We start from the raw sequence: 72,089 nt of genomic DNA on the forward strand, positions 1-72,089 counted from the left end.
GAGAGGCATGAACTTGAAAGAAATAAAGCATACATAGGAGGGTTTCCTGGTGGAAAAGGGAAGGGAGATGTGATTTATTAATAATCTCTATAACCATCACATATATATGTATATGTATATATGTATGTATATGCATATATATACATATATATAATGTATATATATATATACATATATATATACATATATATATATATATATATATATATATATATATATATATAATCTGCTTTGGGACAAAAGTAGAGTTAAAGTTTAAAAAGAATTTATATGAATTTTAATGTATTAATTGTTCAAAGTAAAACAGAATTTTTATTCCTGATCTTTGAATTAAATGATAATACACTAAATATATAAATTCCAGCAATGAAAGTGTTTGAAGGTTGCAGGAGGGAAAGCGCTAAGATTGCTGTGGGTTTCAGGGAGTCTCAACAAAGCCCAGCAAGACATTTGCAAAAGGCTCATTGCATTATGTGCCCAATTCCTTAATGTCTAAGAAATAAAGTAATTTATAACACGAAGGTGAATTAAATTGGCCTTGTAATTCACTTTCACCAATGGAATGGCACATGGTCATTGGAGGGTTTGAAGCTTAACCTTCCACGTACTGCATGCTGCTGGCTAGGGCTGCTTCCACTTCCTCTTCATCTCTTTCTGTCCCTCTTTTCCTTCTCCTCCTCCCAGCCTGAAGTTGAAGTTTAAAAGAATCATAAATTGGGGATGGTTTCAGATTTTAAGTTAGGTTGGAATGGACTTGCAAGGCCTAGATTTGACACTGTTCTCACTAAAAAGTGGATGGAAGCAAACTTGAAAATGCACTCAGATGGATTCATCCAAGCAAGAATATCTAGATCTAAGCAAAAATCAGATACAGAACATATGTGAGGAATTGATAGGAAAACGAAATTATATCCAATAAAATTCCCACATGCATTTTATTATCAACATCTATCTATGGTAGTGTATTTATTTCACTTATTTTCATCACTCATTTTCCTTTTCCATTAATTCAATTTTAACTAGAATTTAGATGTGAACGTTGTATACACAATTGTGATATTTTAATATGTGTGTCTACTGTGTAATGTTTAAATAAGGATAAACACACCAATGTCTTTAAAGATTCCACTATGGTGAAATATTCTATAGTACATGATCATTATCACTATTCTATACATCAAAGCACCAGGTTGTCTTTTTCCTAGCTAAATGTAATTCTAGACTCATTAACCAACCTCTTCTTGTCCTTTCCTCTCTCTTCCTCCTCTTCTCTTCCTCCTCATCCTTGAAATAAGCTTTGTTGAAGTAGCATGATGCACACTTATGAATGTACTCTAGTGATGCTGTTTTCCTAATTACTAATGACAATGTTATTTTTAAATGAGGCTCAACTAAGGGCTATGTGACAATACCGTAAAATAAAGCATTATGCATCCTTCACCTCTTATTGACAGGTATCAAACTGGAAGGTCTCCTAAAATATCCCCTTCTCTAATTATGGTCTTCAATCCTCGACCTACAGGGGCAAGAAACACAATTGGTTCAGAAAGATACCTTTCCAGTTTTAGAGATCTCTAGGCCACAAGACAAGGCATTTGTCTAAATAATGGACCTCAGTACAATCTCTGGAGCAAATGTGTACAATATAGTTGGCTCCACTTCATTAGCCAGTTATTTTGTATCTTCCCAGACTGTTAGTGAAATTGCCCTGATGTTAGCATGTTTCTGATTAATCTAGATTTCACTAATTATCCTGCACTCACATGGATTAGATGGAATTACTTTTTGTATTCTTCTGCAATAGGTTTTAAATTAGTTTCCAAGTACTGTCCTGCAGAGACACTGCCATTGTTTTGCAGATGATGAGTCTTTCTACCAAAAAGAAAGTGAGGAGCTATGTTTTAATTCTTGTTCATATGGTTTTTCTTTCTGGCAATTCTTTTTCCTGCAGAGCACTAGAAGTGTGCTTTACAAATAAATACAAACCAATAATTTTTAAGGGATCAGCTTTTTTTTGTTTTGTTTTTTGTTTTGTTGTTCCAGTGGCATGACTAGGGAAAACTCCATGCAGATAGGTTGGCTCCAGTAGAATAAAATAGACCTGAAAGGTCAAGCCCTAAGCCTAACTGTAAGCTTACAAACCTCCAATGACTATTTTTCAAGATGCAATACTGCCACCTGGCTGTGTGAGACAGAGAAGACAACTATATCCTTCCTTTTCTAACCAAATCCTTCTGATAGTCAACCTTGCCTTGATTTCCACCAATCTAGACAGAGGCCTAGAATTGTGGAAGATTCCTGTTGAATACCAGGGATATAAAATATTAGAGGCAATAAATCAGAATGAGACGATTGAAACCTTCCCAAGGGCTGTGCATCACACTGTTTGAAGTTTGTGAACAGGAAATCTAAAATGGAATTACAGCAGCATTGTGGTAATACAATGCAGTTCTGATATCTCAATCCATTTCATTTGCAGTGCTCTGGGAAATATTAGCAGAATCCAAACTTCACTGTGGCTACAAGTCAACTGGTACATAAACCTTGAGGAACAGACAAATAGGGGACTATGAATACATTGATAAAATTTTGAACTATCAGAATTTGTCATATTCAGAATAGCTGTTAGTTTCTACTGCCTGGATATGTTTCAACCTCCAAAATGCCATTTTCCATAAAAATATGCCTGACATTTCCCCACTGGCAATTTTGCTAAGCACCTCTTCATAGTCTAAATTTTTATGCTGGATTTTTGCAAGTCTTTTCTCTGAAATTTTTATGGTTCCCAACAGGTGAAAGGAATACATATGTGCAGAGATAGACAGGCAGACAGGAAAATATACAGACAGACAGACAGGCAGACAGACAGACGAACAGTCAGAGAGACAGAAACAAACAAACAAACAAACAAACAAACAAACAAACAAACACAGTCCCTTTGTGGTATTTGACCAAAAGCTAGTATATTGATTTTTTAAATGCTCATCCAACTTGGAAAATCTGAATTACATTATGCAGAATACCCTGTCCTTCTACTTTGCAGTGAATATTGGCTACACGTGTGACTTAACAAATAATTTATATGATAACAACTTAAAATACATGTGTTTTGTTAACCCAATACCTGCCAGTATTTTGAATGGTGTTCATAAAAGATCTCCAAACCATTAAATAAATAAATGTGGTAAAGTCAGCATACATAACCCAGATGATCAAAACTCATGTTCGTCCACTTTTAACATGTGAATACAGTATATTGCTTTGTTTCCATTCCTAAGGGCTTGTCCTAATGCATACTTGGCTCTTAGTAAAGACTTTTGGGGAGAAATGAGCATTTTATTCCAAATTGTACCTATGTTCTTTATTATGTAACACCAATGGCTTTCCTTTCCATTTTCTTTCATTGTTTCAATTTAACAGCACATCTGGGAGGGGATTTTCAAGATAGCAACTTGAATCTAAGTTACACAAGAATTTTTAATGATATAAAAATATAAAAAAGCTATACTATACAATAAAAGCTAAATATGGAAAATATAATGTCAGAGTTCCAGAATGCAGAAGCTATGTTCTCCAAATAGTTTCATATTTAAATTATTTAGACTACTGAAGTATAGTAGACTAGTAACTAATATTGTCCATTTCAATTCATTTTGCTATTATTTTACTAAAAACAAATTTGTAAATTTAGCCATGCTGTCATTTTTAGATGCTAGCATCATTTTTATCATGATCAGATGAGATGCAAGTTAAGAACTGTTGGAAAACAAGTGTAGGACCAGCTGCTGCCTTTTTTCTAACTGGCCATGTCATATTGCCTTCTGTACACCTAATGTTTATATCCGTAGATGAGTGCTGCTCTCAATCTTAGTTAGATTTCCTTCACACTGTAGCACATAGTAATTAATGCAGAGCTACATAACCACTCAGTGTGCCGAGAATAAGTGGCTTAGCACATGTGTCTTCCCCAACCCCAAGGCATAGTGAACATCACAGAAGAAGGAACAGAAAGTATGTGAAAGCCAGAGAATGGGGAGGAGCACTCTGAAATACCGCATTCAGAACAGGGCATGCCTGTTACCTGTACAAAATCAAGCCAGTTAAGACTTTCAGCATAGATGTGTGAAAGGCTACTCATGCCCCCCCCTCCCCCCCACGACCCCATAGCTTAGGCACTATTAACAAGTGATGGCTGCTAGTGGAAGTGGAGGGAGAGTCACTATTCTTTGGGAGAGGTGGCCAGTGGGAGGCTGCTCATGCCTCACTGGGTGACCCCATGATCGTGTGTATGTACAGCACTAATTGGATTCAGTGGATTGAAAAGGTAAATCAATAAAAAAAATTAAAAAGAGGACATGAAATTGGTGGAGAAATGTGTTAGGGTTCCTCATCACCTCTATGAGACAACTAAGCAAAGAATTTGCACTTCCAAGGTGTCTATGTTAAAGGATTTAATTCATATACCACCTTCTTAAACTGTGGGTATTGACCTCACATGGCATAATTGAATCTGAGTGTCATGAAAAAAAATTAGCAAGAGCAAAATGTTCCTCAACATGCAACAAGCAAAATAAACTCAAAATGAAACTATTAATTAGTCAAAATCCTAAGTGTTTCTGGCAATACTGCTCTATGTGGTAATATATGACTTTACTACAACCTTGATTCTGATCACACAAAATGGATACTTTGCACCGTGTATGATATTGTGCTATGCAATGCTAACTAACACTACTGGAACATTTTGGTTCATATTTGAACTGTATGCTGTGAATTGCAAGGATTTTAATGTAAACACAAGATGTCTGATCTTATAGAAACATAAATTTTAACTATGCAAAAGCATTTAATATATTCTTACTATCATTCTTTAGCACTTAACTATCAATTTACTGAGAGAAGGCTCAGGGGGAAAGTGCCAGACACACAAGTGGGAGCACATGAGTACAGATCAATGAGTACATTGGAATCAATGTGAAGAGAAGCACTGTGGTCCCAACATTCCTATGGCAGGACAGGACACACAGACAGAAGAATCCCTAAGAAGCTCCAGGGACAGCTAGCCTGGCCTATGCAGCATAAACACATAACCCTGCCTCAAACAAGAAAGGAAGTGAAAACGGACACCCAAGGTTGTTCTTTCACCACCACAGACACATAGGACTTGCACATGTCCACACTCACACTTACAAACACTCCCTTCAATGTAACACACACACATACACCTACCCTCTATTCTCTTTTTCTCTCTCTCTCACACACACAGAGATTTTTAATTTTTATAATATCTTTACATTATCATGTATTACAATATTTGATATTAGCATTTCCTATTTGAGTTGTTGACTTGATTCTTATACTAGATCATTAAATAGTACAGACATGTAATCTTAGCACTCAGGAAGCAGAGCGTGGGTGATTGGTGCAGGTTCAAGTTCAGAACCCTCTAGATAAGGAATTCCAGGCCAGCTACACAATGAGACCCTATCTCAAAAATAAATAAATAAATAAATAAATAAATAAATAAATAAATAAATAAATCCATTAAATGAATTAGGGGTTACAATTGGGGCAGAATTTCTGACAAATTCTGAAATGGCCCTGAACATATTTCTGTTGTTTTATAATTTGTATTTATGCAAATCAATGTTAACAATTAAAACTGAAAATATTGATCAACTCTGAAAAACTTTTAAGGTTATACACTGCAGTATCACTCAGCTAAGGGTTAATAAAAATAATATATGTTACACTTTATGTATGTATTTTGTGCACAGTCACAGCAAGGCACATGTGTGGAGGTCAGAGGACATCATGGGGGTGGGTTCTCTCCTTTTACCATGTGTTTCTTGACAATCAAACTCAGGTCATTGTGTTTAGTGGCATGTGCTTTCATTCAGTGAGCCATCTTGCAGGCACCATGATTTACTGTTTTACATAGAATAAACAAGTAGCAGGGCAGTGGTGGCACATGCCTTTAATCCCAGCACTTGGGAGGCAGAGGCAGGCGAATTTCAGAGTTCAAGGCTTGCCTGGTCTACAGAGTGAGTTCCAGGACAGCCAGCCAGGGCTATACAGAGAAGCCCTATCTCAAAAGAGCAAAGGGAAAAATCCCCGACGATATCATGAATTTTGCAGGCAAATGGATAGAATTTGAGAATATCATCCTGAGTGAGGTAACCCAGTCCCAAAAGGACACACATTATATATAATCATTGATAAGTGGATGTTATTCATATAATACAGAATACCTGTGCTATAGTCCACAGATAAATAGAATCTATAAAGAAGGAAGGCACTAGCGAGAATGCTTGAATCTCAATTAGAAAGGGGAATAAAAAATCATGAGAGGCAGATGGAGGGAGCAAACTGGATGGCAGAGGGTTTGCAGAGAGGGCTAGGGTGGTTCAGGATCAATGTGTGGGCTGGGACAGAAGAGATGTCCAGATGGCCATATAAATGAGTGGAAATATGCAATTGTTACGGTGGGGAAGTGGATGACATCTCCAGGACAAGATAGAGACCTAGGATTACGGAGGCATCCATGAATCAATGGAGATGACATTAGCTGTGACTCACCACATTGGGGACATGGCGCCTGAAGTGGGCACCTCTTGTAGCCAGGCAGGAAGCCCAGTGGAGCAATAAGTATACCAATTCACCCACAAAACTTACAACTCAAACTTTATCCGGTCTACAAGAAATGCAGACACAGGGGATGGAACAGAGCCTAAGGGAATGGTCAACCAATAACCGGTACCAATACCTGATACTATTAATAAGACACTGCTTTGCTTGCAGACAGAAGTCTAGCATAGGTGTCTCTGAGAGGCTGGACTCAGCAGTTGACTCAGACAGATGAAGACACCCACAGTCAAAAACTGTAGATGGAGCTTGGGGACTCTTGTGGAAGAATAGGGGCCAGGATTGCAGGCCCCAGTGGGGATAGGATCTCCACAGGAAGACCAATAGCATCAACTAACCTCTCAGATTTTGAACCACCAACCAAAGAACATACATGGGATGGACCAAGGCCTCCCTGTACACATGTAGCAGATGTGCAGCTTGCTCTTCACGTGGGTCCTCAACAACTGGAGCAGGACTATCCCAAAATCTGTTTCCTGTCTGTGGGGTATGTTCTTCTAGATCAGCTATCTTGTCTGTCCTCAGTGGGAGAGGATGTCCCTAGCCTCGCAAAGACTTGATAAGCCAGGGTTAGGGGATATCCAAGGGAGCCATACCTGCTAAGAGGAGAAGGGGTACAAAGGGGAATGGGGAAGATTATGGGAGGGGGAGACCTAGAGGCAAGCAGTAAGCAAGATGTAAAGTGAATAAGTAAAAAATTGGCTATTTTGATACAGAAATCTTGATGGCATCTTGATTTTTTATTGTCTATATTTGTTAGTGAAGTAAGCATATATATTTTAGCTTTTATTTTAAATCACTGTTTATTTTTCAAATTTTATTTCCTTAATGGTTATAACTGGAATCCTCCACTTCTTATTTTTTGTCATGGTTTGTTTGATATACCATGTCATGTACCCCTTATTAACATCAAACTTGCTATGTAGGTAAGATTTAGCATGAACGCATGTTCCTTCCTACACGTTCTAAGTGGCAGAATTAGAAGTCTGTGGCACCATTCTCTACTTCCGTGTATCTTTTAATTTTTATTGTTCCTAACACTTAAGAATATTTTTGATCTAATCCTAATTTTCCGAAGAAACGCCAAACTGATTTCCAGAGTGATTGTACCAGCTTGCGATCCCACCAGCAATGGAGGAGTGTTCTTCTTTCTCCACATCCTCGCCAGCATCTGCTGTCACCTGAATTTTTCATATTAGCCATTCTGACTGGTGTGAGGTGGAGTCTCAGGGTTGTTTTGATTTGCATTTCTCAGATCACTAAGGACTTTGAACATTTCTTTAAGTGTTTCTAGGCCATTCAATATTCCTCTGTTGTGAATTCTCAGTTTAATTCTATACCCCATTTTAAAAATATTTTATTTATTTATTTATTTATTTATTTATTTATTGGCGATTAACTTCTTGAGTTCTTATATATACTGGATATTAGCCCTCTATCGGATGTGGGGTTAGAGAAGATTTCTTTTCTGAATATATCTGTTCCTATAGAAAAAAATTAAAGAAAACCAAAGCCATAAATAACATGCAAATTTCTTGTACTGCTATTAGCCCTTAATGCACTTGTCTGTTAGTTTCAGTGGTCTAATGAAAACTTAGCATGTTAACACAACCATTTGTCCTCATAATAAACGGTTTGGCTGGAATGGCTATGCTTCATAGTGTAGGTTGACTGGCAACAAAAAAGATGCCTGGATTATTTTTAACGAATATAGTGGCAAGAGCTTAACACTTTAATATGCAAACCTACTACAAGCTCCATTTAAAAGCAAAGTTTGTCAAATCACAACGCTAAGCCCAAAGAAAATAATAAGGTAATTACAGTCTTCCAATTGTGTGCTCATGACAAGTACAGGCATGCACAGAGGGGTAAAGAATTTAAGCCATTAATTGAGTCTATTTATTCATTAATATGTATATGTTCATGTATATGTGTGTGTGTGTGTGTATATATATATACATATATATATATATATATATATATATACATATATATAACTGTGTGTATGTGTGTGTGTATATATATATATATTTGAGTTTGGTTCCCCAGCATCCATGAAAAAGTTATGCATGACACTCATCTGAATACCAGCCTGGAAAGGCACCTCATAGACCAGATTAGCTTGGATTCTGTCTCAAAAATTATGGCGCAACATGATTAAGGAAGATACTCCACATCAACATCTAATGCAGAATCACACATGCATATGTAACAGCAAGTATCCATGCTTACACATAAGCTTGCACACACATACACACAGAGACCATCTCTCACACACAAAATTCTAAGAAGAAACAATTTCTGGGGAAAAAGTAAGGCTATTTTTTCAAAGCTCCTTATACACGGAAACAATCTCATTTTTTGACTAGTGTTAAATAATAGCTTAAATATTTTATAGTTTATATACATTAATTGATAATCATTTAATTAATTAATTAGGATGAAATTTATTGTCCTTTAAGAATGTCATTAAATCCTTTCTTATTCATTTACATGGAATAAGAAAGTAATGAATTTTCTATTTCTTGGACCCTTATAACTTATGAGTTTATTTAAATAGATCATACATATTTAAGACTATAAAGGGGTATAACAGGGTATAACAGTTACCCTGTCTCCTCTCCTTCCATGCTGGTGAGTCACTCTTAGAAATCCCTTACCTACTAGCTTAGTTACTGATTATTCATCTTAGAAATTTAGATGTTAGTTCTACCTTTCCGGGTCTGGAAATAGCAAGCTTCTGTGGTCAGGCTTGGTGTCGAGCATCTTCACCCACTGAAATACCTCACTGGGCTGCAAACAAATTTTTCTAGTAGAGAGATGGAAAATTAATTCCTTTCTTACTAACGTTTCTTATAAGATTGAAAAGCTAATCAAATGCAGAAGGAAATGCAACTCATACTGTTTTGCTCAAGAAATCTGAATGCTATTTTTGAATACAGTTGTTTATAAAGTTGGGAAACAATGCATCTCATACTGTAATATAAATGGAAGTATATATTATACATAACACACATTTTACAAGACAGGGAATCACACTGTAGCCGAAGCTGAATTGGAGCTAACTGTGTGGCCTCCAACTGTTGGCCATCTGCCTACCTTAACTTCCTAAGAACTGAGTGGCATGTGCCACAGTATCTTAATTTATGAAAAATATCATTCTGAACTTCTGACCTTCCTCATGACCAACACACACTACATTTCATTTATGAAGTTTTAGCACTGTACTTTGTCACTTAAAATTGTTGGAAGAACATCTGCTTCCAAATATGATTGGAAATGATGAACCATCCTTACCTTCACATCAGAAACAATAGCATCAGAACTAGGCAAAATATATGAAAGGAGATACTAATGGCTCTGAGCATGAAGGATGAAAAATCACTGTACCCTTTGGGAGCTCAAAGACAAAATGAAGACAGCTCTATGCTTATTACTCTGAATGATTACTGAAACTCAGGCCCAAGTTATTTAAAAGAGTTCTCAACACACACACACACACACACACACATACACACACACACACACACACACACACACACACACACACACACACACACACACACATACACACACACACACACACACCCCAAAACAAAACAGAAAGGAGACTCACAAAAGTGTATGCTAAGTTGTTTAGAGATGGTGGTAAAGAGAAAATCTTAAAAATAAATTGGGGTTTCTGGGGAAAAATGATGGATTTAAATTTCTTCTGTATAATTCTGAATAAGAAGGTAGGTGTGACTGTGAATCTTATTGTCATCCTGACTGGATTTATAGTCACCTAGGAGATATACTTTTAGGCATTTTTGAGGGTTGTTTCAGAAAGGTTTAAATGAAGTAGGAAGACCTACACTGAAAGTGGACAGCATTAGTCACAAGAACAGGGGTCTTATACTGATTTAAAGATGGCTACAAAAGAGAAAATGTGGGCTAAGCACCAGAATTTGTCTTTGTATTTCCTGAATGCATACATATTCTAACCAACTACAACTACTCTTCATTTTCCATCCACAGTGGTGTCTGTATAGTCCCAAAGTGAGACTGATCAGTCCTTGAAAGACTGCCAAGCATAAAGACAGCAAGGAGACGTCCCCATCAGTTTCCCTGGAGTCTCAAATCTTGCCTGAGATTCTGCTTCCTTATTGATTTCAATTGCCAGTGCCAAAGCAATGCCAAGACCACCTGATCCCATCCCTCTAAAGTCATCTGCCTCACATTCTGCTCACCAGCCTCTTCCAGCTGGCCAGTTCTGCTACACTCAGTAACTACCTGGGGACGTTCACCATACCCTGATCAGCTATGTTTGGCTGTGTTCCAGGGAAAAGCCCATTTCAATGTGTCCATTAAAGGGAGGCCTAGATCCTCCTCTCATCCAAGAATATGTCAGCTATGCAACTTAGCCACATACTTGCCTGAAGAGGAAGGCAAGCCCCTCCATGATTGAAGAGAAATTAATTATAAGACATTTTCTCTTCACAGCCAGACTGCTGCCCAATTCAGATACAGCAACTGATGGGTGCTGAAGGCTACAAGAGGAATAGCTCCTGACATCAACAGACTCAATGTAGCAATATATTGAGGGAAAGGACTGCTTATATCATGGGGCAAATAAACTAAAACATAGAGTAAATCTTCTAGCTCCTAGAAGCTGGTTGCTCCCTCCAAGACCCCCAGTAGGGAGGAGGAGGCACTGTGGCAATGGTTCGATGCCAGGCTCACACACATGTTCAAGTACAGAGTAAGTCAGGGAAAACCAACTGGCAGTCCAGGCAGACCAATGAGTTGCCCTCCCATTACCCCTCCCCTCAAAATATGTTTTATACTCCCACAGCTTTTAGAGCTCTGCTCATATAAGCCAAAGAAAGAAAAGAGCAACTCATAAAACAACTATTGAGAGTCAGGAGGGCAGGTTGTTTCCCATGGGTAGGGAAATAATAATTCCAGAGATGACAGCTCCTGACAGCTCGGACAAGCTCATGAAATAACCCAATTGAAAAAAATGCTCTAACAGAATTGCTACCAAGATATTTGGTGGACCTGAACCAGGAGCGGACCATGAAACCCAGCACAGATGAGCTTAGGACTTCAGAATGGGAAATGACAGCTCAGCTTCTGCTCTAATGTCCATCCCTGTCTCATAGATGTGTATCAGAGCCAGTGTCCACTCAGCCTCTCTAACTCTGTTACATAAATTAGTCTGGAGAGCAACCTTGGCCTAGGGCAACTCCAATTCTTGGATCCTCATCAATATAGCTAGCTTTCCATCAGAGGGGTTGTGCCCTTCAGGTGGTGCCAGGAATTAGCCATCAATAGGCCTTACCATGTTGTGACAGAACTGCCCATGCCAGAGAAGCAGACTATGGTTCCTTTTGGTGGGGGACCCAGCGAGTGACAATCTATAAAGAATGGCCAGGAGACACAAGAATGATTGTTGGGAACCTGGAAGGAATAATATGGGAACTAACTATAGAAAAACTCTTCATGTAAAACAAACAAACAAACAAACAAAAAACCAAAAAAGCAAGGTTTCAAAATTCTGGCTTTAGTAAATGCTCGTCATGTGCTCCTTAACCTAGGTGAGGACTGCTGGATATGCTTGCAAAAAACCTGTGCAAGTAAGTTACTTATACCGCAGTAATCAGGCAGTCACTTATACTTACAGCACACTAGTTATACGAACAATAGCTCCTAAGAGAACACATTTCACTGGCCTCCTTGAGACCTGCTCCCCAAGAGATAAATGCATTATGGTGCTCTTTGACCCCAACTTAGGTATTCTCCTAGGAATGAGGGTCAAACAATACTTATGTTCCTTTAAAACCAATAAGAACTCCTATATGTTTCTCAGTTTTCCCAGTAATGGCCCTGAACAGACTTCATGATCACTGGTGCCTCTATATTAGGCATCTTAAAAGCTGAGTACAGCTAGCTCTCTACTCAAATAAAGAAAGCCTTAAATGTTGACCAGGAAAGCACAGTCACTCTTCAGAAACAGAGATTCACTGGCAGCGATGGTCGTCTAGAAGTATAGAGGCTAAATTGATTCCTACTGAAATCTGATTACTACTGAGGAAGGCATATGTGTGGGTTTAAACGTAGGACACCCTGTTTATGTTCATCAGTCAGAATAATATAAGAAAATGCTGAACAGCTATTAGACTACTATCTTGTCTGCACTCAGTTTGAGAAGATCCACCTAATCTTGTAGAGACTTGATATCCCAGGGAAAGGGGATGCTGGGAGTGGTGGTAAAGCTGGAGTGGGGGGTGAATGAGAGGTAGTAGGTAGGTGGAGCACCCTCTCAGCATCAAAGGGGAGGTGGAGGGGAAGATGAACTCTGGGAGGGGGAACCAGGAAATGGGGCAACATTTGCAATGTAAATAAAATAATTTAATTTAAAAAGGATTAAAGCTATGAGCACAACTGAGAGCCAATAAAACACAATGCATATAACACACCAGGAATACCAACCTGTTTCTTCAAGATAGATTCATAAGGTGTTATGAAAGGAGATAATCAAGTAGAATAAGGTAGAAAAGACCAATTATTAGATATTAGTATGTTGACTGCTTTACCGGTTTGCCTAAAGCACTGCTTGTACTACCTTTTTGCCAAGCATGACTTCGCTTCCTATGTGAAAAAGAATGGGCTAGAGAAATCGCTGGGACAAAGGCCCATTACCCTGAAACTCCTGCTGACTGCCATGTGCATTTCTGTAAAAATCCCCCTGGCTTACCTTACCTTGTGGCTTTAAAGTATAAAATGAGAATGAAAACTAGATCCAGGACTGAGGCTTTTCATGAGCTACTCTGACTACCAGTGACATCTTCCTCTCTCCCACTTACTTTGGTGTCAGAATTCTTATCCCCACAACCCTTCCCCTCACTTCTTGTGGTTTCCTGCCAGGCAGGCCTGAGATCGCTAGTGAGGTCCAGCTGACCATTTCAGCTCTGTGTCTTTATCCTTCTTTCATGATGGTTTACTACAAAACAAGTTCAGAAAGCTGAGAGAAGAAGGTAGAATGCTATGTTTACTCTACTTTCCCACTCCAGTAGAGAACTCAGTATTATTTGCACTCCCTGTCTCTGATGAACTCAGGGTAGCTGTCTCATATGCCTCTGGCCCTTTCTTCTAATCAATCTGCCTACTCAGATTATCCTTCAACTTCCATCTGTAAACACCTTCTGAGGCATTTCCAAAACTGATTCACAAAAATTCTTTACGTGCACACTGGGGGTACCTGTACCCTATCCTTCTGGTGCATTATATAGTTCACACTGAATTGCAGATCCAGCATTTTAATTACTAGCTTCTTTGGGATCCTTGGATTTCAGCTAGTAGTGTGCTCATGGAGTCTAGAAATTGCTACCCACTCCCAAATCACCTAGATATTCACCACTAATTGAGATCTTTTTATGCAGAGCTAGTTGCTGGTACAAGGTAATTGTAACCATATCTCTGGACTTCAAAGTAAAAAAAATGTTTTGAGTATATTTTGGAATACGAAGGCATATATAGAAGAATTCTGTTATACAAACATCACTGCAGAAATCTCACATTATGTAGGTGATAGATATTTTAAGTTATTTTAATTCTCCCTACTTAGGAAACAATAAAATATTAATTATGATAATGGTGACAAAATATTCACTCTCAAATAAAACAGATTGAGAAAATAATGCTGCAAGACTACACTTTAATTTGTGGGAAATAGTTGGTACTTCAGGACTTGGGGTGTGGCTCAGTTAGTAGAATGCTTGCCAATTATGAATGCATAAAGCCCTAGGTTTGATTCCTCCAGCACAAAATAAACTGGAAACTGGCCCACACCTATAATTCCTGCACTGGGGAAATGGAAACAAGCAAAAGAATCATAAATTCAAAGTCATTCTTTGCTACCTACCAAGTTCAAGGCAAGTCTGGAACATTTGATCTAAGAAAAAAATCATAGAATTTTATGGAGAAAGTTTAACAGTACTTACAAGTGTAATTCCTATAAAATCTCACCAATATGACTGACCTAGTATGAGCTGAACAACAACAATAGCAATGGATATTCTAAAGTGGGTGGGGAAAACAGAAGGTTTCAAACCTACACGAAGAACTATTGTCAACTGGGGAAAGTTTGGGAGTGGAAGAGTGTAGTCTTCCCCAGGGAAAAGAATATCAGTTGACTTTCCACTGACAAATGGTCATCCCTGAAAACACACATACAGGTTATCACTTTATGGACTGATCAGGTTATACTTAGGAATATATATGTGTCTTCGTTAAGGTTTCTACTGCTGTGAATAGAAACCATGAACAATGGAAACGTTCATATTGGAAAGAATTTAATTAGATCTGGCTTAGAGTTTAGAGGTTTAGTCCATTCTGGCAGGAAGCATGGTGGCATGCAGGCAGATATGGTACTGGAAAAGAAGCTGAGAGTTCTACATCTGGATCCACAGGAGACAGAGAAAAAGAAGGTGGCAGACAGAGAAACAGAGCCACAGAGAAAGACAGAAAGGAGACAGAGTGAGCAAGACAGAAACAAACAACAGACTGGATCTGGCTTGAACATCTAAAACTTCAAAGCCCACACCCAATGAGACATTTCCTTCAACAAGACCACATCTACTCTACTCCCTATGAGCCTATGGGGTTCATTTTCATTCAAACTTCCACAATACATATGTGCATATGTGTGTGTGTGTGTGTGTGTATGAAATAACAATTAGTGCAGAAGAAGCCATTAATTTTTAGGAGAGAGTAGGAGGAGAGTTTGAAGAGAGGAAAGAAAAGAGAGAAATGTAATTATATTCTCTCCAAAAATTAAAAATTATAATCTCCACATCTTCCACTTTTCCCCAATTTCCTCTTTTCTATATCTTTCCAGTAAGAGACAATGCACATTTATTCATAAGTGCAAACCCCAAACTGTTAGTTTCAGTTCTCTTCATCATTGCAAGGATGGAGCTCAATGACAGAGCAATTGTCTAGCATCTACAGTGCCCTGATTGTACTACAATCACAATCATAACAATACAGTAACAACAAATGAGAAAAATTTTTATGTACAGCCAAAGAAAACTGCTGCAGAAGCACCTCTTAGAACTCTAAGTGACTTAAAAAGGGAAGATTCTGCATTCACTATCATTAAGAGACAATAGCACTTGGCACAACAATGTGTGTATCACTACACATGTATGTTGAAAACTCATTGTATTTGCATAACATGTATAAATGAATAAGCCTTGAATAAGCTTTATAATATCACATAATTGTGTACTTTTGAAAAAGGGGGTGAATTTTTGGAAGAATGTTGTAAAGAAAAGGGACTGTGATTAATTTGTGTTAATCTTTCTTTAACAAGGATAGAGACACTATTAGTTTTGTTGGTAAAATACTGAACGAGGCCTAACAAAATAACAACTGGATAATACTGAGAAAACTGATACAACAGGAATAACAGAAATGAAATACAGACATTTTTACTAACACAACAGCTTAGTTCTTGCCCACATTAAATCTGATGTGTTTTATCAAGGCTATCTAGTATTGTGGACCCAGGGTGGTCTATTGTGTGGCTTTAATATCCAACATGAGTCATCTGTATTTCCTACTGAGTAGACTAAATTATATGGGGATCACTGAATAACTCTTTAGCGCACTGTCATAGAAGTGACACGCTTGTTTCAGTGACAATGGATTGCCCCATGACATTTTATAACCATAGATAAGCAAAGAATATACTTTCTTGCTAGGCACAGGAATAACTTAATACAACACAAGTGATCAAATAACTGTTGCCTAGTAAGTGCTCAGAATTGTTTTTGAACCTTCACCCCAACTGATGAGTGTTCATGGTACTGAAAGGTACTCTGCATTGCTACTGGAGAAGAACAATAAATACCAAACCACCTACAAATGCATTGATCTCCAATGGTGGCCTAACTGCAAAATACACTGGTACAATAATGGCTCAAAAGTTGTGGTGAGGCAGGAGTGGGTGGGTGGGTGGGTGGGAGAGTACCTTCTTAGAGGGAAAGAGAAGAGGGGGTGGGATGGGATGGGATGGGAGGGTTTTGGAGAGGAAACCAGGAAAGGGAACAATATTTGAAATATAAGTAAATAAAATAGTCAATCAAAACCAAGTTGTGGGAGTAACTAACCACTATCTGATTAAATTTAAAGCTCATTCCATGGGATGGAACCCATGCCTAACACAAATAAGGTAGCCAAAGACCTGAGACTAGATAGGCCAGGGACCTAGAGGAAAACCAAAAACTACTACTTGCTAAAGGAACATAGCAATAAAATTACCACTACTGACATTCTGCTGAACACTTAGATCATTGTCTTCCTAAGCCATCATCAGAGGGGCTTCACAACCCCTGCAGCAGATGGGAACAAATACAGAGACCTACACCTAAACAATGTGCAGAGACTAAGAGACCTTGGAACACTCAGTGTAGGGTTGTGGGTCCAGCATCTGCTCCAACATGGAACACAGCCACTTGGGAGAATAGGATGAAGGGGGTGGGAGGAGTTTGACTGTGCTATCCTACACTGAGTCAGGTTGGTGCTGGGCTGTAGGGAAGCTCTGAGACATTGCTCTGGGTGGGACAATGAAGAGTGAGATATGGGAAAACCAAAGCTGGTTCAGTGGACGCCAGGCCTGTAACAAGAACAGGCTGGGGGTGGGGGGGGGTGTCTCAGATGCCTGGACATCCAGGCGCCTCTGGGAGTTGTGGAAGAGTTGAGAACAAAGTCCAGGCCCGCACGCTGGGTCTAGCCTGGCACTACAGGGGAAAAGGGGAACTCCAGCTAGTCCCATGGGGAGAGTCCTTGGCTTGGTGGGTGGCAGGCTTGGTGGCAGGGGTGGCTGGACATGCAGAGAGATCTTCTTTGGGAGACTAGATGTGGCTCTGTAGGTGAAGGCCTTCTCCATGGCTCTCCAAGATGGGTCTTGATGAAAAAAGGCAGTTCATGGTTTTAAGGCATATGATGTCATGGCAGATGGTGGCTGTTTAAAACCATATCTCACTTCTCAAGGTGGGTCTGATGTTAAATACCTTTTGCAGAGAGGAATGTCTGGGAAGGAAAGCTTATTGACTGTGCCCTCTGGGCCTCTATGTACCTCATTACCATGGAGACCTCTTTCTTGAGCCTACATGACCTGTGGACACATCTCTTTTATGTGAGAAGCATGGCACATGTGTTCTATGTCAGGATTCAGGCAGGGAGCTAGGAGTTGCCTAAACCTTAGGTGTGTGCCCATCAAGTCTCCAGGTTTCAACCTGCTGTACCTTACCAAACTTTCTACCATGGTTTTACGTCCCACAACTCAGTACTAAGTGGAATGTCCCCATCAAATTCCTTCTGCCCATATATACACACTGGGACTAGGGGAACTCTGCACAAAAGGAAGTAGAAAGTTTATAAGAGCCAGTGGGGATGGAATACATCAAGGAAACAAAAGCCTTCTAGACACAACAGGACTTACAGGCGAATGAGCTTATAGGAACAGCAGGAGCAGTCTGTCAGTACTGGGACCCTATACCAGATAGGGTCCCAGTACTGACAGAATTAGACACAAGTCCCTATCCCTAGCCCAGAAGCTATCTCCTATTGATAACTGCCCCCATAGGAAAAATGGGTTTTCTTGAAGGGAGTTCACACTGGGTATACGAACCACACTGAATTGCAGGATCTATGCCCAGCAATGTATGAACAAACAAAATGAATTTAATGTTATTTTTTAATTTTTCTTTCTCATCATACTTTGTCTGAAATCTCTTTAAAAATAGGACTTTTCCTTATATATTATTTTTCGTCTTTGTATTTTTATGGGATTTCTGTGTGTGAAAATTGACTTCTCCATACATCTATATATCTCCTGCCGTTTTTCTTTATTTTCTTTCTCTATTCATTTGTTTGTTTTGTCCTATTCAGTTTTGTTGTTCATTTTTAATTTTTCCTTTATTTCCTCTTAGATGCCCTTTTGTTTCCTATTGATTATAGGGCACATCAAAGGGTGTAAATTTCTGGGGGAAGAAGGTGGGGAGGATCTGGAGGGGTTGTGGGAGGGGCACCATAATCCGAATATATTGCACAAAAATTCAGTTTCAATTAGAAATAGTGACTATTTTAGTTATGACCAAAAAACCCCTAACTTTGGAAGTTCTACAAAAGCCAATTTCATCTTTTAATTTGCCATAATTTCTAGTTACTACTATGAGTCGTTTTTCAAATACAAATCCCTACTTGATTTTCAAAAAGTTTTTGTAATTTTTATAAGGATAGTTATTAGTATATATTAACATTTTATGTATTTATTTACTTATTTAATGGCTTCTCTTTACGAGTTTCCTTTTTCTTGGATAATTTATTTATTTACATTTCAAATGTTTTTCCCTTTTCAGTTCTCCCCTTTGGAAACCCCACATCCCATCCCCCCTATCATCATGGTAGAATCCACAGACCATACAAAGCTTAACAAGAAGGAAGGCCCAAAAAAGGATGCTTCGTTCCAACTTATAAAGCAGAATAAAGTAATTGTGGCAGGAAAAGGAGGAAGACTTGGGTGGGAGAGAGAAAGGGGAGGGGAAAAGGGGACAGGATCAGGTATGGGGGGATACAGGACAGAAGCTTAGAGGGCCAGGAGAATGAAGATATATGTATCTGCTGGGAGTGGAGGGCTGGGGAACTTTTAAGAAATCCCAGAGACCTGGGATGGGAGAGGCTCCCAGGACCCAATGTGGATGACTTAGCAGAAATGCCCAACAGTGGGAAAATGGAACCTGAAAAGACCACTCCCAGTAGTTAGACCAGGCCATCAGTGGAAGAATTGGGTTACCAACCCACGTTCAAAAATTTTGACCCAGAATCGTTCCTGTCTAAAAGAAATTCAGGGACAAAAATAGATCAGAGACTGAATGAAGGGCCACCCAGTGACCTGCCCAACTGGGGATCCATCTCAAGGGCGGGCAGCCAAACCCTGACACTATTACTGATGCTATGCTATGCTTGCAGACAGGAGTCTAGAATGGCTGCCTCTTTGAGAGTCTCTACCAGCAGCTGACTAAGACAGACGCAGATACTCACAGCCAATCACTAGACTGAGGTCAGGGATCACTATGGAAGAGTTACAGGAAGGACTTTGGAGCTGAAGGGTAACCCCATAGGAAGACTAACAATGTCAACTAACCTGGATCCCTGGGAGCTCCCATAGACTAACCAACTAAAGAGCATATACAGCCTGGTACTTGGCCCCTGGCACATACGTAGCAGAGGACTGCATTGTCTGGCTTCAATGTCAGAAGTTGAGCCTAATTCTGTAGAGAGACTTGATGCCCCAGAGAAGGGGAATGCCCAGGAAGGGAATGTGATGAAGAACTCTGGGGGTAGGGGGTGGGGGGGCAGAACTAGGAGGGGGCAACATTTGGCATGTCAATAAATAAAATAATTTTTAAAAAGATTCTTGCTTACACATTCGATTTTACTGCCTTTGTCAATTAGAAGGGAGATTTTGGTCATCAGTAACTTAGGTCCACTGGCATATATTTTCAGTGGCCACTCCCAATTTTTTGCAAAGATTGAACTGGTTAAAAAAAAAAAAAAGAACTCCTCTCTACTCAAGAACCAGTATATCCTGATCCATTATAAGGTCTACCTCACTAATGGATCCCAAATCACTTTGAGAGTGAGGTGGAGGCAATCAGATGGACAGAGAGAACTACAAATTGCCACTGTCTGAACACTTGCATGAAAGGAGCTCTTTCCATCACAGGAAATCCATAGGAAGGGTTAGCACCTGCAGTGACTTGGAGGCTTCTAAATAAAGGAGAAGGCAGGAGAATTAGGTCTGCTGCTCTTCTGGCAAGAGTGGAACTGGTACAGGAGCTGAAGGAGTTCAGGAAGAGCTGGCTTGGAGGGCAATTTCAGTGTGACTAAGGGGGCACACAAGAGAAGAATAGGGGGAAAGGTGTTGTAAGGTGTGAAAGGGCAAGGATTGGCAATAGATGCAGTGTCCAAGGTAAAATCATGTCTCAAGAGTCCCTGGGGTTGGGGTGAGAAGACAAATGAACCTCAGTTTCATTTTCATGTTCGCCTGCTTTGCTGAGGAATATTATTCGTATTTTGACCACAGGATTTTTTGTACACTTTCATTAATGATTTGAGAATTTCATACAAGATATGTTCTGATAATGTCTTCCCCCTATCTGCTTCCAAATCCACCCATGCTTCCTTACCCTCCCTAAATTCGTGTCCTCTTTTTAAAAGTAACCCACCAAGTCCAGTCTGTTTAGGAGTGAGGCCATCCACTGGAACATGGTCCATCCACAGGTGCCATACCCTCAAAAGAGTGACTGACTCTCCCTCCTCTAAAATCCATCAACTTTCCATAGTAACTCAGACAGGGGTAGAGGCTGGTGAACCTGTCCACTTCCATGATAGAACTTTAATTGATTGGCTTGGTTTCAAGCTGGCCAAGGTTTCTATTTAAAATGTGTATTTAGGATGGGAGAAATGATTAAGCCAATATATATGCTTACTGCAAAAGCTTGGTGATGCGAGTGTAATCCTCTGAATCCTGTAAACCTGGAAAGAGAAGGCGGGCATTGGTGTCACACGCCTTTAATCCCAGTACTTAGGAGGCAGAGGCAGACAGATTTCCGAGTTCGAGGTCAGGCAGAATGAGTTCCAGGACAGCCAGGGCTATACAGAGAAATCCTGTCTCAAAGCAAAAAAAAAAAAAAAAAAAAGGTGAAAAGAGAAAATGACTCCACAAAGCTGGTTTGTGACTTACACATGAACACACATCACAGCCATGTCTGCCACCTTAAAAAAATTTTTTTAAATACTGACTTTTACTGTCAAATAGACATTGTGTTCTGAAAATGAGTTAATACACAAGAGCTGTATGAAGTTGGGAAAAATGAAGCAGTATGACTCTTCAGAATCATGAACACAATTTTGATCTTAGCCCTCTCACTGATTGGTCACAAAATATGTTCACTTTGCATCTGACTAAAGACTCTGGTAAACTGCAACTTGTAGGATTGTTAGATCTTGTGTGTGTGTGTGTGTGTGTGTGTGTGTGTGTGTGTGTGTGCGTGCGTGTATAATCATATAATATATATGTATCTGTGTGTGTGTGTGTGTGTATGTGTGTGTGTATATATATATATGACACCTGGCAAAATGAGTTACAAACATTTGGCCTTCAGAAAAACAGCTCTTGCTAGATTACATTTCTATGTTAGAACAGGTTACTCTCATCTCTACAAAGGTTTTTATTTCATAGAGAAGTCAGACCAAAAACAAAAACAAGCAAAACCTTTAAATCAACTGAAATGCTGATAAACAATACTACAACTTTCTCAGTAAAACTACATTATTCAACATGAAGTCAGGAATTTTACCAGAATGTATCTCAAAATCTGTGTCTCTGCTTGAAAGAGCAGTATACCTATCTATCTCTAACCTCTCTATACCTAAAAAATAAAAAAAAAAATGTGTTTTTACCACTACAAAATTTAGTCAACTGTGGATATATGCTTAATTAATGGAATAGGGTATGGGTGGCTCTGCCAACTCAGGTCAAGGTCTACCAGCCCAGGAGCCACCCAGTATTTCTCCTCAGGAGTTTATCTTCAGTTGCTACTTCTCCAAACTCTGAAAGTATGCATAAAGTACTAACTTCTACATTATATTAAACTATGCTAACACAGAAAAGCAGAGCTTTTATTCCTTCTCCATGCAGAGAATCTCCCCTGCTTTATAATTATACCAATCAGGGACAGCTTGCAATTTCAGGTTTAGTGTTTCAACTGTGAGGCTCACCTCATGAGAATCTGGCACCTGATCATGATTATGCTAGCATTATGTAAACTAGAGTTTATTTAACATAAACTCTGTAAGTACCACACCTCAATTGGTTAGCACAGTCGGGCTGGCTATGGTGGTGTGGGTGTGGGTGAGCTGGCCTCTGGATGCAGAAGAGCTAGCCCAACCCCTGGCCAGCTGCAGTATTGAGTGAGGTGCAGGTGCAGGTGAAGGAGAGCTGACCAACTCATTTGCCACCCAGGCCGAGATCCAGGACTTTGACTTGGCCCACCCCAACATCTACCTCATCTAGGAATTACTGGAGTTGTGTGAAAGGCCCCATCCTGCAGTTCCAAAGATCATCCAATGCAAGGGGCAAGGTCAGCTCTCCTGCCCTCAGGCTCTTGGGGGCCAGCTCACCTTCACCCACACCACCAGATCAAAAGTATGTGAAAAGGCCCTTTCTGCAGGATATCCATTGGATAACTGAGAAGAGTCCTGGTGAAGATCCAGTACTGTTGGTGTAGCAGAAGCCAGAGGTCTCAAACCAGACCAATGAATCATTGCAAGGAATATTTGCAAGTAAGTATGTGTAGACAAAAGGGTATACTATGGGACACACTGTGGCACACTACAGTTTCCACAATGAGAAGTTTTCTATACTTTGCTTTGGTTTATTTCTTTTATTTTCTTCAAGGGCAGAAGACAGATACAAAGGTACATGGGGGAATTTGGATGGATGACATGAAACTCACAAAGAATCAATACTTTCTAAAACAATAAATTATAAAATAAAATGTGTTCTAGTGGGGGATACACTGATCTCCCCGGGAAGCAGGTACAAAATCTATACCTGGGCTTGAAGCTGATGGGATTAAATCAGGAGGGACCCATAACTGGAGTGAGGACAGACAAACAGATAGTAAAGGGAGAGACTATGAGGACAGACAAACAGACAGTAAAGGGAGAGACTACTCGAATAGTTGGAAATTTAGGGGGTGATGTGGTAATCATTTTCATTGCAAGTGGAAAATTACTGAAATGAGAACTAGTAATGGATGATATGGATCCGGAACTGGCCATCTTCTGTAACCAAGGTAGGCTCCCAGTGGTGGGACTGTGACACCAACTCAGCCACAAAACCTAGGACCCACAACTTGTCCTGCTTGTGAGATGTGGTGGGAAAATGGCTCTGGCTCAGAGCTTGTGGGAGTAGCTAATCAATGATTGGTCTAACTTGAAACCTAAGTGGAGAGGGAACACAGGCATGGCACTCTCTGAATAACCAGGAACCAGAAGCTAAGAGACCTAGGGTAGAACCAAACACAACTGAAAAAAAAGTCAACGAAACGTCTTCTAATGATAATCTGCTATACACAGCCTGGAGCCTAGCATAATCATCTGAGATGTTTCCTTTGGCAGCTGATAAAAACAGATGCGAAGATCCACAGGCAAACATTGGGTGGAGCCCGGGGAACCCAGAGGAACAAGGAGGTGGTTTGTAGGAGCCAGGGGTCAAGGACGCCAGGAAAAAATGGTCCACAGAATCAACTAAGCAGGGCTCACAGGGGCTGTGAGACTAAAGGAGCAACCCTGGGGCCTGTATGAGTCTGTGATAGGTCCTATGAATACACACAAGTTAAAATCCTCATGTTTAGCTTAGAGATTTTGTTGGATCCTTAACAGTGGGTATGTGGGTATCTCTGACTCATTTGCTTGCTTGTAAGACTTTTTATCTCCTACTGATTTTGCCTTGTCAAGCCTTGGTAAAAGGATTTGTGCCTAGTCTTTGACATCTAGGTGGTTACATTCCTCATTGGGTTGTTATCTCTGGGACGCCTGCTCTTTTCTGAAGGGAAATGAAAGAGCAGTGGATGTGAGGCAGAGGGAAGGTGAGAGGGGGTTGGGAGGAAGGGATGGAGCAGAGTCTGCAGTCAGGATGTAGTATATGAGAATAAAGAAAAATCAGAATAAATAAATAAAATGACCTCCAAACAAATAACTTATGTTCTAAACCCCAAAGTACATTACTTGGGAATTTATATTTGGCCAACTCTCATCTAGACCTTCCTTGCCATTGTCCTGACTTTGTTCTATGTGAGTGTACCACACCATTTTATATAATAATTCCTCTTAGACTCTAGAACCTATGGATAGGAGAAAGCGTCTCTTAAAATTGTCACTATTAGCAGAGTCTTCCAAGAGCAGATAAGCAATTAATGAGAACTGTGGGGCAATGGACTATGCACAATGAGGCTGGTCTCCAGTTGAACTGAGGTCTTAAACCCCCGATGGGTGGTAGGTGGTAATTACCAGCTACATGGGATGGTAGGTTTTCAATCATGTGTCCACGACCCCTGGCACCTTTCAAAGTTACCACCCCTACAACCCCCACAAGAGAAGTCATGTGGCTAGCAAGCAAGTAGACATTGTCCCAAGATTCTGACCTTCTGACTAGACTCCTCCTCATAGTTATCTAACAACAGCAAGATAGCAGCCCACCATAAGAGGGTCTGCTTGGCCCCTCCTTGCTCTCTAATTCTCTAAGCTTTTACCTCTCTGTAAACCTTCACCATTCTTTCTCTCTCTACCTTCCCCCTTCTCTCCTCTTGGCCTTGGCCAGGCTCTCTGTCTCTTTTCATCTTCTTTCATCCTGCCTTCCTACAATAAAGCTCTAAAATCATAGACTGTCTTTGTTCATCAAGGACCAGACTAAAGACACTCCCCTGTGTGGGAACCACCCCATTCTCCCTCTGCCCTCTCTTCCTTTCCCCTCAGAGCCTAGTGTCACCACAGGGCCCCCTATTCGGTTCTCAGCCCCTCTGCTATATCCAGCTTGGGATGTTGGAGACTGAGTATCTGGTACCGGGAGCTGCCCTTTGTCCACCCCTCGACATGTGGGCTCAGTGGCTTCACACAGTCAGATGCCCACCCAGGGCTGCGTGGAAAGCATCCGGGGGTCCTCCCATGTCTACCCACCCAGAGCACCGGAACTCTGGCCAGATGTGCGCTCTCTCCTACCCGTTCCCCTACAATCATGGCCCAGCAGAGAACCAATGATCTATTGAGCAAAGAATAAAATCTCTTTTTCTGTTTGCAATTTTATTCAGCTAACAACAACTGAGTACATTTCTTCAAACTTTACCAAAAAGTGAAATAAAAACAAAGTGAATAAGGGAAAATGACGGTTTACACATTTCTCTTTGTTTTCGTCTATTTTAAGAAACAAATTACTCTCTCACATGTTTCAAAGAAATGCTCCTTTCGTTACAAAGTAATGGGTGCTTGCTCATCAACTTAAAGATTCCAGGGTTTTAACAGTGTAATACAGAATACCAAAATTCTTATACTTAAAATCTTACAGCAATAACTGATATAGGTAATTTATACCTGTGAGTCCTGAACCAATATAAGGATTCTAAGAAAAGAGAAACATTTAAAAAGCTAAGGTATAAACTAAAGCACAATAAGATGTGTATTATGAACTATCAGCCTCTCACTACTTTTAAGGTGAAAAACCCTGTTCTAAACCTAAAGACATATCTGCCTCTCATCTCTGCAGGAGCAAGAGGAGTCAGGTACGACTCTAGACAGCCTTATCTTTTCCAGAGGAGTCAACAAGTGTGACTTTAGACTTGGCCTTGTATTTGCGAGAGGAGCCAAGTGTGACCTTAGACTTGGCATTATCTTTGCAAGAGGGGTCAACACGTGTGACTTTAGACTCAGCCTGATCTTTACAAGAAGAGTCCACTAGTGTGACTTTAGACTCAGCCTGATCTTTGCAAGAGGAGTCAACCAGTGGGACTTTAGACTTGGCCTTGTATTTGCGAGAGGAGCCAAGTGTGACCTTAGACTTGGCATTATCTTTGCAAGAGGGGTCAACAAGTGTGACTTTAGACTCAGCCTGATCTTTACAAGAAGAGTCCACTAGTGTGACTTTAGACTCAGCCTGATATTTGCAAGAGGAGTCAACCAGTGTGACTTTAGCCTCTGCCTTATCTTTGGCACTAGTGCCAGGACTGCCTACAGCTTCGGCTTGGGCTCTCTCTTCCTGATCTCTCAAAGCCTCCTCATAATGGGTTGGGAAGGCCTGAGGAACGGTCTCATTGACCTCGGCTAAAAACTCCAGGATTTTCATCTTGGTAGTTTCAGCATAGGCTCGGGGACCCCAAAGGAACTCAAAGGATGGGGGATCACTGTTGGCCTCCTTTTGGTATACCAGGTACTTTTCCTTAACCAGATCTCTGGTGATGAGCTTCCGGGGCTCCCCAAAGATTATGTGCACCTTCCCATCATAAATTCCCAAGACATTAAGGAATTCCCAGATCTCTGCCTCAGAGGCACGGTTGCCATTTAAGAAGATCACACCCAGAAGAGGCATCAAAAGCCCGTTCTGGGGAAATGGCAGGCTAGTGGTCAGAGCATTACCGACACTGGGATCTAACTTGCTAACAAGGGTGTAGTAGCCACCATTGGGCTTAATTTCTTTCACCTCAAGACCAAAAACTAGCTGAATGCGCTCAGAGGCTTTCTTGAGGATCTCAGGCAACTGCTCCTTGAACCTTCTGTTGATCACTTTGAGCATTTCTCCCTTAGATGCTGGCTGTTTCATTTTGTACTTGCAGAGCAGGTACTGCATCAGCATTCCTGTCTTCCTTGTCAGAAGATCATTCTGTGGATTCTCACTGAAGCGGGGGACCCTAGTGCAACTGGTACTTTCCTCCCTTGGACCTCTGGTACTTTTACGAGATCTTCTGCAGGTACCACCTTTCCTAGCAGTGGTGGTGGGTGCCTCACCCTGAGATTTAGACTTTTGAGGGAAGCCAGCAGTAGAGGTGCTTGCAACAGCATCTCCAGAATCCTGATTAGAGCAGGAGGGGGACTTTCCTTTCTCTCCTGCCTTGGCTTGAGCATCCTGGAGCTCCTGGGCCTCATCCTGGACCAGGCGACGCTTCTCACGAGCACGGGCCTTACTCTTTTGTCCCCTGGGCATGACGGCTGTGGCAAGAGACAGCAGATAGGAGTGTGGTCTGGAAATCAATTACTTTTGGGACCTGGAGGAAGGATAATGAGATCCTGTAAGTACTTTTCGTCAGGAGGATCATAGCACCGTGGCTTTTAACAACCTGCCTATATTCTATAGGTTCCTGTACAAACATAGTATCACTATTCTAGGAGACATGGCCTGTCATAGCCTAAGAAAACAGTGAAGGAAGGTATAATGTGTCTAGGATTCAGCCAGTCAGGCTCCGCTAGAGCTAGCTTAGTAATAGCAATAGCTGGTAGGGTCCTCTTAGTGCACAATGGTACTTTTGGCAGGTTCTAGAACCTCTTTCCAATGCTGCTCAGCAGCTAAATGTCAACTCCAAGCCCTAGTATCCATGAAAAGAAAATGCAGGAGGGTTTTTCCTCCCACTGCTCCTAGAAGGAGATATTGCTAACAGTTGCATGGGGGACCTCTTATTCTTATTTCCAGGCCCCTTACTTCTCACTTAAGAATTCTCATTTTGTCTCCACCTAGGGGAGAAAAACAACCCTCCTTCCTCCTGTACCATTACACACAGTATCTCATTTCACTTAAACAGGATACAAAGAAATGAGAGACATCTCAGTTGACCAACTGTGCTCTGAGGCTCCAAGGGCTGAGTGCCAAAAAGACAGCCCCATACTACTGTTTCCTTATACCGGGGATTGAGGAAAAAAACACCTTCAGTCCTCACCTACTGTTTATACCTTGAATCCTGAAGTGCCTAGGGCTGGTTATCCACTCTATATTTAAACCTCACTGAAACCTAACTGAAGATGTGAGGGTGCCTCTTGGTAGCCATACTTTCACCCTATTTTCCACAGGCCCAAAGCTTTAGCAGGTATGTTAAGGCCCAATCACGTGTGGTTTCACTCACAATGCTCTTTCCAGGTCTTCAATTTGAGTCTTAAGAATACCTAAATTTTTCCCCTTGCTGATTGTCAGACCAAGCCCTCCCCACCCCTTGCATTTTTCTGTTAGTCTTGGGGAAAACCGAAGGGAACTACTATGTCGGAAGCCTTGTGTAGATGCAGTAAGGAGGGACTCTGGGTTCTCTTGCAATGTGGGTTGTGAGTACTCTAAATTCCTCATTAGTATCTGGAAATCTCCCCTACTGACCTGATGCCTTTCAAATCAGATTAGTATTTTTACCTCCCTCAGAACCCTGTGACAAAAGATAATATGAACTTCATACAGCCATAGGTACCCTCTATGGGACCCTACTGTTAGGAGGTCATGAGTCTCTTTAGCTCTCATTCAGGCAAGGTTTAAGCTCACTCCTCAGCCCATCTGATTCCTCCAGCCTTATTGCAAAGCCTTCCTTTTTCTGACTCCCCAGGGATAGATGTAAGAGGGCAATATATCTCGTGAGTTCTACTTGGCGTTTCCTAATATAGAGAGGAAAAGGACTGTGGATATTACTTTCTTATTAGATTGATACTTCTCTAAGTCCTCCCCTAATCTCCTCCTTGTCTTTACTTACTGCTTATCTGCTCAAACTAAAGGTGCTCACGTTTCTGTGACACTCTAAAATATTTCTTTGCAGGCCTGCAGTCTCATCTGCTTGCTGTAGTCTCCCAAGGCTGACTGGTTGACCAGGAAAATGAATGTGTGCTATTTTATCATGCGGTAAGAGGATGCTAAGAGTTGTCAGACTCCTTTCCTTGGCTCCTGGAACTAAATGGGAATTTTCTACCTGTAAAACTGAGGTTGCCCAATCACTGTCTTTACATGCTTTAGACAAGATAATGAGACTTGTGTTACCATATCCATACCTTGAATGACTCACAGGTAGACATAAGGACTTATGTGGCAGAAAGACCTCTTCACACCTCTACCAAATTAATTCTTGTTAGCAACCATTTCCCCTAATAATGCTGAATGGGTGCTCTCCAATTAAATCAGCTATTAATGTCTCTGAGCCCCTCCCTCAATAAAATTAGGTGTTATCTAAACCTGATCATGCTAACCCTGGATTCTCAAGGCTGATCCTGCAAAATGTGACCCTAAGACTCTAGCTGGCAGCTGAGTCACTGCAACTCTCTCTGTTATATACTGAGAAGAGAAGAGGCAGGCCTGTGAGATGGCTCACTGGTTAAGCCTAATAACCCAAATTTGTTTCCTAGAAAAAGAAGACTGTCTCCTGAAAGTTGTCCTGTCATCTGCACACTCAGATACCAACACATAAGCTGAACACACACACACACACACACACACACACATGCAAAAACATTTTGAAACTAAATATTGAACAGATTCCCATTTCTACACTGAGGCACTTTCACCTTTTGGGAATTCTGCTCTGCTGTCCAACATGTGCTGGGAGCAGGGATGGGAATCTTAGGTCTAACTCTTGGAATCCAGCTCTCAAGCGCTACACAGAACTAGTAAGATTTAGAATCCCCCCCCCCCCCCCCACTGACCTGAGTCTCCAATTTTAAAACCCAAGCCATCATCTTGCTGAGTCATTAGAAGGGAAGTATGCACCATATCTGACTACCTTGCTGAAGATTCCCAAAGCTAACATCAGGGGCCGATGCTTCCTCCCCTATTTTGACTCCTGATTGCTTCTGCCTGGCCCTGGCAGCTCATGCCTTTAATCTCAGCCCTCTGGAGGCAGAGGCAGGGAGATCTCTATGGGCTCAAACTCATCCTGGTACACACATTTGAGCTCCAGGCCAGCCAGAGCGACAAACTAAACTAAAAACTAAACAAAACCAAAAAGCAAACATTTTAAACTCCCAAACAAACAAAAATATTCAAGAAACAGAACAAAGACCTCGCCTATTCAGCAGCCCCTCCCCCCTCTGGTATCAGGGCTTTTCTTTAAAAAAAAAAAAAAAAATATTTACCGTGGGGGACTCAAGCCGCGTGGGCGTAAGTTGGCAACCACAGTTGGTTTTCTCCTTCTACCAGGGAGATGGGTCCTCGAGCCTACACAGAAAAAGTCGGAAAAGCCTCTGAGCTGTTTGACCTTTCTAGTCTTTCCTGGGCGTGCATGGGCAAGGGTGGGAACGAAGGAGGGTGTGGGGAGTGAAACACAGGGGTGTGGAGGGGCGTAGGGGATTCACAGGGGAGGAATAGGAGAGGGATGCGGGTGTGTGGTGGCAGGGGGGCCATGGGGTGGGCGAACCGAGGGCCTTGGGGAAATGTGAGGCTGTGGGGAATTGTGGGGGACAGAACGCAGGGATATGGAGGGGCGTGGGGCTGAGGACAAGGGTGGTGTGTGGTGGCATGGGGGCTGGGGAACATGGGGGTGTTCGGGGGCTAGGGAATGTGGGGGCGTGGGGGTCCTGCGGGGCTGGAACACAAGTGTGTGGAAGGGCATGGGGGCTGGGGACGCGGGTGGTGTGTGGTGGTATGGGTGCTCGGGGGCAGGGAGTGCGTGGGGGAACGCGGAGGTGTGAGGTACTGGGAACCTCTCTACTCTCTGAGACTTTCCAACTGGAAATAATGCTCCAGTTCAGTTCAGCTCTGGCCCAGGCCATCTCCAGAGCCTGCTGTGATGAGGGCTATGGAGTAAGCGTTCTAGAAGAAGGTTAAAGACGAGGGATAAAGGAGGACGACGAGAGTCGGGAAAGACCATTTTCTGGGGTCTCCTCTCTCGGGGGTGATGGGTCAGTCGCTTCGGGGACCTTACCTTGATTGCTAAGCGAAATTCCCCCTCAGCAGAGCAGGCGGACACAGCAGCAGTGGCGGCAGCAGCTTCTCCTCCACCTCCTCCTTCTCCTCGTGGAGACTGCCCGAGATCCTCGCCCTTGCCTCCCCAAACGGAAATGAGGAAGAACTATATCCGGCGCTGTTGGCCCAGGGTCTCCTGAGCTAAGCGCAGGGGTGCGTTGCCTAGGGACCACACTGCTTCAGAATCAGAGTCCCTCAGCATGCATTGATAGACAGAAGAGCTGGAAAAGCCTCACCTTATTCACCCAAGTCTCTCAAGTCTCTTCACCAAGCCCAAATAAACCTCCGCAGCCCCCGCATAGGCAATGGAGGCAACCCTCAGAGAATGCCTTCTGCAGGAACCCTGGAGAAAGACTCGAAACTCCGTTTGTGGAGCCGACCCTGAGGATGGCCTATACGGATCTTCTCTCATATTCAGATTTTCTCCAAAATTCTTCCTTGGTTGAACTAGGGCTCTACCAACTAGAAATCAAAACTTTTCATTTGGAGATATTTCAGGCCACACATAGGATTACCTGAGATTACCTGAGTAGTTTTGTATGGAAAATCGAAAATCAGGTGGGATATTGTTATGTGACCCGCCGCCCCGCCCACACACAATTTTTTTTAGCACAACCTCATAACATTAAAAGTATTTACATTCTTTTTTTAAAATTTTTTTGAGATACTGCTTTTTATTGAACATGTATATGATCCACCTTTATATTATTATAAACATTTTACAAACAAAATTTCATTTTGTTAAAAAACATTTCCTGGATTTTATCACTGACTGGTTAAGACATAAGATATAGAATCTATAAATAAAGTCTTTACATTCTTATCAGGCACTAGAATTCCTCCTCTAGCAAAATTTAAGGCTGCTCCCATTCCTTTGTGACCTCACTTCCCTGAAATTTTCCAGGAAGAAATCAAGCTTAACATATTGTTCTAAACGGGACTTCCTAGGGAATACAGAGCTGAACATTTTGTAGTAGCTACACGAGGAAGTCTTTCTAGGATGCACACTACATGGAGTTCACAGTCACATGCTGACCCGGACAAATGGCCTGTTTTGGGACTTCTCTGGCTTTCCTATTAAACGTTGTTTCTCCCTAAGAGTTCTAAGTTAAAAGTGGGAAAGTCCTTTTGTTAACGTCAAGAATGGATAACAAGGATCACTTGTGTCCCATGTATCTTTCTACTAGTCCTGATTTATGCTCATTACATTTCAAAATATTTATTTACAGGTCAGTTTCTTTTTAAATTATTTTATTTATTTACATCACATTTTATACACTGTCATCTTTCTTAAATTTCCAAATGATTGTGGAATGACTGTCTCCTCACTCCTTGTTAATCTTGACCGTTATCTATTATTTAAAGGCTTTGAGGGGCTGGGCTTGGTGACGCATGCCTTTAATCCCAAGACTAGAGAGGCAGACACAGGTGGATTTCTGAGTTCAAGGCCAGCCTGGTCTACAAAGTGACAGCCAGGGCGATACAGAGAAACCCTGTTTTAAAAAATGCTTTGAGGGAAAACCAAAAAAAAAAAAAAATGCTTTGAGGGAAATTACATATCCCTGAAGAAACATAACCAATTTGCTGATTGCAAATCTTGAGAAGTCCTTTTCCCAGGAATGTGAAGTTGAGAGATTTCAATGAAAGACAAGACACAAACAGGAACTTAATTGATAAATTCACACTTTTCTTCCCACGTAACTTCTAAGTGATAGCACCAAATGACATTAAAAACACCTTTAGCTTCTAGAGAGATGGTTCAATGGTTAAGACCACTTGTTCTTCCATCAGATCTGAGGTTTTCTTTTCTTTTTTTCCAGCACCTACAGAGTGGCTCAGGACAACCTGAAACTCCATTTCAAGTGAGTCTAATGCCCCCTTCTAGTACCCAGAGTCACAAGGCATACACAAAGTGCACAAATATACATGCAGACAAAACACCCATACACATAAAATAAAACCAAGTAAAAAAATCTCTGAAAATTAATAAACACAGTCTTAAAGCCGATGTGATAACAATCTGATAACTGATAGAAACTGAATTGAAATGGAAGAAAAACAGTGTTAAAATATATTAACCTAATGATCTTGGCCAGCTACCAGTTAATCTTTTTAACAATATGATGAACTGTTTGTTCTTAACAGTATATTCTATTGGTTTTATTTTTATTTTGGCAATAACTAATATTTTACAATATACTAAGATGTCCTCAACTTTGCCTGTGTTCTTGGGCTCTACTAAAACATTTTTATGACAAGAATCTCAAGATAATTATTGTCATATCAGAGAACACACTGATAATTTTAATATTTTTTTTGCCTTCTAAGACACTTGCTTTCCTCACAGAAGAATATAGCCAGATGATTTTCTGAGCCTTAGATCTTTAGAGTCCATATTATCTCCTTTTCTCTTTCATTCACTCTTCTCAGTTCCTTTTACATTTTTATTGATTAGATTTTGTGTTCTAATTCAGGATTTTTGTTAAGGTCCATCTTTTCAGTCATATGAACTCTATTTTGGAATAGTAGGGGATAGCAAATTATGGTTAAGTTCAAGCTCAGCATCAATTTTGGGAAAGTTGGATAAAGTGGGCTCTTAGAGTACTTGATACTCAGAATTTAGGCACAAGTTATTCATTTAACAGATGGGTGAGTTTGGATACATTACCACACACTATGAGCCTCAGGCAATACATCTACAAGATCAAGTCACAGGATCTATCTTATAATGTTAGTAGTGTGCAGTTAGTGTATGCAAACCACCTGGCACCATGCCTGCAGTGCACCGAGACTTTAAGAGATGTCTACCATTAAAACCATTATTACAGTTGTTTTAGGCACAGAGGATACCACTCCACACTGATAATTTTTTAATCCAAAACATTAAAAAAAATTTAACACTCTAGGATATGAAGCAACAAATAAGCTCAAAATGCTACTTACAAAGAAAATATAAGAGCCAGGTCCCCCATTAAATCATATTTTCAGTAGAGGTGTCTTTCCAGGATACATCTTCTAGGATTCTATTTAAAGACTGAATCTGTCTTTCTGCCCCAGTGGACCAACCTTTTGATATTGCAATATGGTGTTGTAATCTGTAAGTGTTCTGGGCCACATTCAGAGATATCCTGGGGTCCATGCAACCCTCTGGCTACCGTTTGAGTATACCTAAATGTGTTCCTATGATCATTTATTTAACCATTACTCAAAAAATCCATATCTGATTTGCTTGTATACACACACACACACACACACACACACACACATGAACACAAATGCATGAGTGAAAACAAAAATTTAAATATCCTTTTAGTTGATATAACAAAAAGTGCTGTGTTCTGAGTTTCTAACCTCAAAGAGCACAGGACATTCTTTCTGTGTACCCCATAAGGAGATTCTCTCTGATCTACATGAAGAATCTCAGCCCTGAACATCTATCTACATTCTCATCAAGCTGCCATGCAGTCAACATAAATGCACCTGCCACTGAGGGATATGCAAGTGTCCAATGTTAATATTACCTTATAGTGGAAAGTTATACTAGGCGTCCTCATTTGGAGACCCACATATTTTCTCCTCTCATTTAGCTTTTCTTAGAAAGTATCTGATCACCTTCCTTCTATTACAGATTCTCCATGTGTCTCTGTTACTGTGTATCTGTCTCTGTCTGTCTCTCTTTGTGTGTCTCTGTTTCTTTGTATCTCTGTCTCGTGTGTCTTTCTCTATGTGTCTCTCCCTCTCCCTCTCCCTCTCCCTCTGTCTCTCTGTCTCTCTGTCTCTGTCTCTCTCTCTCTCTCTCTGTCTCTCTCTTTCTCTTTGTGTGTATGTGTGTGTTTATGTGTGTGTGTGTGTATGTGTGAGTGTGTTCAGATGTGAGTCTGTATGAAGGCCATTTCACATATGTAGATGCCAGTGGTCAGCCTCAAGTGTCAATCCTTATGCACTGTCAAGCGACTTTTTTTGAGACAGGGCCTGGAGTTTCCTGGCCTGGCGTTCACTGTGTAAGTGACTGGCTGGTAGGTGCCAGAGATCAGTCTTTACTTCTCCAGTGCTAACATTACACCCACCTGTATGATGGACACTCTTTAGTCTTTAACATTTGATATACAATGGTTGAGTCTTTTTGTTCTGCTTCTTTTGTGCTTACTAATATCCTTTCACAGAATAGCTGCTCAGTTAATATTCAGGTAACCAAATGCAAATATGCATGAAGTCAAATTTGTTACTATTTTTCTAACATTCCTATAACAGCCAACACAATCTGCATACATGTACTTAGTTTCATAGAAAAAAGAAGAAACATAATAAAACAAAAAGCCACGATTAGTACCTTTATTTTAATATTTTTTACTGCCTCCTGTTATCCTTAATTTTATTGAAGAACAGGTTTTCTTTTTTTTCTCACAATATCATTATTCTGATGCCACATTCTGTTTTTGAATCACATATATGTAAATATGTTTGAATTGTTTTATACAATATCAAATTTCTTACTCTTAAACCTGATAGATTCCAATAAATGTGTTATCAGTGCCATCCATAAACTTAAATTGTAAAAATAAACTTTCAACTAAAATAAAGAGCTCTTAATACTATAAAAACCCCTAAATATCCAATTCACTTATATTTTACAAAAACACAAACCCTTTATATCCTTTGTTTTCAACAGCTTCACTTGGACCTTCCACTAGTTAGTAGCTTACCTGCTTTCATTATCAAAAACAGAATAACTTGCTTTATACTTCACTGGGACTGGAAGGATCCCACAGCCAGTATAGCGGCCTAAACTCCAGTTCTGGTTTCTCTACATCATCTTGTGAAGTCTCCTCATGATGAGATGGATAGACTAACATGTTGCCAGACTAAAAGGAATCTTGGCTCTTTGGATTCCTTAGTTCTATCTATTCTTCTACTCTAGATTGAGTATTGTGTAATGTAGGGATGGTCTCTTTGATATACATAAAGTATCCGATTCAAAGTGGGGAAAGAAAGGTTTGCCTTAGGGAACAGCCCTTATCTCTCTGCATTCTCACTACTGACATTACAAGTACCTGTCACTATACCTGTATTAAAAACAAAAACAAAAACAAACAAAAACATGTGTGCTTGGAAAAAAATCAAAGACCACCATGCTTGTTTAACAAGTACGTTAATGACTTTGCTACCTGCCTTACCCAACACACACACACACACACACACACACACACACACACACACACACACACATACACAGGCCTCCCTGAGTAATCCCAAGCCAGTAATAAGTCTCTCATAACTGATAAAGTCTACCTTATCGACAAGTATGCAGGAAGGAGCTGACTTCCTTAAATTAAAGACCAAATACTAGTCCAATGTTTTCAAATGCTCTACTATGAATCTCAAAGTCACTATGGCTTGTATATGGCTGAAAAAAAATTCACCAAAGGTTCAAATAATGAAAGTTTGTCCCCAGTATGGAATCATTAATGTGGTGGAACCTTTAAGAAATTAGATCTAGCACCAAATAATTCAGTCATTAGTGAATTGCCTTTACAAGGGACAAATGATGCTCATGGTTTGAATTAGCTTTTGTGTAAGTGGACTATAAAATAAGGCAATCCTCTCACCCACAGTCTTGGCTTTTTTTTTACTTTGATAATTCCGTTTCCATTTCTTCTATTGTAATTTAGCCATGGTGCCCTTCCAAGGTGCTGGAGAAAATGCTATATTTACCACCTATCTTTTATTTATAACATACATAGGTAAGGGCACTTTACTATAACAGAAACGAGACTAATATGATGCTGCTTGCATTTTTTTGTTGTTGTTGTTGTTGAAAATCTGTATCACTGATGTTATAATCAGCAATTTTATTTTATACCTTTATGGCAGACCCTTAATAAATATTTTTGCTTTCCTACCTAGAAAGACCTTTGTGTGAGCGCTCGGTGAAAGTCGGGACCTTAAAGGAGCTCACACTTTCACCACGGTGGCTGTTCATACAGTCATCAAATCCTGGACATGAAGCATCTGCAGCTATCCTGATAGCGAGTGGAGCTTTAAGAGGACCCTTGAAATGCAATCCCTAGATATACTCTGGAAACATCACCTGAAATAGGAGAGGGGAAGAAGTGTAATGTGGCAGCTATGTTCCCCAGGGCCTGTGTCAGGACCAATCTGGCTATGGTGCAGCCTGCCTCACCAAGCAGGAAAGTGGAATATTTGCGAGATGACAGCACCTAGATGCAGTTTGACAGTGAAGCTTAACTCTGCACCAGCAATCCCAATGCAGTGGCCATAATCCAGACTAACTCTTGTTTTTCTTCAGTTTCTTGAGGCTCATTTTTTTCCCAACTTCATTTTTTATTACTAATCGATTTGTATGTCCACTCCAAATGTTGCTCCCTCCCAGCCCCCTCCAATCTTGCTGTTCAGATGTATTAGGGTATCCAGAGCTTGCTCTGATAGGAGAGCTGGGTTCTGATGGTGCCAAATTGCATTGGTGTCTGTTGATTACGTTCTTGCACTTGCCTTTTGCCCGTTGGTTACCTCTGGTGTTCACTGGGCTGGGTGCCCAAGTTTGGAGCAGACCTCCTTTGAGGCAGGTTGAACTGTGTGTTCAGGTTACAGCAGGCCTCCTATGAGGCAGGCAGAGCTGGGTTTCTGATTTGAGCTGGCTTCCTGTGCTCTTGGTTAGAGCTGGTGTCCTGTGTCCCTGGTTAAGGTAGACGTCCTGGGAGACAGGTAGTCCTTTGATGTCAGGAATCAGTCATGTTGATCTGCCCGAGGTATAGACTGAGGTGCTAACCAGAAGGGTGATGGAGCTCTGGCAGGGCAGGACATATCCCATGCCTGCTGAGCTCTGTGGGGTTTCTAGCTGGTGTGGATATTGGAGAAGGGGTCTTACCTGTGTCTTTGGATAGAGCAGCCTCCCTGGGAGACTGGCAGGGCTGTGGGTACAGGTAGCAAGCATGCTGCTCTGCCACAGGTACAGGTAGAGGTGCAGACTGGCAGAGTCACCCTTTTGATCAATGTAGTAGGACCAGTGATGGCCTGGGTGGGAATTGTCCCTCCTACCTGATATCACCAAAACCTACTGGATTGAAAATCCCTAGATACCTGGTGAGAAGGAGATCCCTGAACCTGCATTCTGATTCCCATTGTTGACCCAGCCTTGGCAGCCCCAGAGAATGTCTTTATTGATGCCATCATTTTTGGAGGCTGTTGATCCCAAATGCTCTGCTTAGTGTACAAAGCCTTCAGCTAAGTTCATGGGATGTCTGTGGATAGCTCCATGCCATCAAGTCCACTGCAGCTGCTGAACAGTAGTAATACATCATTTTGCCATTTGGCTTTTTCCTGGTTAAACTTGGACACTAACTGGAACATTAAGCATAGAGAGACCTAAAGGAATCTAGATGTTTCATATCTTCCCTATCAACTGGTTTCTGCAAGATGAAGCAGGCATATTCCTGTGACCAGACTTTGGGAAGAATGCTCTTAAGCTAGAGTATATCTGTCAATGATTAGAGGGAAATGACAGTGCCTAAGAGATATGTATTTGGCTAGTACCAAAGGAAGGAGAACAGGATCTCAGTGCCCTCAGAGTCATAGACACGATTCAACTATTCTCTATCCCAAGGCCTTCTAGGTAAAGGACATTTTTGATATCCAAAGCTACTTGACAGAGCATGTCAACCAGGATCTGCCTAAGGAACTGTTGGCTGAGCCTGAAAGGACAGGTTCATAGGATGTGACCCGAGGCTCTAGACTCTAGAACACAACACCCTCAACTGGAGTTATGAAACCTGCAGGCTTGTAGAAAATATGAGCAATTTGACTTTAACTAATAGGTGAGTGCCAGAAGTCTAGGCCGCAGACTTTATGCTCTATGATAAGTGATGCGTGTATAGTTTATACATCTATGCTGTTTTTACTTCCCATTTGTCTTCATAGGCTTTCTTCTAATGCAAGTCTCAACACTGGTCCACATATTAGGAACATCTGCAAGAAGTCATTACTCTTATCTTTAAAAATATAAGCCAGTTTGGAGGTTCCTTAGAAAATTGGACACAGTACCACCTGAGGACCCAGCAATACCACCTCTGGGCATATACCAAGAAGATGCTCCATCTTGGAAAAAGGGCACACGCTCCACTATGTTCATAGCAGCCTTTTTTTTTTATAATAGCCAGAAGTTGGAAAGAGCCTAGATGCCCCTTAACAGAAGAATGGGTACAGAAAATGTGGTACATTTACACAATGGAGTACTACTCAGCTATTAAAAACAATGTATTTATGAAATTCCTAGGCAAATGGATGGATATGGAGACTATTGTCCTAAGTGAGGTAACCCAGTCACAAAAGAACACACATGATATGCACTCACTAATAATTGGGTATTAGCCCAGAAGCTTAGATTACCCAAGATACAATTCACTCATTAAGAAGGAAGACCAAAGTGTGGATACTTTGATCCTTCTTAGAAGGGGGAACAAAACACCCATGGAAGGAGTTACAGAGACAAAGTATGGAGTAGAGACTGAAGAAATGACCATCCAGAGACTGCCCTACCTGGGGATCCACCACATATACAATCACCAAAACCATACACTGTTGTGGATGCCAATAAGATATTGCTGATAGGAGCCTGATACAGTTGTCTCCTGAGAGGCTCTGCCTGTGCCTGACACATACAGAGGTGGATACTCTCAGCCACCCATGAGACCTAGCATAGGGTTCCCAATGAAGTAGGTAGCGAAAAGACCCAAGGAACTGAAGGGATTAGCAGCCCAAAGGAGGAACAATAATATGAACTAACCAGTAACCCCAGAGCTCCCAGGGACTTAACCAGCAACCAAAGAGTACACATGGTAGGACTCATGGCTGCAGCTGCATATGTAGCAAAGGATGGCCTAGTTGTATACAAATGGGAGAAGATGACCTTGGTCCTGTGAAGGCCCTATGCCACAGTGTGGGGGAATGCCAGGGCCAGGAAACAGGAGTGTATGGATTGGCAAACAGTGGGAGGGAGGAGGGGAGGGAGGAGGGCATTTTTATTTTTCTATTTTTATTTTGGAGAGAAAACTGGGAATGAGGATAACATTTGAAATGTAAATAAATAAAATATCTAATAAAAATTTAAAATGGGGAAATAAAAACATAACCCAGTGTGGTAATGCACACCTTTAATCCCAGAACTCTGGACGTAGAGACTGGCTAATCTCTGGAAGGTATCCAGTGGCCTGCCCTGGTCTACATAGCAAATGTTAGGTCAAACATGATCATATAATGGGACCCTATAACAACAACAACAAAACAAAAACAAAAACAAAAACAAAAACAAAAAACAGGGCACAGCAAACTGCTCAGTACAGAGGGTTAGGACTATTTGTCTCACACACACATGCAGGAGCTTCATTCTCCACTGAAGTTGACTCCATGCTGATTCCCCTGTTAGTGCCTTTACCCTCCCACCTGACTGGAACCAGGAGTTATAAAGCACTTATGAAAGCACATTCAGTTTAAAACAGCTGAAATTTTTCCTCCTCCTCCTCTTCCTCCTCCTCCCCTTCCCCTCTCCCTCCCCCCTCCTCCTCCACCTTCTCCTCCTCCTCCTCTTTCTTCTTCTTCTTTTCTTCTTCTTCTTCTTCTTCTTCTTCTTCTTCTTCTTCTTCTTCTTCTTCTTCTTCTTCTTCTTCTTCTTCTTCTTCTTCTTCTTCTTCTCCTTCCTTTTTTGTTTGTCTACCTTCAAACTCACACTGTGTGGCAAAAATAAACTTGATCTTCAGATCTTTCTCTGTCTCTCCATTGTGAAAACCATGTGGCATGAAAGTCAGCTGGACAAGGACCACTTCTACATGATTTGTGTTGTAGGTACTGTTCTAATCACATGAAGGAAAGCCCTTTTAGGAAAGTCCTATTTTACAGATCAAGAAACAAAGTTGGATTAAGCATAATGGCACATGTCTTGACACCCTATCACTAGAAATCTCAGGGCAAGAAAACTGCATACATAGTGAGGCACTGTCTATAAAGAAAGCAAACCACAAAGATTTGAACTTCAGAGGGGAAGACGTTGGGAAGGGTCTGGGGAATTTGCAGAGTGAAAGTGGATTTGATCAAAAGAATGTGTATACCCATATGAAATTCTCAAAGATTAAATAGAACTATAAAATGTTTTTTTTTCCATTTTTTATTAGGTATTTCGCTCATTTACATTTGCAATGCTATACCAAAAGTCCCCCATAGCCACCCACCCCCTCTCCCCTACCCACCCACTCCCCTTATAAAATGTTTTAAGTTAAGAAAAGAAGACAGCAGGTGATTCAGCTACGTTTGATAGAACAATGAGGTCATATGAGCCACTGCATCAGGAGATATTATTTTGTCTTTTAGGTAAATTCTCCTAAATTTTCAGGTTTCAGGGTAAGCATTGTTCTGGCATCCAACTGATCTGTTTGTCTTATTCAGTTTGTACACTGATAATGCAGTAAAGTAAGGTATTTTCCCTCAGGCTACAAACCCATACTGTACCTATATTTAACTTGATAGACAACAGGACATAGCCTCTGTTGAAGAGTACAGATGTTTCTTTAAGTTTGACTTCAGTATTTTCATGTTAACTCTTGGCAGGACCTGGCCTTCCTTCTCATCACAGTTCTGAGATTTACATTGTATTTTTGTGAGTTGTTTTTTTAGTTGAGATGACTCTCATTAGGTAGCCCAATTTGGCATCAAATTTGCAGATATCCTACACTACATTACAGGTATGCACTACTGTTCCTGGCTCTGAAGTTCATACTTGAAAGTACCTTAGAGAACTTCTGAGCTCAGTGGTAGATTGTTTACTTAGTGTATGGGATTCTAGGGTGATTCCTCACTGTTGCAAACAACAACAACATTAGCAACAGCAACAACAGCAGCAGCAGCAGCAACAACAAAATCCTATGAAGTGCACTGATAGATGAAAATCTTAAAAGGTATGTCAAAGTCAGAAAGACAAACACGAAATATTTCCTTTCATCAAAAATATCTAGACTACTTGTAACTGCCGCCATGATGCCGAAGGGTCCCAAGCAGCAGCTGCCTGAGTGGATCAGAGACAGCGAGGACACAAGCCAGTGGACAAAGTAGTGAAGAAAGGCAAAAAGGACAAGAAGACATTCTTTGAGGAGCTGGCAGTAGAGGACAAACAAGCTGGGGAAGAGGAAAAATTGCAGGAGAGGGAGCAGCAACAGCAGCAACAAAAGAAAAAGGGAGACACCAGGAAAGGCTGTCAGAATAAGGATGTGGACTATGATAGTGTTGAGAGAGTGCTCATGGAGCAACTTAAGCATCTGTCTATGTCAGCCAGTGATGAGCAGGATGAGGTACCTGCCCCCATACCCCGAGGATGGAAGAGGGCCAAGGGTGAAAATGCTTTTGAAGCCCTGATTCAGGATGAGAGTGAGGAGGAAGAGGAAGAAGACAATCGTGTTCTCAAGCCGCCAAGCCAGAGAAGATTCACATCAATAAAGTCATGGCTGAAGAGCCACGGCTCAGGAGTAAAAGGGGAAATGAGGAGAAATCAAAAGGGAAAGCCGAGAGTAAACCTGCTGCTGCAGAAAGTGAAGGGGAAGATGCGGAAGACACAGCTAAAGAAAAGGAGCCTCCTCAGCAAGTGAAGGACAAAGACAAAAAGGAGGCAGAGCAGGGTTCACGGGAAGAGAAAGAAGAGAAAGGAGAGTTGAAGCAAATGATCCCTATGCCAACGTTAGCAAAAAGGAAAAAGAAAAAGCTAAAGAAACAGATGGATTATGATCGACACGTGGAGTCATTAAAAGCAGCTAATGCTGCAGAAAACGACTTCTCTCTGTTCCAGCCAGAGGTGTTTTCCAGCCAGGCAATGTTAGGCAGGTGGATTTTTGAGTTTGAGGCCAGCCTGGTCTACAAAGTGAGTTCTAGGACAACCAGGACTATACAGAGAAACCCTGTCCCGAAAAACCAAAAAAAAAAAGGGGGGGGGGGGAGAAGAAAATGCATCTGACATCAAGTTGGAAAAATTCAGCATGTCTGCCCAGGGCAAGGAGCTGTTCGTCAATGCTGACCTGTACATACTGACCGGTCGCTGCTATGGGCTGGTGGGACTCCATGGCAAAGGCAAAACCACGCTTCTGAAGCACACTGCCAACTGTTCCCTGAGCATCTCCCCCTAACATTGATGTGCTGCTGTGTGAGCAGGAGGTGCTGGCTGATGAAACACCAGCCTTGCAAGCTGTCCTTTGCGCAGACACCAAGAGACTGAGGTTGCTAGAGGAGGAGATGGCTTCAGGGACAGTTGGAGCAGGAGGATTCCACTGCTGCTGAGAAACTAGAAAAGGTGTATGAGGAACTGAGAGCTACTGGGGCAGCAGCTGTGGAGGCCAAGGCAAGGTGGATCCTGGCTAGCTTGGGCTTCGACCCTACGATGAAGAATCAGCCCATACAGACGTTTGTTCTCTGGGGGTTGGAGAATGCGTGTCTCCCCGGCCAGGGCACTGTTCATGGAACCAACACTGCTGATGCTGGATGAGCCCACTAACCACTTGGACCTCAATGCTGTCATCTGGCTCAATAACTATCTTCACGGCTGGAGGAAGACGTTGCTGATTGTCTCCCACGACCAGGGCTTTCTGGATGACGTTTGCACTGATATCATCCACCTGGACACCCAGCGGCTCCATTACTACAGGGGCAATTAATTACATGACCTTCAAGAAGATGTACCGGCAGAAGCAGAAAGAACGGCTAAAGCAGTACGAGAAGCAGGAGGAGAAGCTGAAGGCTGGGAGCAAGTCTATCAAGCACGTGGAAAAGCAAACAAAGGAAGTCCTGCCTTGAAAACAGTAGAAGTGCTGACAGAAAAACCAGGATGAAGAGTTTCAGGAGCCCCCTGAGCTCCTGAAGCGTCCCAAGGAGTACACTGTGCTTCACCTTCCCAGACCCCCCCCCCCATCCTCACCCCCTCCCCGCCACTCAGTCCACCTGTGCTGGGCCTGCACGGTGTGACATTTGGCTACGAGGGGCAGAAGCCACTCTTTAAGAATCTAGATTTCAGCATCAACAAGGACTCCCAATTTTTCATTGTGGGTCCTAATGGTGTTGGGAAGAGCATACTATTCCTCCTCCTGATGGGCAATCTGACACCAACCAATGGGGAAATGAGGAAGAACCATTGGCTGAAAATCGGCTTCTTTAACCAGCAGTATGCAGAGCAGCTGTACATGGAGGAGACGCCCACTGAGCACCTGCAGAGGAGCTTCAATCTGCCCTACCAAGATGCCCGGAAGTGCTTGGGCCGCTTTGGCCTGGAGAGCCACGCCCACATCGTCTAGATCTGCAAACTCTCTGGTAGGCAGAAAGCCCAAGTTGTGTTTGTAGAGCTGGCCGGTCGGTAGTTTGATGTCCTCATCTTGGATGAACCAACCAATAACTTGGACATAGAGTCCATCGACGCCCTGGGGGAGGCCATCAACGACTATAAGGGGGCTGTGATTGTTGTCAGCCACGATGTGTGCCTCATCACAGAAACCAACTGCCTGTTGTGGGTGGTGGAGGAGCAGGATGTCAGACAAATCGACGGTGACTTTGATGTCTACAAGCGAGAGGTATTGGAGGCCCTGGGTAAAGTCATGGTCAACGTCCTAGGGATTGAGCTCCCCTCCTGGAAGCCTGCTGCAATAAGCTCCTATGGCTGGAATCTAGGCCATCTCCCTTCATCCACCTAGAAGCCTGCTGTGTCTGCTGCCAGCTGCAGCCACATGGGCCATGAAGGGGGTGTGTTGCCTTGATGAGTGTGAGAGCATCCATCCATGTGGATTGTGTCCTTCTCAATGAAGGACTGTGTTCCCCTTGAGGTAACTGAGCTGGCTTGCCCACACTGACTTAGTCTCTCTTCAGACAAAGGTGATCTTTGCTGTGATGGGTTCCCCTCAGGCCAAGTTAAGGTGACCTCTTGTCTCAAGACATTTGCCACTCAGAACTGGCCCTGGTCCCTCCTTTGGAAGGGTACTACTGACTCATCTGACACAAAGAGCCAGAACCTCTGGGCTGGAGACAAGTGTCTGAGACCTGTACTCTCTCACCAAAGATCTGGTGCCTGTGGTCCCTTGTCTCATGGGGACTTGAGGGCAGGAAAGGAGAGCTCCTGAACTGAAGTCTCCTTTACAAGGGAGGAAATAAAGGAGTGGGGTGCTGAAAAAAACTAGACTACAAAGAAAAGACAAGAAAGTAGAAAGGGAAATATTGGGGACAAAGGAGATCATTAGGATGGTGAATAGAATAAGAGCCCATGAATGCAGGACACACATGATTGATGTATATTTAATACATGTATAAAAGATTATGTTGAAACTATTATTATGTACAATACTATGTATTACTAGTAAGAAGTAAATAAAGGGAGAATCATTCTCAACGTCTCTCTTCCAGAGAAAAGAAACTTTCTGGGACCCATACAAGGAAGTGTAAGGGTGACTCATTCAACCATCCCTGCCAAGGAACATGCAGTGATGATAGCTCAGTAGACCCTGCCTGTCTTGAGCTCCTCAGTCCCTAAGTCTTTACTCAGTGTCCTCATCTAAGAGCCCTGCAGGGCCATTGTCCTCCTTGTTCACTGATGACTGCACATTAAGAATAATGGTCTCATTTCCTCTAAACCTGAGGCAAAAAACAATGGGCATCCATGAACCAAATGATATATTTGCCTTCACAGAATTAAAACACATCCCTTCCCTAGAAAAAATATCAAAAAGAGAATAAGAAGAAACCTCACAAACTTGGAGAAATAAAATTTTTGTAAAGAACTACTTGATAAAGGTCTGTTTCATAATATTCAAGAGTATCTACAACTCAATGATAAATACAAAATTCAGTATAAAATGGAGAAAAGATCTGAAAAGATGCTTCCCCAAATGATACAGAATATAAGTATGTATGTCCTAACATTATATGCTCTAGACAAATGCAAACTAAAATAGAAATGTAATACTACTCCACATCTATTATAAGAGCCCAAATCCAAAACATTGATGACAGAACAGCTTGGTGGTTAGGCAGAAGTTTCTGAGGATGCTAGAAACTGCCAGGAACAGCTCTGCTCTGAAAATATCCCCCCCAAAACAGAAAGGTACAAAAGGGTAGGAGTTGGGGACAACTTGGAGACACTGGATTTCAGCTTGGGCTTAGTAGTGTTTCTCATAAGCGTGGACATGGTCCTTTTCATCTTGAGACATGATGACTAGTTTGAGACAAATGACGAGAGTGTGAAATGAAGTGCAGGTGATACAGGCACCTAAATATTGTGCAATAAAAGCCCTCATTCATCCCTGGTTAGGATGGAAAATAGTACAATTAGTTTGGAAAGCAATTTGGATGTTTCCTACAAAACCACACAGATTTTTACCATTGACTACAACCATTATGCTACTTGATACTTACCCAAATAAGTAAACAAACAAACAAACAAACGAAAAACACCTATGCAATAGTCTGCACAGAATGATTTATGACAAATTTTTAAAGATTTTATTTATTTATTTATTTCATGTATGTGAGTACACTTAGCTGTAAAGATGGTTGTGAACCATCGTGTGGTTGCTGGGAATTGAATTCAGGACCTCTGCTCGCTCTGGCCCAAAGATTTATTCATTATTATATCTAAGTACACTATAGCTGTCTTCAGACACACCAGAAGAGGGTGCCAGATCATACCCGTGGTTGTGAGCCACCATGCGGTTGCTGGGATTTGAACTCAGGACCTTTGGAAGAGCAGTCAGTGCCCTTAACCTCTGAGCCATCGCTCCAACCCAATTTATGACAATTTTATTTGTAGTTGCCCAAACTGGTAGCAATCACGATGTTCATCAGTTTGAGATCAGATAGACTGGTGGTACATTTGGACTATGTTATTAAAAAATAGAGACTTGTCCTCTAGTTGTGACTTGACTAGTTCAAATGGACACAACTTGAACAAATATTGTATGTTAAAGGCTCCACAACTAACTTTTCTTAAAAAAAAATGAGTTATAAATCCACGAAAAGATACAAAAGAAACTTATGCACATATTACTTAGTGAAAGAGATCAATATGGAGAAGATTCGCTGTGAGTATTCTATCCAAGATTCTTAGGGAAAGGCAAAACTGTGAAGACAGTAAAATGTCAGCGGTATCTAGCACTCAGAGGGAAGTGTGACATGACCATAGAGGGCGAGGCATGGTTTTCAGTAAAGTGATGCTTTAACAATGAATATAAATTATGAAATTTATCAAAACCCCACACAATATGCAACACCACAAGTGAAGTATAACAAACTATGGACTTTAGAATCTGATATAATGACATGTAATACAAATTTACTAGTGTGTAAGAAATGTACCACTATACTATGGGATGCTGTTAGCAGGGAGGTTGTATATGTTTAGGAACTCAAGTTGCATAGGCACCTTTACATTCTGTTCAGGATTTTGTAAACTTAAAACCGCTCTAAAATAAAGTCAGTTCTTTAAAACCATATGAAAGCTTCTGCCTCATTCTTTTCTCCTTAATATAAGGACTGAATACAAGGGACCAAAGGGCCAGGCCATTTGTTTTCCCATATATTCATTTGTAGGTTATGATCTCAGTTCTCCTTTACTGTACATTATTAGATGTTGAGCAGGGTCTGAGACTTCCTATTTCTTGACCTAATGTCTTCCCTATTAAAAAAAAAATATGTCTAAGTAACAAGGAGGGCCCAAAGTGGGGTGTGCTTGAATTTCAATGAGAAGGATAATTAGATTAGACATGGGGGGTATTGGGTGGAGGGGACATGGGAGGGGAGCAGTGGCGATGGTAACAGGAGGAACGAGATAGGGGAGGATAGAAAGAGAGAGAGTACTCAGAGAGACAACTGGATTGAGAAGTGGCATCTCTGTGATGAGCTAGAAACATAGGACAATGGAAAGTCCCAGGAATGTATAAGTGTGATCTGAGCTAAGACTCCAGTAATGGGGAGTATGGAGCTCAAACCTACCATCTCCTGTAACCAGGCAAGACTTCCAATAGCCGGACTGGGGCACCAATCTAGCCACAAAATCTCCCATCTACAGTTTCTTCTGTCTACAAGAACATAAAAACTGAGCTGCCAACCAGAGAGAATGCCTGGGATAGACCTAGGCCCTCTACCCATATGTAACAGTTGTGACGCTTTGTCTTCATGTGGGACTCCTAACAGCAGGAGCAGTGGCTGTCTCTGACTATATCGCCTGCCTTTGGATCCCTTTCCCCTAACTGGGCTGCTTTGTCTAGCCTCAGTAGAAGAGACACCTAGTCTTACTGAATCTTTATATGCCAAGGCTAATTGATATCTATGGGAGACCTCCCCTTTTCTGAGAAGGGGAGGAGGGATGGAGAGGTTGGAGGTGAGGTGAGAGGGAGGGACTTGGGGGGGCGGGGGGAGGGGGAGAGGATGGAAGGGGAAGCTTGGATTGGAATGTAAAGTAAATAAATAACAATTTTAAAAACAGTACCTTTTGTGTAGCTCTCGTTAATGGGATTTAAGGTGACTGACTTTATCTTTCCACAAATATCCTTCATTTCTAAGATGTGGCAGACAAGAGCTGAAAAGACATCTCAGTCAGCAAAGCACATACCTTAAAACTCTACCTGAGTTCAGTTCCCAGGAGCTGAGTGTGATGTGTAATCCCAGCGCTGGGCTGAGTGTGACGTGTAATCCCAGCGCTGGGCTGAGTGTGACGTGTAATCCCAGCGCTGGGCTGAGTGTGACGTGTAATCCCAGCGCTGGGCTGGCAGACAGAAGCAGATCCCAGGGCCTTGTTGGCCAAATACTAGACCAGGAAAAAATGCCTGAGGGGGAAAAAAAGTGGATAGCTCCTGACAACAAATAACTACCACACTTGACCTCTGACCTCATCACACACATGTCTCTACTCCAGAAGTGTCAGACAGATTGCTGTTTTATGTGGGATTTCTGATTGGGAGTCCAAACTCGGTTCAAAGTCTAAATCACTGTAGGACCTTCCTTCTGCTAAGCAGGGTGGGTATGAAAGTGGTTTTGTCTTACATTTATGCCTGAAATCTCGATAATGTTTGACAGAGAATAATACAAGGGTCTCACTGAGAGAGGCTTTGTAGTTTTAGCACTTTTCAGAGTGTTTACTTTGTACCTATCACACCTAGGAAAGCCTCTGTCTCAAGGCTGGAGTCAGCCAAGGCCTGAGACCAAGGTCTTCATTTCCAGAGATTTCCAAAGGAGAAATTAGCCTCACTCAGTGAAGGCTGTCTGTGAACTCTGTGACCTGACCACAGTGACGGGATACTATGCACAACTTGGCTCTGGGTGAGTGCTTCTGGGGTTCATCTTCCTCATCAGGGTTTTCAGTTTCTCATAGATTTCAGACTACCTCCACTCATGTGAGTCTCCTTCGGGTAAGGCAGACCCTGGGAATCTTTAGTAATTATTAGGGTAGTAGAAGCTCCAGTCGACATCTCTGCCTGACATGTTTTCTATCTTCTCCTCTTTTAGGAATCTCTTTCATTTCATTCACATTCCTGGGTCACAGAATCACTGGGAAACACTAAATTATATGACCAATTTCCCTGTACTATAGTGAAATCATGACATAAGGCAAAGACCTCGGACAGACATTTCTTTAGAAAAACACAAGATTGTTCTATTTTTTTTTCATTAAAAGTAAGATTTGGCCTCACATATTCACATTGAAAAGGCTATAATTTTCTAAAAGGAAATTGTCCTGAATGATGGAATATGAGGACATTATTATTTGAGTTAATCTGATTTTCAAACATAATCACCATTTAAGTAGTATTTTCTCTTTCCTCCATTCTTTTGTTCTAGTAATGTATTAGACACAAAATCTCTCCTTAAAAGAAGAATCATGATTGGGCTGGAGAGATGGCTCAGCACTTAAGAGCACCTACTGCTCTTCCAGAGGTCCTGAGTTCAATTCCTAACAACCACATGGTGCCTCACAACCATCTCTAATGGTGATCTGATGCCCTCTTCTGGTGTGTCTGAAGAAATCAACAGTGTACTCACATAAAACAAACAAACAAACAAATCCGTTTTAAAAAAAAAATCAGGATCTTCTGGCAGGGTCTAGCCAGGTGAGTTCATCTTATCCTCTCCCTAATGCCCAGGCTAGCCTGGGTCTCACACCAGTTTCTTGGCCTAGTCTGGTCACTATTGCCCTAGCTGACCCCAAAGTCCCCACTTCTGCTAAGATCTACTGTCCCAAGCCTACTGGGCCCTCCAGTACCACATCTAATCTCCATGGTAAACCAGATTCTGTATAGCTTTTTCCAGAGCCCAGGACCCAACCAACCTATACCTAATCTAGAGGCCCCATTTGAGTCATACCTTACCTGTTAAGACAGCCATATCCTGCACATCATTCAACAGGATCTTGTGGGACAAGTGGACCATGCCACAAGACAGAAGTTGAGTAGGCCCAAACCCCAGGAAAAATCAGAATTGAGAACAGCAGGCATGGGGCCAGCTCCCTGCCAAGACCTACTTATTCTGGAACACATGATCACGACACCCCACTGAGAGGGCCATGACAACCAGTTATGTAGGGACAACACCTGAAGTCCCTGCCCATACAAATAGAGCATCCTTAACATCTCAGACTGAGCCAATGGCAGCATCTACCCTTGGATCCCACACTACTCCCAAAATATTTATGAGGTCCCTGTATACGTGGAATAAAGTGCATGAGTTATTTCACCAAGAATCATCTGAGAGTGGTTGTTTTATTGAGCTATAACACTCTTGGGAAGGGTTTTCTTTCCCTAAGAATTCATTGCTGGACCTTGGATCTACCCCCTTAGGCCTAGCTCATGCCCCTGCTGCAACCGCTGTGGCTACAAGCTGTCCACAGCTGCCCATAGCCACTTGCTGTTGATTATAGCTACTTCCCACTGCCTGCTTGCCTAGCGGCTCCAGCTGTGGCTCCCAGCTGCTTGCTGCAGCTTAGCCTGCCATCACTGCTGCCCCTGGCACTGGCACTGCTATGGTAGCGGGAGAGAGCTCCCCCTAGTGGAGTGGATAAAGGACAGCTGGCAGTCTGACCAACTCAGATACCACCAAGGCCCAGATTCAAGGCTTTGACTTGACTTACCCCCAAATCTACATCCTTTGTGAACAGTTGCGGGGAGTCAAAGGGCCAGTCCAGCTGACCCAAAGCTGCAGGATCTCCACGACACAGGACAACAACAGGATAACCAGGAGGAGTCCTGATGTGGATTCAATATTGATGGTTTCACAGAAGCCAGAGACCTCAAACCAGAACAATGACTCATTGTAACAGACATTTGCAAATGAAGATGTGTGGACAGAAGGATATACTGTGGTACAAACTGTGACATACTGCATCTTCCACACTACATCTTCCACGACGATATATTTTCTATGCGTGTGTGTGTGTGTGTGTTAATTTTATTTTAGGGGAGAGGTTCAAGGATGGAGTGGGATACAAGGGGATAGGGAGGTGACACTGCAGTACATGATGTGAAACTCACAAAGAATCAATACCATGGAAAGCTGGACAAAATCATTTCAGTCACCACAGAAAAGTCAAGTTGAAGCACATACAAACTTGGATCCTTAAACTCACAGCAAACAGGAAAATGGGAAGAAGAACAATTTAGTTCACTCCATAGGATCTGCATGAATCCCAGCTTGAAGACGACACCATGTTCAGTGGGAAAACTGAGAAGTAGTGAATCTTTATATTGTTTGGGAAAGAGTTGGCATCACCAATATGGGAGATAATATGTCAAAAGCTTGTAAAGCTGAAGTTATTATTTGTTACTATTTGGCAAATATACACTTTGGTAAATGGTTTTAGAAAACTAAGAAAAAGTTAAATAATGTGTATTCTAGATCTCCTTGTAAAACAATATCAAACCACTATTAATTTGGAAAAATAAACCGTTTTATAAGGAAAAAAGTGGGGTGGCTGAATAGACTACAAGAAAACTCAGAATATTAAATATAAGGCCCAGCACTGTCATAAAGTGAAGGGGTAGACAAGAGTAGTCCAGTCCAACAGGCACAGGAGAGGTTGTTCTCCTAGTATCTCCTACTACATCAGACAATGGGTTCAAGCCTTGTAGTTTACCAGTTGTGTGAAACTGCACATTACCAAAATCTGTAAGCTTCAGGCCTTTCATATGTGAAATGATTAGGAAAAAAGCCTTGTCTTTCAAGAATGCCTAAGTATGTATTAAATATGTAAAATTATGGGACTAATTTTTTTAAATACAAAATCTTGTTATGACTCATTTTCTTTCCATATTGCAATAAAACACACTATTTTTTTAAAGCCAGGAACTATGTTGGAAATTAAAGAAAACCCTCTCGGATAAAGTCAAACTTACCAAGAGAAACCAAGTGCTATTTTTTTTTTCCTTATGAAAAATCAATTTCAGTGTGAGGTTGACTTTCTCAGTTGATACAACATATTTTTTTCTATTGTTCATTTGTTTTGTTGCTTTGTTTTGGAGAGTGTGTTTCAGTGTGGCCTTGGCTGTCTTTGAACTTTCTCTGTAGACAGGGCTGGCCTTGAACTCCGAGATGTGCCTGTCTCTGCCTTAACAGCGCTAGGATTAAAGGCATGTGCCACCACTGCCAAGAACAGCACAATTTTTTTTTAAAAACATACTTCAGGTACCTTGAAACTTCCCTTCTCTTGAGTTGGCATTCAACTAAAGCCACTTCAACTTTTATCCCTCTAACCTCTACTGGAAATATTTGAAAGTTGCCAAATCGCACACAGTGTAACCTGATGAGTGTCCTCTAAAGGAGCACCCTCTGGATGTCCCAGTCCATGACAAAGAGTGCCAGCACAGGATTTTCTAGGTGTCTCACTTTCCTTGAGCAATGGCTCCTTTTTCAGATTATGAGTATATACAACACCCAGGGTATTCAGTGATCTTTAACTCCTGGCAGAGCCTTACAGGATGCATTCTAGTCCTGCCAGTTCTCTCCCAATTCCCCCAAATTAATGCCCAGGGCATTTTCCCAGTGTTAAGAAATGAAGCTGTGAAAATATTTTCGCACATCCTACTCTAACCCTATCCAGTAGCCAATTTTAAATTCTTTCCCACTGAAATCCTCGAGGCTTCCTAAGACCCAACTTTGTATTAATCAAATAATCGCTAGTTGATTACATTCCTGTAAAATACTCTTTCTTTACTTCCTTTTTCTGGACAGTATAATTAATTGAATGGTTATTTACTACATCTTCGTTATCTTAGCCCTCCAGTATTAGCATAGAATCACTAAGAGTAGATGGTCAAATTATGTTTAGGGACCAATTAAGCCTATGAACATTTGGGCCTAACTGAATAGTACTTACGTGCACAATTTTTAATTGAAAATTTTCATACAATAAATTTTGATAACATTGTTTCCCCTATTCAACTCCACCTAGATAAATGAAACAAAGACATTTATATATTTTTATTTTTATTTTATCATATAAAGAGAAAAGTTTTAATGCAAATATTAACCAAATTACCATTTTTCTCGTTCTCTATGTCATCATATATTTAATGATGAATTGTTTAAAATTTCTTTTATAAAGAAACTTATTCTGCATACCGATGAATTTGTACGAACAACATAGTATATTGAGCTAATCATATTGATACAGAAAAAGAATATTTGAAAACTGAATTAAACAAAAAGGCAGATAACTTTCCAAATTGCCCATAGAGAACAAGAACAGAAAGCTATTCACTCCACTTTCTCTAGTTGCAAACTGTCCATCATCAGCCCTTTCTTTCGATGTCCTCTTGAACTACAAGGTCAAATAAAAAACTCTTAACTTCACTAGGTGTGAGAGGACCTGCTTGACATGGCTGTGGGACCTTTAATTGGCATCTGTTGTTGTTTCAATGACTGCAGCTGCAGCTCTTTCTTCCTCATCTTTCAAAGCCTCATCATACCGAGACTGGAAGACATTTGGAACTGTATGGTTGATCTTAGCCCAAAATTCCAGGATTTTCATCTTGCTTGTCTCAGCATGAGACCTGGGACCCCACAGAAATTCATAGCTTGCAGGATCGCTGTTAGGCACTGGCTGATACTCCAGGTATTTAAGCTTCACTAAATCTTGAGTGATAAGCTTCCTGGGTTCCCCAAAAATGAAATGTTTCTTTCCATCGTATATTTTCATTCTATTCAGGAATTCCCAGATCTTTTCCTCAGTAGCACGATTTCCTTTCAGGAAGATTACCCCTAGGAGATTCATGAGCAGGCCAGTCTTGGGAAATCCCCTTCCTTTGGTCACAACACCGTCGTTAGGGAGATTCATTTTGCTAACAAGGGTGTAGGAATTCTTCATAGAATCCACTTCCTTTATGTCTACACCAAGAACCACCTCTAAGTTGAATGAAGCTCTTGTGAAGATCTCATGGAAGTGTTCTCTATTTTTTTTATTGATCATCTTCAACACATCTGCTTTCAGAATGTCCCTTTTCATTCTACACATTTCCATCATGTAGCTCACCACCAGGCGGACTGCACCAATGAGAGACTTTATAGGGCGCTTCACAGTAGAAGGTGAGGCCTGGAAAGAGCTATGTTTTCTCTTAATTTTGCACTTAGCTCCTCTATATGATCTTGTGAGAGAATCACTCATAGACTCAGCGGTAGAAAGGGCTCTCTGAGGCACCTTGGAAGTGCTTTGTAACTTAGAAGCAGATTCTTTATGGGTAGTAACCCCCAAATGAGGAGAAGATGGAGGGAAATGGCTTTTCTCCTCTGCTGCAGGGGCCTGGGCACCCTGGAGATCCTGGGTCTCACCTCTAGCCTGGTGGCATTTTCCTCCAGCATTGAGCCTTTTTTTCTGACCCCGAGGCATATTGATCTTGTTCGGTGTGCACTAGCAAACCAGTGATTCTGCTACCTGGAGAGAGATTGAGATTGCATAAGTACGTTCAACAGAGAGATAACTTTTGGCTCTAAGGAGCCCACCTTTACAGGATTTGGTAAAAGTACTGCTCTAAGAACCCACTCTGCCCTTGTTCTGACCAGCCTATCCTCTGATAACCCTATGGAACTAATTAAAGTGTACTTTCGACTGCAGCCTGCCACCTCATTTGGTGTGCACTGAGAATGCAAGTGGTAGTGGAAGGCTTAATTCTGATGGATCCCCTTCTCTCTGAGATAGGAAGATCTCTCAGCTTCGAAGCCAGTGCCATTATCATAGCAAATTGTTAGTAAACCTGGGCCCCTTCCTTATGCAGCACTCATTTTGGATTAACTCCATCTAATGCTCTCATTCCCTCCCAGGGGTCCTTAGGATGAAAGGAAAGAATACCTGAGCCCTCAAAACTCTTCATGGTTTACTCAGTTCTAAGAGATGACATAGGCTCACTGAGAATTCACGTCCAGAAATATTCTGCCCACTGAATCTGCGCCTCTGTTAGATAATACCTCCCTCTCTGGGACTTTCTGTGCAAATACTTAGTGTAGTAGGTTTACTGGGGTCACACAAGGCTAAGGAAATCCCCTAGGGGATAGATTTAGTGGGACCCTGTAGATTGCGAGACTGCAAATGCTCTCCTTAATCCAAATTCAGGGTCTTAAACCCAGATGACTTTTAGAAATTCACATTCAATTGATTCGACAGATGCTGACTCAAGTCTTTCTTCCAAGGCTTTCTTCCCATCACAAGGGGAATGAGGATGACCTATATCCTGCTACTATTGCCTGGAGTCTCTCAATACTGGGGTGTGTTGCTAAGGAATGTCACTATTGCAGAATCCTTGCTTTTTAGGTCCTTAGCATATCAAGTGGCGTCAGGATCTCTGTGATGTTCTGACATAAGTAACACAAACTTTGAATGAAACCTAGACCTTCTTCACTCACCTTTGAAGTAATCATTTCAAGCTTCAATGGCTCCTATAGTTTCTCAGATGTTACAGGCGATAGAGAACTCTCTGAGACTACCTATTTGAGAGATATTTCCTTTAATCACCACTCAGAGTCTCTCAACTGATTTTGACCAGGACACTCCATTGCTGAACTGGTAGCCCATCCATTGAATCTACTTATGCTGCATTCTGTGACTTTCCAGGCACAAATGAGGGACATTCCAGTCATGGAATTCTGTCAATTGAGTGTTTTCTCTGAATCCTAGGGTCCCTTCTTCTCCCTACACAAGTTCACTAGCTACAAACATACTCCTTTCCTTCCTTGGTCCTTAGAGTGAAAATGTACATACACTATATGTAGGTACACTATAATGGATAATGGGTTTTCTTCAGGCCCTTACTGAACTGGAAATGGGGCTAAGTCTTTTGACATCACCTCTCTTAAGGAGTGGACTAGCAGACACAGAGGATTCCTCACTGTACTGACTGAAGTGCCCTCACTCACCAAAGGAAGTCACAGGCTTCCCAACAAGAAGTAATGTAGGCAGGATTTGTGGGTTTGGGTGGCAGTACAGGACAAGACAAGGGCAGGGGTGGGGAAACATGGGGACATAGGCAGAAATTTATGAAAATCATTGTTTAGGAAACAATTCTTATTCTTACACGCACCTGTCAGCTTTACCTTAGTTTTCAACAAGAACTCCTATACCAGAATTGGGGTCCCCACCCATTATGTTCTATTAGGCTGTTCGCTTTGACCTTCAAGGCAGAAGTGAGGAGCATCACCAATTCCTGTTCATGGGCAGGAGTGGATTCAGTGGAGCAAGAATCCTCCCTCTACTGACTCAAGGCTGCTGCCCTGAAATGTAACACCCACCTTGTTTAGTTCTAGACCAGAAGTCTGGACTGTACAAACTAAATGGTCAACACCCAAATGGAAACAAAGTTGAGTTTTTTGATAAGCCTCCACACCCCCACACCTCCACTTTTAGAGAGCATCCTCCCTCTTAGTACTCATCTGAATCACACACCTCCTAAACAAAATTTACATTTCCCTCAGTTGATAGGATCTGGGCAGACACACACCTCCCAGCAACAGTTGACAACCTCTAGGCAAAAAAGATTCCTCCCTCAAGCAACTGATAGGATCTGGGCAAGCCCAAACCTTTCTCGATCCACTGGGAGAGTCTCACTTTGCGCCCCCTTCTGGAGGTTCTTAGGTATGTCAGCAGGAGCTGAATGGCACACCCTGGTTTAGGGGCAAAAGATCTTTCATCAGCATTGGGTCCCCCAGCTTTACTATTTTTAACCAAAACCTCTCTCTTGCAGATAGAGGGCTCATAAAATCCTATTAGGCTGCTTTTTGTGACTTTCCAGACAGAATAGGGGTCGGGGAGTGTACTCCAGAAACATGTTTGCTGACTCAACAGAGTGGATTCTATGAATCCTGTGTTCTCTTGCTCTATGGAATCCAGCTCACCAATCTCTCACCAGTCTCAAACATAGTCCTCATCTTCCTTAGTCCAAACACAGCTCTCACCTTTCTTAGTCTTTTGAGTGAAAAATCAATGTAAATTACAAATGGTAACTACAAGACTATGGTACCAGCCTTTGGCCAGTCAACACTATCGCTGTCACTGAGTGCAAGAAATGCTACATGGCTATGCTATCTGAGGAATTCTAGAGTTGACTGATAGCAAGTTTGGGAAGATCTCCAAATGATGCCATTTATTTTATGGTGGTGTATATTTTGTCCCATTCATTGGGGGAAGTGCCACTATGATCCTGTGTCTTAAATGTTTCTTAGAAAACATGCCATTTCTACAAACATTTGAAGTATTCATACTTCATAGATTTATTTAAAGGTCCATGTCCCAGGTTTGGGATGGGATCAAGACACTGCTATATATACAAGGCAACAGGCCCAGAACAGGTGATCTTGAAAAGAGAGAAAAAAAAAAGATGTTGTTGATTCCTTGTATCCAAAAGTCAGAATGGGCCACTTACATTACTCCCATTTTCATATACTTACCTATTTTGTGGGAAGGACATTTAAAGGATGCTCAACTCACTATGCTGTTGAATAAGTTTCAGATTACTTGACTTTACATATGTAGTCATGCTGTCAACATGTATTTTCTTTTCATTTGAAGAAAGTTTTATTTGTATCAAGTTTTTTCTTTCTTTTTTGGTTTTTCAAGATAAGAATTCTCTGTGCGGCTCTGGCTGCTCTGAAACTCACTCTGTAGACCAGTCTGGTCTTGAACTCAGAGATCCACCTGCCTCTGCCTCCTGAGTTCTGAGACTAAAGTCATGCTCCACCACTACCTAGCTTATATTAATATTTTTAATTTAAAAATTATTTATGTCATGTGTATGAGTGTTTTGCCTGCAGGTTTGTACACCATGTACATGCGGAGTCCCCAATGAGGTCAGATGAGGGTGTTGGATCCCCTAGAACTGGAGTTATACATCCATGAGCCTCTATATGGGCATTGGAAAACAAACCTGGGTCTCTGAAAGAACAACAAATGCTCCTTTTTTCCCCATTGCTGCTCTACTTGGCCATAATCACAGGAAGACTCTGAGAATCACGAGACAAAGCAGGATACAGAGATGTCAGTTGGGGGATGGTCAATGCTGGCAAGAGGCTCACTAATAATTTTTTAATTCTTTTTTATTAGATATTTTCTTCATTTACATTTCGAATGATATCCCTAAGGTCCCTTATTACCCCCCCCCAGCCCTACTTCCCTCCCCACCCACTCCCACTTCTTGGTCCTGGTGTTCCCCTGTACTGGGGCATATAAAGTTTGCAAGACCAAGGGGCCTCTCTTCCCAATGATGGCCGACTAGGCCATCTTCTGGTACTCCATCCCATAATCAGCCTCCAAACGCAGACATTATTGCATATGCCAGCAAGATTTTGCTGTAAGGACCCTGATATAGCTGTCTTGTGTGAGGCTATGCCAGTGCCTGGCAAATACAGAAGTGGATGCTCACAGTCAGCTATTGGATGGAACACAGGGCCCCCAATGGAGGAGCTAGAGAAAGTACCCAAGCAGCTAAAGGGAACTGCAACCCTATAGTTGGATCAACATTATGAACTAACCAGTACCCCGGAGCTCGTGTCTCTAGCTGCATATGTAGCAACAAATGTTCTTAACTGATGAGTACTTAACTAGCTTTATATGGGAGTGTTCCTAATAGCTTCATTATTCTAGTTCAATTCCTTTAGACACAAACTTCTGTAATCCCTTAGGGAGTTCAGCTTAAGATTAGAGAATGTGCTGTGTTCTATTAATACTATTGGTAATATTGTGTTGCACAATGGAAACTTCCTAAGACCTTTGTGAGTATTTGAAAGAAAAGGGAATTAGTGGATACTCTCAGGCAGGTGATAGTTCAGTCTCTGCTTGGCTTCTGTTTGTTTGTTTGTTTGGTGTTGGCTTGGTTTGGTTTTCTTTCTTCTTTTTTTTTCTTTTTCTTTTTTTTAAGTTTTTTTTTGTTTTTTTGTTTTGTTTTGTTTTGTTTTGTTTTGTTTTGTTTTGTTTTGTGTTTCTGAGACAGGGTTTCTCTGTGTAGCCCTGGCTGCCCTGGAACTCACTCTGTAGACCAGGCTGGCCTTGAACTCAGAAATCTGCCTGCCTCTGCCTCCCAAGTGCTGGGATTAAAGGCATGCACTGCCCTGAATTTACTATGTAACAAAGGATGACCCTAAACTCTTAATTCTCCTGCCTTTCCCTCTCAAGTGCTAGGATTAAGGTGTTTGCCACCGTGTCCATAAGGCCTTATTTTTGTTTTTTTTTAAATTTATTTGTATTTTTTAGCATACATTAACTATAAAAAGGTTTTGCCGCATTTCACAGGTTCTTTTTTTTTATATTTTTAATTAGATATTTTCTTTATTTACATTTCAAATGTTGTCCCCTTTTCTAGTTTCCTCCTCCGAAAATTCCCTACCCCTCCCCCTCCTCCCCAAACCCACCCACTCCCATTTGCAGTCCTGGCATTCCCCTGTACTGGGACATATGATTTTCACAGGACCAAGGGCCTCTTTTCCCATTGATAACCTACTAGGCCATCCTCAGCTACATATGCAGCAAGAGCCATGATTCCCACCATGTGTTTTCTTTGATTGGTCATTTAGTCCCAGGGAGCTCTGGAGGTACTGGTTAGTTCATATTGATGTTCCTCCCATGGGGCTGCCAACCCCTTCAGCTCCTTGAGAAAGTACCACAGCTTCTATTTTAATACTTATGAATCCCTCATTCCCAGCTCTTATTCATTGCCCATATCCCCTTCTTTTTGTTTTACCAGCTACTCTTCCTCCTACTTTCAAGATATTTTTAAATATATACTTATAATGTGAGGGAAAAGTCATTATTTTGTTTTTGAAAAAGGTTACACTTAAAATCATAATCTCCACTTGCCATCTTCCTTCCTCCAAATTACTTGATCTATTATTGAAGTCTGCAGATATCACATATATATGTAAGCCTATCACTCCAAAATATGTTTTTTTTTCCTTTTCTTCATAGTTCACAGTGAAAGTGGAGTTCTGCTTCATGCTTTTAATCCTCGCACTCAGGACAGAGAGGTAGAGAGATTCTCTTGGCTTCACGGCCAGCTTGGTCTGGTATTATAATATTTACTTTTTTTCCAAAGTAAAACAAGCACATAAAAAAGAGTCCTGTTTATTTTGATGTGCTTACTGCTTTTACTGGATATTCTATCCAGTGGCTTGAGTAGAGAGAGTTTCTCGGTTTTGCTGTAGGACACAGCCCTAAAGGCAAGCCTTGTGTTCACATCATTACCAACAACAGGACCAAGAAGTAATTCAGCAACATCAGATAAGTCTCGAGTTGGAGGGATGAAATACTGTAGGCTTTGATTTGTCTTCTACCATGGAAGAGACTGTCACTTACCAGCTATGCAAGTTAAAGAATTCTCTGAGCTGCATGTTTCACATTTATACAATGGTTTTCTACTAGCCATAGAACAAGTGCAAGGAGTGGAAAGCATTTGATATAGTGACTAGCATGTATTGAGTCTCTCCCTTGTGTTGCCTTATGGCTGCAGATGCCAACTAAAAGACACCACCATCACCCTCACCATCCCCACCAACCCCTGGTACCCTTGAGATTTAACAAAAGACAAAGGCAGCTTCTATCTGATTGGTCTGCTTTAAAATTCTTCTCCGTGTGATTGTGAAGGACAAGGTGAGACACTTTCCTGTACCCTCTCTGAAGAGAGTTTGGACCCTGACCAAGTTCCCTGATTTGCCACCTGGAAGAAAAGGAGGCTTCCTTCCTTTTGGACAGATCATATCCACTATGTCAGCTCTGTGCCTCCATGAGCTCCAGGAGAGGACATCAAGGAGAACACTGCTAGCTAAACACTTGCCGATGGTCTCATCATAACAAAAGTGCTACCATACAGAGTTCAATGATTGGTAATTGAACACAGAGGAACACAGCCTCAGGCTTCTATGATAAAATAACCCAGAGTGGAAATTCAGAGGCATCTCTCAACTGTCATTATTTCCCAGGGTTCATGATGGCATCCCTAGAAAGACTATGTACCCACAGATATGGAGTGTATGGTCCACACATTTTCTCTGATCTGATACAACTTGGTAGTCTTCCATGACTTAACTTGAGACCCATGTCCCTTTTTTAAAGATTTACATATTTAATGTATATGAGTACACAGTAGCTGTCTTCAGACACACCAGAAGAGGGCATTGAATCTCACTACAGATGGTTGTGAGCCACCACATGGTTGCTGGGAATTGAACTTGAGACCTCTGGAAGAGCAGTCAGTGCTCTTAACCTCTGAGCTATATCTCCAACCCTGAGACCCATGTTCATATTCTTAGGGCCCTCAGTTATTGGGTACGTTTTAGGAAAAATTCAAATTGCTTGATTACCCTCAACTGCTCAAATTCTCTGTATATTAATAGTTATGGAAGGAATGTACTGTCAGCACAATTATGGGCTGGGCATTTTTGACGTGCTAATAGAAGCTAGAAAATAAATCTCTGCTGATTTAATACAATAGACCTTGTTGTCTCAACAAGGTATGGCCCTTTTCCCATTCCACAAAGGGCTGAGTTCATCCTAACTTTTGCTAGTGCCCTCCCAGATATAAGGAAGGGAGATTTTCTAAAGGTCTTTTCTGCCTTATTTTTCTTTAGGTTCTTAATGTTGCTTTTGCTCACTCAGTTTTTTTCTCAAGCACTTTTATTCTGCTTGGGTGTTACATATCATTCTCATTCGGGTTCATTACCCGATTCCAATCAAAGAATGAAAATCCTTTCTTGCTTACCATGACAGTGCTCCCGGGTACATTTCGATTCCCCAGAATCTTAAAAAAGTATTGTGGCAATATTGCTAGGTCTGGCAATTTTGCCAGAAATTTCTTGGCAGGGAGCATTTTGTTTTGTAACACACCTCATTCTGAGGTGTTGGTCTCTAAAGTTCTTCCATGCATAGTTCTGGGAAGTACCCAACCCTGCCTAAAGTGGAGTAAACACTGTGGTCAGCAAACCTTCTCAGTGTGATAATGAAAGGCACGAGTCTTTTTTGTCTCCTCTATTCAAAGGTAGGCATATTGTTAATTTACTAACACTTTAAAATTAGTAGCATAGTGATATGTGTGTATACATCAGACAGACAGATAAATAAGCTATATGCCACCTCATGAAAGCATTCTCAAGAAACAAATCTCTAGGTGATACAATTATCTTGTGTAAATTAATCACATACACCAGGCATATTTTTTCACATGCTCCTGACCTCAAGATTATAAGGACAGTGAGACTCTCAACTGTTACCTTTCCACTTCTGTAAACAATGCTTGTTTGCTTCCTGAGCATGTCTATAGCTGGATTTTTGTAAATGTCGCATAATTATGGGCTTTGCCTTTAAAAGCTCAAGCAAACTGTTGGGGCTGCTCCCTGATACTCTGTATAGGACATTCCAGCCAACAGAGACTAAAGGCTGGAATTTTACTTATTCAGGCCTCTCAGGTGGTCTCCAGTTACCCCATAATGTTTTGGAGATTCCACCAAGATCCCTGAAGTAAATCTCCAAGGTTTACTCGAAGGAGCTAGGGCTCCTTCTAGGCAAGAGTAATGTCTGTCAGTCCTAGGGAAGGTCACTGAGAGGCTCTTCCTTGGCCCCAGAAATCAGGTGCCCCTCACCAACTTTCCACCTGAAACTTTCCAAAGGAGTCTACCTGCATACCTGAATTCAAAACCCCTGAAGGTAACATAACCCTAGGTTTCCAGTGTCTGGTCAGTCTCGGGTGGGAATCCCAGTACTTGTGGAAAAGCTGTATGTAGAGTAAAAACTCCCAGGACTGTGTTGTAGCTGGGATACTGCCTCAGGGTCTAAATCACATAAGTATCCTTTGTCTGTAGTTTCATTTTCATTGTCTCTGTTCTTTGTATTGATGGACTTCCATTAATCCTTTCCAGTTAGAGAAAGATATGGGAAACCCAAACCTTGTTGATGTTCTCAACCTCCCCTAGGAATGCATTTTACAGGACTTTAAATTAGTTTTCAAAGCACAGGAATCAGTTTGGAGTCCACTTCTTCAAGGGAACTCTCAATTTGCTTTGTGAACTGGATTGGCTAGTTTTCTGTGTGGGTTGGCCCAATACCAGGTCATCAAAGTTGCTGTCAGGGTTCAGCCTTCTGTCCTAAGAAGACCGGGACACCTGGATCAGTATTCCTACGTTCAAACATGGCTGGATATGCTGGAAATACAACCTTCCTGGGAGCCAGAGTGGTTCCAGATCTTAGATATGCAGGAGGAAAAGCGTTGCACATTGCCAGAGGACTCAAATCCAATCTTGTGTTTCCACTGCCAGACTATCCCCTATCTGTGACTCCTCTAGAACCTACCACTTCTGACTCTTCTTAGTCCTTCCCATACCTGCAGTGGGTACTCCTAAGACCTATCTCCCTACTCTACGTTTTATGAGGGATTCCCCCCAGTGTTGCCCCCACAAGACCCAGGTGTTGACAACCTCCCGCCCAGAAGACACAGGTAATGATGATACTCCTCTGATGGCTCCATTCATGACTTGTTTCCTTTTCCACCATTGATCTTTATAACTGTGAAAATCAAAACCCCTCCTTCTTTGACAAACCTCAAGGTTTTGTCAAAATTTCTCTTTTTGAGACAGTGTTTTGCATTTATCAGACTATCTGGGATGCCTCAGAGGAAAGAGCATCCAGAGGGCAGCAAAGAAGTCCATAGCCTCTGTTTGGGAAACTTTACCTTCTACTAGACCTCAATAGGACTTTAACATTGAACAAGTCAAGGGGGCTCTTTATACCTAATGCCTGACTCTGATGAATGGTCTCTAGAATGCTGCATGGAAGCCCATAAATTTGTCTAAGTTTAATAAAGTTTTGCAAGGACCAGCTGTGACACCTGTCACACTTCTGGAGATGCTATTAGAAGCCTATTGGACCTATACACCCATTGGCCCAGAAGCAGCAGAAAATAAAAGTGCTATAAATGTAATCTTTGTCTTAGTTGACCCAGGATATTTAAAAGACCCTCCAGAGGCTAGGAGGATTTGAAGGAAAGATACAGTCAGACTTAGTGGAAGTAGCTCAGAGTCTTTAATAATAGAAACTTGCTAGAAGATACCGGGGCAAAAAGGTTAGGGAAGACAATGTGTTAGTACTGGGAGAAACAGGCAGATGGTCCACCAGAAGGTAGTGAACAAAGCTTCTGGAAGCAACCAGGACTGTACCAAGACCTCCTCTAGCCTGAAATCTATGTGGATATTGAAAAAAGAAAAAAAAAAGACATTGGAAAAATCAGTGACTGAACCAGTGAGCTGAAACGCCCAAAGCAAAAGTGTTCCAATTAGAAACTGAAGCTGCCTGATTGGGGCAGGGCTCAATTGCATCAGCTCCTTGAAAGCCTGCACTTACCTTGAAAGTGGGGAACAAGACAGTCAGTTGTCTGATAAACACTGGAGTAACTTTTTCAATCCTAAAGAAACCTTACAGACCCCTTGCAAAAGAGATAAAGGTGCAACAGGGGATTCTGCTGCCTATTTTTGGACAACTGATGGGGTTGTGGACTTAGGAAGATGCACATTCACCCATATGTCCCTGATAATGCTTGAATGGCCCTATCCTCCACTGAGCCAAGCAAGACCTGTTACAGAAACTACAAGCCACTTTCCCCTTCAAGGAAGACATGACAAGATTAGATTGCAAACTCCCCTGTAAAATCCAGGTACTTGTCCAGTTGCAGAACAACACTAGTTACTATCTGAGCCATCCCCAGTTCATCTGGAATCATCCCCACATCTGGCTCTGTTACAAGTGAAATTTTCTGAGTCAGGGCAAAAATAAATCTGAATAAAACAATACCCATGGCAACTGAAGAAAGGAAAAAAGGGGGGATTGCACTTTACATCCAGAGACTCAGGAAAGCTAGTATTTTAGTTCATTACCAACCACCTTGGAACATCCTTCTCCTTCCAGTCTCAAAATCCAGCATTAATGATTAGAGACTTGTTGAAGGTTTAAGGGAATGGGTAAAAACTATCCCACAGTTCTAAAACCATAGCTGTTGGTACCCCACCTCCCAAAAACAAGTTGTGTCCAAACAACCACTGGGCCACCATTCACTATACCCATGAGTCAGGACTTGAGCAAGATGCTTGGAAAACACTTGGAGGTGGACTTTACTCAGGGAAAACAACTCATAAATGGGTATAAAGCACTTCCTTTTATCTGTAGATACCTTCTTGTGTTGGGCAGAGGCATCTCCTACCAGATTGGAAATAGCACAGGTTATTCTAAAGAGGCTTATGCAGCAATTTGTCCCTAACAAAGGTTCGGTGAGCTTTCTTAATTTTGCCCTCTTATGACCCGATGTATTCCTGATTTTGTCCATTTGAAATTCTTTTCTGGCAGACCTCTTATTCCGCTACCTAGACTACAAGATGTACACTTAGCTGAAATTTCTAATCACTGTCTTCTTCACTCTCATCAGGCTCTGCAACAGGCTCTTCAACATGTCCACAAAACTGAGAGAGACCCAGCCAAGAGACTCTGGTTTGACTCCCCATACTTACCAGGTCAGTGACACTCACTGTCTAGATTAGGAGACATTATCTGGGGTCTGGCAAGATGGCTCAGCAGTTAAGAGCAACTACTGCTCTTCTGAAGGTTCTGAGCTCAAATCCCAGCAACCACATGGTGGCTCATAACCACCCGTAATGAGATCTGATGATCTCTTCTGGTCCGGTCTGTCTGGAGATAGCAACAGTGTACTTATGTATAATAATAAATAAATCTTTTAAAAAAGAGACATTATCCAAAGACACTTGAGCCTCATTGGAAGAGACCATTTCTGATGGTCTTCACTACACCTACCACTGTTAAGATCGCTGGGATTGTTCCCTGGATTCATCATTCCCAGTGTCAGCAGGCAACAGACACTTCTGAGCAATGGACCATCACTCATCTGGTGGATCCTTTAAAGGTTAAATTCACAAGACTGCCAGCAGTGGATCTGGGCCACAATTTCCAGATAAATCATAAAAATGCCCTAGTACTATCACATCTTTCTACTGAGTCTTCCCTGCCTGGACTGCCCAATTCTAGAACAAACAAACAAAAAAAGGCAAAAGGAAAAAGAAAGAAAGAAAGAAAGAAAGAAAGAAAGAAAGAAAGAAAGAAAGAAAGAAAGAAAGAAAATTCCTGTGCTAGGGCAACATTAGGTAAACATATAGGTAAACTAGCTCATATAATAAATACTATTGGCTTCTGCCTTTTATATAAAAGAGGATTTAAATGTTTAAAGTATTAGGCACTTGTCTTACTCCTATTGGTAAACCTATATAGGTTATTGCTCTGCTAACCTAACCATGTTTAACTCTTCAACAGGTATTCTTAAATTTATCACTTAAAGATTCTTACAATTGGGGGAGAGGGTTTCTTATTACAAAGCATAAGATGCAATAGAACTCTATACTTCCTATGTTATAGTACATACAAATGACACATGTAGTAAAATAAAAAAAACTGCACACAGAAATGCTCACACATACCCAAGGAACAAATAAATTGTTTCCACACTGAAGTCATCTTCAATAGAATAAGTCATATTCCTTTGCCTGAAGGACAATTTTCACTTATGAACAGTACACTTATAATTATATTCCTGCTAACTTATCTCATACTGCCTGCTGATATTTAAGTAGACAACCTATTATTTTTTCAACAGTCCAGGAAAAAAAAAGCCCAGTAAGACAGCAAGCCTCTGACAGGAAACAGTTGATAATATAGCCCTCCTCTCAAATCTGAAGCTGCGGCAATCACACTCTCTGTAATAGGTCTCTGCATTCTGGCTGTATACACTGATGAACAGCTTAGCTGGATGGCCTGTAAAATAGCTGAAGGTTTAAACTATACCTCCATGGCTTATTAAACAAAGTACAAAAAGTACACTGACAGGCTATAATAGATAACAGGGCCATTATTGATTACCTACTGCTACTGTACCATCAAAGATGGCAAGAAGTTAGGAAACTGCTGTTTTAATCTCTCTGACAGTAGCAATTCAGTTAATGAAACAAAAAATCAGCGCGTTATAAAAATTTACAGAAAGGGTTACTCAAGATGGGTACTGGGCATATGTAGCAGAGGACTGACCGCCTTGTCTGGCTTTAGTGGGAAAGGATGTGCATAATCCTGTAGAGACTTGATGCCCCAGGGAAGGGGGATGCTTGTGGGTGGGGGAAGCACCCTCTCAGAGGCCAAGAGGATGGGGGACAGTGTGAAGAACTCTGAGAGGGGAATCAGAAGGGGGGCAACATTTGGAATGTAAATAAATAAAATTAAGAAAAGATAGGGGCTGGGATCTGACTGGATGGCTCACTTCATGGTTAGCAAAATTTTACCCTGGTAAAGCAGGTGTTTACTTCTGTATTCTTGTTTTATGGCTCTTTTATATGTCAATATTTATCCTTCTGCCTCCCAATCAAATGAAAAGACACTTTAGATACAAGGATCCCTAAAATTAAATTCTACAAGCTCTAAATTGACAATTTGACTTATTCTCCTAGTACCAGTGAGGAATGTAGTGGGCTAGTGAACTCGTTACACCATCTTGTGAAAACCATTCTTAAGAAAAAAATTATTTTCTGAGAAAACCTGGTTCGCTGGTCACTTAAATTTCTACACAATGTGTTCCTGACTTCAAGGTTATGAGAATAGCCTGACCATTTAGCTGCTAACTTTTGTCTTCTGTAAACAATGCCAGCTTGCTTCCTGCAGATGTCCACAGCTGGCATTCTGTATGACACAAAATTGCAGGTTTTGATTTTAAAAGCAGAAGAAAATTGAAGTCAGGCTGTTCTGTGCCTCAATGCACAGGACAGCCCCATTGGTGGAAAAGAAAGACTCTATATTGCATATTCAGGCCTCTCAGGTGGTCTATTTTCAGTATCCCTTAATAGTAGCTGTCCTATGAATTTTATGAAATGGAGAAACTATAGCACTGGGCAACAGCAAAGGATACTTAAGAGAAAATTGATAAATCCCTTTATTAGCAGAATTAGATTTGGGTGTAACTTCTGTTGTGCATTATTCCCCATCATGAAACAGATGTCCACAATGGCAAGTGTTTTTTCAATGTAGTTGAAGGAACATATGAGCTAGCATATAGCTTTAGGATAAAGCTATCCTCCCCATCCTGACCTGATGTCCCTTATCAGTTGAGGGTATATAACTGAAAATGGAAGTATGTCACTGAATAGTCTATTTTTTCTTTGCTTTTACATTTTGAAATTCTTGTTGCTCTATGTATTTTAATTCAGTACTTTGATCAAAAGGTCACTCCATCAGACACATGTGGTATACTGAGAATAATACTGCAATAAGAGTCACAGCATACACTTCAATTTAGGAGGAATGGAACAATGTAGACTCTAGAAAAGGATCTAGTATCAACTCATAACTTACTAGCCCCGTGAACTATTAAAAAGTATTCTAAGCCTCTTTTCATGCACAGTGTTATGCAATAATTTACCCTAAGTAAGAATTGGAGTATTTAAACATTCCATTCTACATGAAGTTCTTTAAGCAGGAAGGTAAAGAACTCAAAATAGCTTCAGGAAGTTCCTTCAAAATGGAGGTAAACAAAAAAGCTTCAACAAGTATCTGAAACTAAACAGATTCAATAGACCCCTCCCCTTCCAGTGTAAATAAATAAAAGCTGAGAGTCCTTCTCACAGCAAAATGAAGCAGGGCTGCAAATAGGACTCTTAAGACAAGTTAAACTACCAAGACTCAGACAAGCTGTGCTGCAAAGACACTCAGAGGAGAAGAGGTTCTAAGATGACTCTGAGACCAGAATAGCTACTTAGAACAGAAGCAGAAGCAGAAGCAGAAGCAGAAGCAGAAGCAGAAGCAGAAGCAAAAGCAGCAGCAGCAGCAGCAGCAGCAGCAGCAGAAGCAGAAGCAGAAGCAGCAGCAGAAGCAGCAGCAGCAGCAGCAGCAGCAGCAGCAGAAGCAGAAGCAGCAGCAGAAGCAGAAGCAGAAGCAGCAGCAGAAGCAGAAGCAGAAGCAGCAGAAACCAGCAAAGCTTCTTGGAAGGGGATTAGAGCAACTGAAGCACCTAAAAACGATTCTCTCCAGTCTGTTAACCTGCCTGTAGGCTATGCACTATGGTCTAGCTTCACGGGTATTTTGACCAGTTACCCATGGGTGTTTTTGGTTTTGGTTTTTTATTTTTGTTTTTGTTTTTTTTTTTTTTTTTGAGAAGCAGCTATCTTTGAATCATTTCTGCTCCTGTAAATAATCCCTCAGCCATATTTCTGTAATTAACCTCAATAAAATTCATGGTTCCCCAAGTTGGAGATAGGCCTTATCTGTACTTGTGTCTGTTATAAGGTCCTTATCTGGGTTAATAGGCATGTATTATATAACCATAGGAAAAAACATATTGTTGCACAATATTGAGAAATGAGTTTGAGAGGTTTCGTCTTATAGGACTGAAAAACAGGACTCAACGGGCAGCATTTGTGCATTTAGCTGCCTTGTATAACTGTCATAAAATGTGGGAATCAATAATATAAACATTTTGATTTGATTCATTGATATCTATCCACCTGATACTAATTTTTTCTACTTTTAAATCTGATACCGCAGAGTATACAGCATTGTATTTGCATTAAAATAATTAGAAATTTTCCTTTCAAAAAAGTTGTTAAAAAATGTTTTCTGTCCAAATGCCACAAAATCCTACTTATTTCATTGGGAAGGGGATGACATTTCAGTCTCATGGATAATTACAGCTTCTCCAAGAATGTACCACTGCATGGGCAGGTGCTAGATCTACTTACAATGAAGAACTTCAGTAAAGTCTGAAGACTTCCCAAGACTGTATGTTTAATGTTTACGCAGAGCACAAGCCTTGAAAAAGAAACATCTGAGTCATTGTGATTGAATTTTTCATGCATTCTATAATATCAAAAACATATGGAAGCATACATTTATAAGTTCAAAATCAGTAACTTCAGTTAACAAACCAATAAATGACCAAATGTTACTATTGGCCATTCTCAAATATCTTTCTACAGATTTTTCAATCTTCAACATTTTTCCTGTATAAATGCCATGTTCTAATTTGTATTTCAAGTTAATACAAAGTTTGAACATTCAGTTTGATAAACAGAAATTAGACACAGTCTGTAAAAGTTATCAATCTACATTCTAATACTAAGTTAATATTTTGCTAAAAGACCTCAAAACTTTATCAACAACTTTTTTTTTTTTGCAAAAAGACTTTTTCAGTCTTATAGTGGAGGCTACCTAATATCTCACTAGCCAGTAGAATTGCCTGTCTTGGCCTTAGAGTGTCCCTTGGCTTTGCCCTTAGTGCCAGCCTTGAGTGCAGCTTTGGCTTGGGCTTTCTCTTCCTCTTCAATCAAATCCTGTTCATAACGAGATGAGTAAGCACTGGGCATGGTTTCACCAATTTTACATAAAAAGTCCATCACTCTTCTTTTGCTGTATTCAGCATAAGCTTTTGGACCCCACAGGAACTGATAGCATGGAGGATCACTATCAGGAACCTGGCGGTATTCTAGGTAGTTTTCCTGCACTAGATCTTCAGTGATGAGTTTCCTTGCATCCCCAAAGATGAGGTGTGGGACCCCATCATAGACTCCTAACTTACTCAGGAAGTGCCAGACCTCTTCCTCTGGGGCACAGTAACCATTCAAATAGATCACACTTAGGAGAGGGATCAGAATGCCCCTAGTAGGAACACCCATCTCACTGCTCTCACTTCCATCATCCTGGAAATCTAGCTTACTGACAAGAGCGTAGGTTTGACCATGGGGCTGGACTTCTTTCAACTCAATGCCAAAAACCATATCTAATCGATAGGAGGCTTTTTTGAAGATCTCAGGGAACTGCTCCTTGAACCTTTTGTTCACAAGCTGGAGCATTTCTCCCCTCCTTGCAGGCTCCTTAATTTTGTACTTGTAGAGCATGTACTCTACCAGCATTCCTGTTTTCCTTGATAGAAGATCCATTCTTTTGCCACTGGAGGAGAGTGGGGCCCTACAAAAACTACCATTTTTCTCTTCTTGGCCATTTGCACCTTTTCCAGACCTTTTGCAGGCCATGCCTTTACCAGCAGAGGTGGTAGATACTCTGCCCTTTTGGAAGCCAGCAGTAGAGGTGCTTGCAACAGCATTTCCAGACTCATGATCAGAGCAGGCAGGTGACTCTCCTTTCTCTCCTGCCTTGGCTTGAGCATCTGTTAGCCCCTGGGCCTCATCCTGGACCTGGCGGCGTTTCTCACGAGCACGGGCCTTACTCTTCTTTCCTCTGGGCATGACGGCTGTGGTCAGGAATAGAAAGCAGTAGTCTGCGTGAAAGAGCAGGTGATCTTGTAACCTTGATCAGGAAAATAATACACCATAAGCACTTTTTGGAGATGCCAAACATCTTGAG

General features: G+C 41.4%; 5 pseudogenes across 1 annotated transcript in view; 2 read left to right on the forward strand and 3 right to left on the reverse strand.

Moving 5' to 3' along the window:
- Positions 1-25,891: 25,891 nt before the first annotated feature.
- Mageb10-ps (melanoma antigen, family B, 10, pseudogene) lies at positions 25,892-31,219 on the reverse strand (annotated as a pseudogene).
- Positions 37,271-38,882, forward strand: Gm19044 (predicted gene, 19044; annotated as a pseudogene).
- Gm8844 (predicted gene 8844) lies at positions 42,183-45,005 on the forward strand (annotated as a pseudogene).
- Mageb8-ps (melanoma antigen, family B, 8, pseudogene) lies at positions 54,069-55,061 on the reverse strand (annotated as a pseudogene).
- Gm41 (predicted pseudogene 41) overlaps positions 71,601-72,089 on the reverse strand; it is a 9,520-nt pseudogene continuing 9,031 nt past the window's right edge. Inside the window, exon 2 of the transcript NR_036689.1 lies at positions 71,601-72,032. The product of NR_036689.1 is annotated as a predicted pseudogene 41 (transcript). The remainder of the gene's footprint in view (positions 72,033-72,089) is intronic.

This window comes from Mus musculus, chromosome X (genome assembly GCF_000001635.26).
Source record: "Mus musculus strain C57BL/6J chromosome X, GRCm38.p6 C57BL/6J".
Classification (NCBI taxonomy): domain Eukaryota; kingdom Metazoa; phylum Chordata; class Mammalia; order Rodentia; family Muridae; genus Mus; species Mus musculus.